Here is a 72,089-nt window from a genome sequence, read left to right as displayed (position 1 = left end):
AAAACCAGTAAGTATCAAGGAACAAGATGTAATTAAATTAATTGTACAGTTGAGATATTGATTTAATTAACGATGTGGTACAAATGATTATGCAGTAAAGAAATCAACGTGGCATGGGTCAAATTATTATTCAAAAATACTATCCAAGATAGCATACAATTATGGAGGTCAATTCCAATCTTTTAGTGGAGTGGATTTCGAAATGAATAATTGGGCTAGTTTAATTACAGGCCTAATTATTGTAGCCAATATTGTATGTACCCATATGATCTCCGGGTTAGCTCATTTAATTGACTGCACCGCTACTGGATTAATAAGCAAGATAACCAGCAATTTGGGTTAAAAGCCTAAATATATTATCTAGTGGGAGGCTTCATTTAATATGTTTGTGTGTAAGGGACTTTGTGTTATTTTACAACGTGGGCCCCTATAACACAAGAACAAGTAACGCCACTTTTAGTTTTATTATTTTTTAATTTAAATCAAATGTGATTTAATAGAATTAAAAAAATTAATAAATATAAAACCTAGGGTTTCCACCAAATAGAAATATAAAAGGGCTTGTTTTCTCTAAAAAAGAAGGCAGCAGCCACATTATACAGATAAAAAAAATATTTTTCTCTCTGATTTTGAGAGGAATATTTTCTCTTTCTAGTTGCTTTAGTGGTGATTAAGGCACCCACACGTCAAGTGCAGATCAAACTTGAGTCACAACCTGGAGGATCATTGGTGACGGATCGTGATCTAACAAGATTGGTGGTGACGGATCGTGATCTAACATAAGTGGTGGTGACGGATCATGACCTGGGAGCCTAGATTAATTCAGCGAAAAGTCAAAACGGATTGTCAAGGTATGGTTTTTCAGATTATGAATTCTTATGTATTGTATGAGATCGGTCCTAAAAGTTTTTTTTTAAAATTTAAAAACTGATTTTTCTCGACTAGTAAGTGTATATGTCCTATTTTTTTTTTCAAAAATTTGGGTGCGTTAAGTAGTTTTTATTGATGTTTTGATTAAAGAAAGATAAAAATATGGGCACAAGAGATCGAGATATGTATTACATATAAATGAGCCCTATGAGCATGAGGCTGTGGTTCGTATTATAAAATTGAGGCCTACGAGTATGAGGCTGAAATACGCATTACAAGATCGAGAACAAGGAGCTTGAGGCTCGCCGGCCACTACCGTGAGGAGAAAATTCCTGGTGGTACCGGGTTTGAAATCCAGCAGTTCGCGCCAATTGTGGTGACCTTTTGCGCTAGAAACTTCAGCTTCGTGTGGCTGTTTTTGGCTGCTTTCTAGCAGCGGTGAAGGTGGTATCACCGCTGCCCATTTGTTTATGCCATTGGGTCCAATTTTGTACAAATATGTGTACAACATAATATATATAATAAATATATAAATTCAAGTCGCCAACAGTGACAATGTCATAAATTAGAAATTTGATAACATCAAATATATTATGATATTTGACTTTGGATTGCGAGAATCACGTGAAGTGATATCGAAAGAGATTGTATTTCCGTATTAATTAATATAAAAAGGTATCAATTCTAACTGTAACCTTAATTTTGATGCTGACCTTGAACGATTTGTGTTAGCTGTCCATGATCTTAGCTAGCTCCCTCGTGTTTTCTACTAATCTACGCATCAGCCGTTGATCTGGCATCTGCTTGAATCTATATATTTACATATTATGAATTATGGCATAGACTATATATATTGCCAGCAAAGTAAAGGACTATGTTTGTCGAGTCCAGCACCGACTACAGATCTTCAATTATCTGCCATGAGATGCTTCTGAGCCATTAAAAAATGTTTCAGAAAACAACAGAGCATTTTCAAAGAAAAGACGGTATTATGTAATGTTGTTAGGTCGTCTTGTAAATAATTAAATACGCCCCAATCACCCACCTTGGCACTATCGTCGGCTACTTCAGTCTATCTATATATAGACCATATATGTGTATTTCCCAAATAGCAAAAACTCGCAGAAGCAACTTGACTACTTCTTGAGTTTTGACTACCGAAGCAGAGATCTTTTCGATTTGAAGAATATGGAAACTACTTGCGCAGGTTTTTAGGCCATTTTCAGTTGAATTACGATTCTTATAATTTTGAAATGTTACTCACGACTAAGTTTTCTATTATAAATTTTCAGGAGATAACAGTTGGTCGGAGGGGGTCGTTGCACTATTTCCTCTTCTCAGCATTTCAGATGGTGGCATTGCGAATGAGGATCTGGATTTTCTTGTTGTCCCTCAATATGGGAGAAATGCCGACCGCACTGGTTAATTAAAATGTTATTCTTTTCTGTTGTGTTTAATTGAATAAAAATATGGGTACTGCTTTACCTATCAATCAAGCAAGTGTTAGTTCGTTTATGTTCAATTGATATGATCTCTTGAGATATACAAAAGATTTTCTTTGTCTATTTACGTGTACCATGTTTCCCAGGAGAGGAAATAAATAAAAAAATTATTGTGTGTCAACTAAATTATGCTCTCTCTTGTTGGATAATTTTCTGAAATAAATTTCACATATTGATTAGCTGCTTCTTGGAGTTAGCAAGTGATCCCTGGGTCATAATTTATTGAATATACAATATAAATTTAGAGCTTCAGCCTTTTAAAATAGGCAATATCATTAAATGATGGTTATTCATCTGACATTGGACTGTTTGAAATCAAATTTTCAAACTTTTAATAAAAAGGTCTAACTATTTGATCCCAAAAATTCACTCTCCACACCCATTTTCTCAACAGACACGCAATGTAAATTTAAAAATAAAAAATTTACTCTATAAATCTTTCAAAAATCCAAAAATAATCCTGATATTAAATTACCCTATAAATTTTCTTCTTCTTCTTCTTCTTGTTTTCTTCTTCTTCATTCACTGTTTTTTTTTCTTTTCTCACACCCTTTTATATCATAGTAAATGGTTACAGCATAAGGGGTCTAACTCTGATCAACCTTGCTAATATTAAATTACAAACCGCTGAATATATTACGGATGGATTACAATGAAATTATCGATTTCTTTTTCATCCACTGGCCTTCATGAAAGTCGTTATAATTTTTTATCGTACTTGCAAGGCGCAAAACATTCTTCTTGCTTTTTTCATTCATCTCCATAAATGCCATAGAGTTCAAATCAGCTTAATTAATTTTTAGTTATACATATCGACGATTCTATTTTTCTTAAAGCCTTAGAGATTCTCATTTTTCATTTCTATTGTTTGCTTTTGGTATTTGATTGTGTATCTTCAAAACACGCAGAAATTCTTTTTGTTAGTTTATGCAGAATTTTCATTCATTTGCTAGCAACTACTGCGTTTTCTTTTTTCGGTCCTAAACGGTAATTGTCATAATGGATAATTTGATAATAAAATTTAGGAAAAATGACAAACACATCCCCAACGTTTAGACAAAGGGACAAAAACCCCCCTAAAATTTCAAAAAAGACATTTACACTCTCATTTACTAACGAAAACAGTAACTTTTAATTGAAATTACCGTTATACCCTTGTAGCATATAAAAAAAAATATACAAGTTTAACTTGTGGTAGAAATACCATAAAATTTTATTTAAATTTTAAACTTGTATATTTAACAATTCTCCACATGTTATCATTTAAACTTGTATATTTATAACTAATTTTTTATGTTATTTATTATGGTATTAATTGAAATACAAGTTAACATTAATAACCAATTTTATTTATTTTTATTCTGGAGTAATGAATTAAATTTATTTGGCTTGAAGAGGAAATTTGATAAAAATTTAAATAGAGGAATTGGTTAATGAGGGTATATTTATAATTTTATTAATAATATATGGACAAATTGGATAATCAATAATTTTTTTATATGCTAGAAGGGTATAACGGTAATTTCTGTTAAAGTTATTATTTTCGTTAGTGAATAGGGCTGTAAATGTCTTTTTCGAAATGTTAGGGGGGGTTTTTGTCCCTTTGTCTAAATGTTGGGGGTGTGTTTGTTCTTTTCCCTAAAAGTTATTGAGAAATTATGGCCGTAAAGACTTTTTTTGTCAGTTCAAATACCCTACCCTTAATAAAATAATTTATTATAAAAATATTCATTATGTGAATTACTATTAAAGACAATTTATTATGAGCTAATATAACATAATTACTATGAAGACCTATTGTAACACACTCAAATTATTAATATATAATTCTCGTGCCTTAAACCATAAAAAATGCAATTTCTAATATCTTAAACAATACTTAAGTTGCATTTATGATGTAGGACGTTATTATAGGATTCTAGAATTTTTATTATTTTTGGACTTTCTATTTTAATTAGTGTTAATTTGGTATGTGTCTTATTCTTCTATTTCTATTGTAATTGTGATTTTGTATTCCTTTTTAAATTAAATTAGGAAAGTAGGTTTACTCTATTTATAGGTTTACTCTATTATAAATAGAGTGGTCTTATTATTGTAACTTCAATTTCAATTATTCAATAAAACCCCTTTTATAATTCCCTATGGGATTATCTATAAAAAAACTCTCTTGTAAAGTTGTTTGAACTACAGCGTCATCTAATCTCGCTTAATGCGATATTAAAAAAATCTCGTTGAATCGTTTGGATTAGAATGAGATCTAATTATACTTTGATTAGAGCGTAACCTAATCTGTAAGCTTGGTCCATGACTAGAACGATAACTAGTGTTTCCTATCTTATCAATTTCGCTTCTGTTGTGCCAGCTCTATTAGTTGGTATCAGAGTGTTTTTGTGCCAATTGCATAGCTTTCCTGGTTACCCTTATCAATCTCCACCAAATCCATCGCTTAAAAAAAAATCATAAAGCCCTAGTTGCCACCATCTCCGGCCACTACCACCTCTGTTCAAGCCACCACCAGATTCATCGTCAGCCGTCAACCAAAACCCAAATGTTCTTTGCCCTTAATCAGTCGCGTAGCCGCCGCACAGGTAACCTAAACCTGCGAGCTCTCCACCAGCCACTACCATGAAACTTGCCACTTTTACCAATGACCGACACCATTAACACACTTCCTTCTTCCTGCATGTCAAATCCCATCCACCACTGGGTCTGATTAACCAGCATAATCTCCTTTACGAACCAAGCACGACAATCGCCACTTCAAGTTGATTTTTTTATCAAACTACTATGAGTTGACCTTCACCACTACTGCCATTACTCTCATCACTACCTTGTTTACCAGATCTGACCATCTCCACTCCAAATCATGGTTTTCAATCACTGGCCACAACGAACTCACTATGTGGAAACTTGACAATAAAGGAATGGAGTATCTCTATGAAAGTGTCTAAAGATATACTAATAAGTTCACGTATCGTTGGGGACTAAGATTTGTGCGAGATGCCAAAAGAAAAGAGAAGTGTTGAAGGTTATGAGATTATTGATCTATCTGATATTTTCAAAGAAGAGGTACAACGAACTCACTTCCCATCAATCAAGGTTTTGTGGCAGCCATCCATACTCAATACAAATATTTCGGGTGGTTTTGTTGCTGTTGATTGTTGTTGTGAGTTGTTGTTATTATTATTATTAATTAAATTGGAGATTGTTAATTAATTAATTAATTTGTGTTTTTTGTTTAATTTAGAATGGACTAATTTGCTTCATTTTCTATCAATTGTTGCTTGATATTTTGCTACGGTGGGGGTTAATTATTGCTAATTTGGAGGCGTTGTGTTGAGTATTGATGGTGTTAGAGATGGATTATTAGCCTTGTTTGTCATGTGGAGGTATTTAATCATGCCGTTTGCCATTTTAATTTTTATATTTGCAATTAGTAGTTTTATTGTACTTGACTACATGTTTTATGTTTTATGTTTTGTTAACTTTAAAAAGACTTGTTGAGATTTTTGTATTTTAAGTAGTTGCTGCCAGAATGTTTTGGATTAAATTGTTCCAACTCATTCTAAATAAATTTTTAAATTGAATTCTTTTAACCCAAACTAACCCGAATTAACCCAAACCAAAATTTTAACCCGAATTACCAACCCAATCCGATCCGAATTATGAACCCGAACCGAATTGAATTTAATTTGGTTCGGTTCGATTCGGGTTGGCGTTTTCAACCCGATTGAGTTCAATTCTCCAACCCGATCGGGTTTTAACCCAAACCAAAACCCGAGCAACCTAAATCGAAACCCGATTTGCCCACCCCTAATAACAACTTCGCAACTAATATATAATATAAGTTGACTGTTGAAAGCCCAATTAATTCATTAGAAATTTTAAAGACGCCTAAATAATTTGAGCAATGTTTACCAAAAGTTTAAGGTAATATATATAGTATTGATCTTGTCCAGGATTTTGGACTTTAAGTCCGAAAAAGCTATTAATCTAAATGATTTAATAGTATAATATCATTATCGTACTAAATGATACGTATGTATGTGTATACACACACACATACACACATACATATACATATACATGTATGTGTATGTGCGATTGTCTAGGGCAGATCAGCATCCTCTTAAAAATATCTTTAATTTTACACTCACTAATGTCTATTAGATTTGAGTTAAATCAATGGAGGAGATTTACTAAAATGAAAATTCAAGAATTTTCAATATTTTCTCTCTCTATGTGGACCCCACTCAAATATTTCTCCTTCTTATATTTCCTCTCCTTGTGCATGTGTTCTCTCTCTCACTCTCTCTTCTCTTCTTTTATTTCGTTTGTTTTTTTCCCTCTTAGCTAAAAGTTTCTTTACTCTGTCCTTGAACTGGTAAGAGTTAAGACCATGTCTTTACGAGTCTGGTGAAATGTAAGCTCAAATAATCGCTTCTCGGGCCTCATAGAATGGGAGTTATCTTTTCCATTAACTGCCTATGCAAGAACAAACCTCCATTTAAGCTGCACCCCTTGGAAAGAACCAATAATTGGTGAAATTTCTAAAATGTAATATGATGTTTTAATTTTTTGTGTATTATAGTAACCAGCCCCGCTGTATGCTTTGCAATCACATTATTCTTCTCATTCGATGACATACGAAGGATTTGGAAGTGATAAAGACAACAATTAATGTGAGTGATGTTTGACTTATATCTGTTCAGATTATTTTTTCTACCATTTCGTTAGATTTGGCATAAAACGATTAATTGTAGTGATGATTAATTGCACTATCGTTGTTTTTTTTTCAATAATTTTTGTTAGTTTGGTGGGTTTTTTGAAAATTTTTGAGGATATTTTTTGACAATTTTCCATGGCATAAATCATTACAATTTCAATGTGCTTATACTCACTATGTGCTATTTCGGCATCTAATAAAGAATTTATAACAACAATTTGAATTTAATTTTAGACTCAATAAAGTGAAACAATGCTGAGTTTTATATTTGGATGGAAAATACTATTATATATGTCTATAAGTTTTTTCCAATAGATAGTACAAATTGGAACAATTTAAAAATAAAACTCAAATATAAAGCATAGTACAACAATCACAAGTATTCTAATGAAATCATATCTTGGTGTATGTCTCCTTCGAAGTTCATCGTCAAACAATCGTCTCTGCACCTCACATTGTTGCGTATGCCCAAGTTCTTTTATGCAACAATTGAAATTCAACAAACAAACGCTCAGTCTCCAATGTCAACTTTCTAACTTCCTCCACTAACAAGTCAATTTTCTCTTAGTTAAATTTACGATCTTTTGCCCATTGAAAGTTTTTACATCCTCTACATTTCCAAAATTTGTGATTTGGATTCTTTGTAGTACATGATGTTAACAACTTTATTTGGTCACCACATTTGTTACATATTTGCAATGAATTTCGACTTTCATTTGTACTAGATGACATTGTCATTATTAGACTACTTTAATTGCCAAAAAAAAAAGAGTTCAAATAAAATCTAAAGTTCGCAAACAGTAAACAGTATAAAATAGAGTGTTGCTAGGTATCGAGAATTAATTATGCTTATAATACATCAAACTCTTCCCCTGGTCATAAAATGCATAGCAAAAAAATGCGGTTAAAATAAGTCTGCTTGTAATATGGTTTCAACATGTGTAATACATAAACTATTAGTGGCAACCCACCCGATTAAAGTGTCCAATTCAAGCTAGGGTCATTGCCAACTGCAATAAATATCTTCAATTGCATTCATCTAGCCCCAGAATTACTCTCCATACAAAAGTTAAAGACCAAAAATTCTACATATTGAATACCAAATTCAGAATTACATATTCACAGCAACGATCCTAGCTTGAAGCAGACATTTTCTTAATGGATCAATAAAATTTTCACCCAACTCATATTTCTTCATCACACTGAATCAAAATCTAGTAATTTTCGTAGCAATTTCAGACAATTAATATATCTAATGAAAAATCCGGGAATTTCCATGGTAATTTTCACACAATTAAGACTCCAAACGAAAAATCCAGCAATTTTCATAGCAATTCTCACAAATTAATATTCCAAACCACAAATTCATCTTTATCATCAAATAATTACCTCCAAAATTTACAAAATTAATCCATAAATCGGCAGATTTTTAGTTTGTACTATAATTAATACTCTAAACAAGAGTACAGTGATTTATAAAATTAATTTCCAAAAGAAATTAAAAATAATGCACACAAAAAAAATTCTCACTAACCATAAACAGGCAACAGGAGGCAGAAAGTGAGGCCAGAGAGAGTGAGAAAGTGAGGATAAGAGAAGTTGAAACGGAGAGAGCGAGGATGATATGGAGTGAGGATGATCTGTAATCATGAGACAATGAGGATAAAAGAAGTCGAGACAAAGAGAGAGTGAGGATGATATAAAGTGAGGACAATCTGTAGTTTTGAGAGAGTAAGGATAAGAGAAGCTCGAGACAGAGGGAGAGAGGAAGAGTAAGGACGATCTGGCTTTTTTATTTTTTTAACAATTAAACATGTTGATAATGTTGAGAGAGGGAGAGAGGCGAAACAGAAACACAAGTTGTCGTTTCTTTCAGCCTTCTCTCAGCGTTCTAGCTATTTAGCACTATTGTCTCTGAAAATCAAGTAGCGAATACCATGATCCTAAGCAAGGCGAAAACCTTGAAAAAGACCCTATAATTCTACAGTAGTCACAGAACAAAGACCAATGTTCATGCCAAAACCAAATTGCCACTTGCCGGAGCAATCCCTAACCAAGCCTCCAGCGCTAGCCAAACCTTTGTTTAAATGAGAGCCATATGTATTCAATTTGAAAAAAGATTTAGAGGGAGCCTGCTAGCTAATCTCTTTGATGTTTTTGCTAGTATGAACAAAATTGAGGGCTAATTTTGCATTGTGAATATCATCGATCCAAGATTGAATTTCTATGACAATCTAACTATAGCAAGGTGAATTCAATGAGAAGATAAATTGGTTGCGCCAAAACCAAATTTTCTGGATAGCAACTGCAAACAAGCAAGCCCACTCATCCACAACCTCATTGATACCGGCTTTCCCTAAATTAAAACAAAGCCAATCACGAAGATTAAGAGAGAAAAAAGTAATGCCTAAAATATTCTGGAACCAAACAATTCTAGATTCTTATTGCAACAAAACAATCCCGAAGGCATGAATCACATCTTCATTCTCATAGTCACATCTTTCGTAAGCCATGATGTTCTGGGTAAATCTCTTAAATAAGTATTCTCTAGTTTTAGTTATTCCATACATTACCACTCATAAGAAAATTCAAACTTGTTGGGGTCTATTCCAATGCCAAAGCTATTTCTATACATGGGTATCATTGTTGCAAGTAGGATTATTAAGAAAAAGATAGGTTGACTTAGATGTAAACTTGCTCGATTTTGAATGAGACCAAAAATGAAGGTCCTCATTGTTGTGCAAATTTTAATGTACTTGCAAGCGCACGAATCTATTGTAATATAGACTAATGGTGACGAGTGTCGATCCCACGAGGAGGTGGATTTTAATTATATATATAATTAATTTTGTAAATAGGTAGTTGGATTTATGGTGGAAATGATTTGGAATATGCTAATACTTAAATTAAAATGGCAAGAATAAATTCTAAAATTGAAATTGCAATGGAGAGAATAAATTGAAGAGAAAATCTATTAAATTGACGTACTTGGGTATCTGGATCCGTATCAACATGCATCATGGGCTAAATAATCCGTATTAATGCCAATTAAATCATGAGGGGGGAATCCACACCTCATGAACCACGCTCTAATCAATATGGTGCTAAGGGCTTATCGTGCCAAATAATAATAACCTTGTACTAGAGGGCCGGTGAAACCAAGGCGGTACTAGACAAGATTAGTATTATTTGTCGACGAGAAGTCAAAACATCCACAAAAACTAGAGGGGAAGAGAAAATAAATTTACCAAATAAAGCCCATGACACATGTTGAGACTTCACCTTCAACCCAAGCTTGAAAGAAAATTAGCCACTCATAATTGAAATAGGGGCAAAATGAAAATTTATTAAAATACATAGAAAATACAAGATGGAGAAGGAATTACAGAAAACGGATCCCAAAAATGGATTCAGAGATATCAAATTAGGGGGGGGAGGCCCCCTTTTTATAGATACATGGAGTAAATCATGGCCATCGAATTAAAAACAGTTTGGACGCTCAGGATTGCGCCACGTCATCAGTCAACAGTCCACGGTTTGACCACGCGGATGAACAGTAACGCGGTTTGACTCTGATGAACAGTAACGCGGTTTGGTTGAAAATAATCCTGTGTGATGCATGTACCGTATACGAGATTTTTCATCCACTGATATGCTGCCACGTCACCATCAACAGTACATAAGAATTTTAGCCCAACAGGATCGTGACACCTCATCAGTCAATGCCACATTATCGGTCAATGCCACGTCATCGATCCGTCTATGTGAACAGTGTTGTGAACAGTAACGTAGTTAGTACCGTACATGTGAATAGTACCGTACATATGAATAGTGTCATTTTTCCTTTTATGCTCCTCCTAAGGTTTTCGACCGTCCTGAGTTCAAAAGTGATGTCCGTTTTGCCGTCTGATCTCCCCTTTATTGTGAAATGACTATAATGCCCCTAAAATACATAAAATACTTAATTAAAATAAAACACATGTAATTAAATCACAAGAAGGTTAAATACATAAAAGTAAGGGTTGTTAGTAAGACTTGAAATGTAAAATGACGGTTTTCTCCTTTATAAATATGCATTTTCTAACACTCAACACACCCCCCAACCAGCTTATTGCTAGTCCCTAGCAAATAAAGCGAAAACAAAATTCAAATTCAAAAAAAATTTTCTTTGTTTTTAATAGAAACACTCGTATTTATTCCGTCAGATTAATGATAGCAATCAAATAAAAGTATAAGCATTATCTCCAGTCTAAAGCAACATCACACCCACATCAACCATCCACATGAATCAGCCCAGTAGACTTTGTCATAGCTACTTTCAAGAATGACATGTCAAACTCCAAAATCTCACTAGAAGTAGTGACACTCTCACAAAGAAATTAAAACCAATAAAAATAGTCACTCCAATGAATGGTAATTGAGAGAGAAAATAATAAAGAAGTGATATCACATGCTCTCATCAAGATGAAATAAATATGTCATCAGCTTATAAATAATACGAACTCAAGTCAAACAAAAATGCTAGTCAACCCACTTTATTTATCTTCTTTTTTTTATTATTTTTTTTATTATGCATCACTACATCCTTTTAGCCCATATAACTAGCTTCTACTTCAAACTATAGTTCCCTAAAATCAAGGACTTTTATTAGGACGAAACATAGGCTAGGGACATGGCTAACAAAGAAGGAAAATAAGAAAAACAAAGTGTATGTTTGAGAAAATGCAGAGAATTTTTTTTTTTTTTGGAAGTTGCAAGGTGGATTTCACCTATTATTTTTATTTTTTTTTCTTTTGAAACAACAACTTTTATTATTATTATTTTTTGGCATAACTTTACTGAACAATATAATTATTTACATGTTCTCAAACATAAATAGGTGATGGAACTTATAAGACATTGGGTAATACTCCAAATCAGAGTGGGTCAAGATGATAAGTTGACAAAGAAAAATGTTTTTTTTTTTTAAAGGCTCAAAAGGATTAACTATGGATATTTGATAAAAAGGATGGCTAGAAAGGCTCAAACGAATCAAAGATGGCCTTTCCATCCTCTTTTAGGGCTCTAAATAATCTTCCATATCTACTAGTTAGATGGGCCTCCAAATGTAGCAACACACTCTTTTTTCTTTTTTTTTTATTTTATAATTTTTTTTAAGGGTTAACTCAAAAGCAATTTAGAGATCGTGTGTAAAATAATAAACTGCTAAGCTGTATAAAGAGTGGGCAAAAAGGTTATTCTCCAAGAAAAATAATAGGCTCAAAAACTCACTTGGTACTTATTATGACATGTTCATTCCTTCAAGCAACTCACATTTGTCTCCGACATCAACATGTAAAGTAGCAAACATAGCGTAACATCACTTAAGACCAAAGATAATACAAATACTAAAATTTGAAATTAATCATGTCATCCAATGTTAAAACAAATCACACAATTTTTTTTTTAAACAACATTCTACCCCCCAACCTATTCTAAACATGAAAGGAAAATATGCATGCAGAAATGTGAAAATGATGCATAAAAATTAATTAGAAAAGTTACACGTAAAATGATAGAAAACGAAAATGATTTTTTTTTAAAAAAAGATGCGTTTCTAGAGGAACTACACTCCATATTCAGCCATCTTCGACTCAAAAGTTGAAAAATGTATATTTATAGAGGAGAAATTAAAAAGAAGAAAAATAAACATAAACACATAATAAAAAAAAAGAAAAAGAAAATGTCTGAATTTTTTTTTAAATTTTTTTTAAAACGATGAAGATGCGTTTCTAGAGTCACTACACTCCATATTCAGCCATCTTCAACACAAAAAGTTAGCAACAGTTAGTTTCTACAACAAAAAATTAGTAAAAACTTAACTAAAATTCCACAATTGTCGATTATTCCCTCCCCCCAACCAGAACGAAACATTGTCCTCAATGTTTGAAATGAAAGAAGTAGAGTTTAGAAGACATCACCTGGGTGGTGCAATACAGAAAACAATATTTACAAGCGGAGAGTTAAATCTAATTTGTACTTCTTACTACGGCTACTGTGACCATCATTATGTGGATGCTCCAACACAAAGGTCCAGGGGTCTGGCTCCGGTTTATAAGCTTGTAATAGATCAAGTGGCTCATTAGCAGTGTGAGCACAAATAAAAAGTTTTTTCACATTAGAAGGAATGAAATAGTTTTTTATTGCATGGTTAAGAAATGCGATAAAGCCATCATAAAAGTTATTGACATTTAACAAACCGATGGGTTTCTGGTGGATGTGCAGATGGGCCTAAGATGCTAGTGTGATAAGTGCCTCTAGTGTTGCAAGATCTCCTGGAAGGAAAATAAAAGCATCAGCATGATTAAGCATTTCAGTTATTCTTTCTTGCATACTTGAGACGACTAACTCTTCTCCAGTTGATGAGTCAGACGAACTGCCCAATGGTTTTAGGACTCTTGGGATGATGCCTAACACTTGACTTCCTCTGATAAAAGCTGCTTCTGAGACCATTTTTGACAACCCTCGGTTACCTCCTCCATACACCAAGTGTAATTTTCTCGCTGCTATGCTTCGACCAAGATCTATAGCTGCCTCAACAAACTCTTTATGTTTGCCATAGGTAAATCCAGAAAGCACACAAATGTTCTTGAATTGTCTATTAGGAGTAGCTGCCATTGTGATACTTCTCGAAAATAATTTGTGAGTGCTTGACAAAAAGGAAATCACATTTAAGAATCTTGGTGACAGTGGATCACAGTTGTGTATGAGGTAACATGTCAGTGTCAAATAACGCGTAAAGCACGTGGCTCGCTAGTAAAAAAGGAAACAGTAAAAGGGAAAAAGAAAACAGTAATAAGCAAACAGTAATAAAATTTTTAAAGACAATAATGCACACAAGAAAATAATAGTGAAATAAAATAACAGTAAAGTGAAAGGATATTTACAGGTAGTTGCGACTGTGGTTCACATCTTCCTCTGGTTTTACGTCCAGAAACGGCTTGAACGCCCTCTATGGGTCGAAGATAGGCTTCCTATCCAGTTTTCTTATAAACTGGCAAACATGGTCGTTTATAGTTAGATTCCCGAGACTATATTGTGCATGCTCTTTCTGGAATAATGGCCATAACTGGAGAATCGCTCCTTGCACATATCCACTGGGATGCGTTTCAAGAGACAAAAGGATATCATCCAATGACTCCTTATTCAAGCCATCCCTAATGAATTGAATCTTATCTTCCCTGTTATCAGACATCATTCCTAAAGAACATGGGTTTTTATTGCAACTCATTCTGGCACACTTATGACAAGCAACAGAAATTCTTCGAGCTCGTCGTTTTCGTGCATAATTTCCTTTACCACAACCAGGCATGTATGCAATAAATTTTGGAGGTAACTCACCTGCCGATCGTACTTTAGCTTCGATTAACCAACGAATGTCAGCAGGTATGTTATTCCTCATGAGTAATCGCATGCGTTCGGACCGAGCTTTATAGATCGTAAGGAGGGCATTCTGAGGAAGTGAAGGGAATCGCTTGTGAAGTTTCGCTAGAATCTCGTTTCTGTGCATACCTTCACCTCAGAATATCAGTTATTATGGGAAACTGAAGTAACCGACTTGATTGCCACGGAGTATCGTTATCCGCCACTTCACCAGGGTAACAAACTAAAGCACACAAATAGAAAAACAAATTAAAACACACAAAGAAAATTAAAATCGTCCTCTTATTGAATTTACCTCAAGCTCCAACTGGATGTCGTAAACACTTCTCTCAATGTCTCTGAGTTGGCTTTCTAAACCTTCAACATAGGCTACTAACTCTAGTGGTTATAGAGCCCAAATGCGATGTGTTTTATAAAATTGAATCTGCCTTTTGAGATGAGTTTTGACACGTTGAAGTGGTTTAAGAATGTTCAGGAGGAACGGTCTAAGTAAGGTACTCATGATTAAAAACGATAAAAGAAAACTTAATAGTTAAACAAACACACTTATGCAAAAATAATTTCAATTAGCAGAAGAATAATATAAAGAAAGAAAAAAAAATCAAATCAACGAAAAAAAAAATCAATTCAAATCTGGTGGGTCACTCAAATTTATTTCGGTGTCTTCTCCATGTGGTTGGTATTCTAGATATGGCTTTAATCTTTGACCATTAACTTTAAACGTGACACCGTTCTTTGGGTCCTTAATTTCAATTGCCCCATGTGGAAAAACAGTATGAACAATAAATGGGCCAGACCAACGAGAGCGTAATTTACTTGGGAATATGTGCAAGCGAGAATTGAATAAAAGCACTTTCTGACCTGAAGTGAATGATTTTCTCATAATTTGCTTATCATGGAAGACTTTCATTCGTTGCTTGTAAATCCTGGCATTTTCGTATGCATCATTGCGAATTTCTTTAAGTTCTGCCAGCTGTAATCTTCTTTCTGAGCTGGCTTGCTGCATGTCAAAATTGAATTTCTTGATGGCTCAATATGCACGATGCTCGAGTTCCACAGGTAGGTGGCAAGCTTTTCTATACACTAGCCTGTAGGGTGACATCCCAATCAGGGTCTTGAAAGCCGTTCTATATGCCCATAAGGCATCATCAAGTCTTAATGACCAATCTTTTCTGTCCGGCCTCACCGTCTTTTCTAATATGTGCTTTATTTCTCGATTGGAGATCTCAACTTGGCCACTGGTTTGCGGATGATACGGGGTCGCCACTTTGTGTGTGATTGAATACTTTGTCAAAAGAGCTTTGAATGCTTTGTTACAAAAGTGGGCACCACTATCACTAATTATTGCTCAAGGGAATCCAAAGCGTGAAACAATGTTGCTTTTCAAAAATGCTATCACCACCTTGTGATCATTGGTCCTACATGGAATTGCTTCTACCCATTTTGATACGTAGTCAACAACAACCAATATGTATTGATGGCCAAAAGATGGGGGAAAGGGTCCCATGAAGTCGATACCCCATACGTCAAAAATTTCAACCACTAAAATTGGATTTAATGGCATCATGTTCCTTCGTGTAATGCTCCCCATTCGTTGACACCTATCACATGAAGAACATAAAGTGTAAGCATCTCGAAATATAGTTGGCCAATAGAAACCACATTGTAAAACTTTAGTCGCTGTTTTCTTAGCGTTGAAAAGGCCTCCACAAGCTTGTTCATGGCAGAATGAAAGGATATTCGGAATTTCACTTTCTGGGACGCATCGTCTAACAATTTGGTCTGCATAATACTTGAACAAATACGGGTCATCCTAAAAGAAATTCTTTATTTCTGCAAAGAATTTAGCCTTGTCTTGCTTGGTCCAATGCTCTGGAAGTTTACCTGTAACAAGATAATTAACTATATCAGCATACCAAGGTAATACTTCCACATTCATTAATTGTTCATCTGGAAATGACTCATTCAATGGTAATGATTCTGTAATTGTGTCAAAATGGAGACGAGAGAGGTGGTCCGCCACAACATTCTCTGTGCCTTTCTTATCTTTGAATTCCAAGTCAAACTCCTGCAAAAGTAACACCCAACGAATTAGTCTGGCTTTTGCATCTTTCTTTATGAGAAGATATTTAAGAGCAGCATGATCCGTGAATATAATTATTTTACAACCAATGAGATATGATCGAAATTTTTTCAATGCAAACACTACTGCTAGCATTTCTTTTTCAGTAGTTGAATAGTTCAACTGTGCATCATTTAATGTCATACTAGCATAGTAAATAACGTGGGGAATTCGATACTGCTCCTACTGCATAATCAGATGCATCACACATTAGCTCAAATGGTAAGCTCCAGTTTAGGGCCTGAATGATGGGTGATGATGTCAACAACTGTTTTAATTTTTCAAACGCCATAAGACATGAATCACTAAAGATAAAAGGTACATCCTTAGCAAGTAAATTGCATAAGGGTCTAGAAACTTTGCTAAAATCTTTAATGAAACGTCTATAGAAACCAGCATGCCCAAGGAAAGATCTTACTTCTCTGACTGTTTTGGGTGGAGGAAGATTAGAAATGAGATCCACCTTGGCTTTGTCAACCTCAATACCTTTGCTCGAAATGATGTGACCGATAACAATACCTTGTTTTACCATAAAATGGCATTTCTCCCAATTTAAGACCAAGTTCTTCTCGATACATCTCTGCAGAACTAGTGTTAGATGATGTAAACATTGATCAAACGAGTCACCAAAGACAGAAAAATCATCCATAAAGACTTCAAGGAATCGTTCCACCATATCAGAAAAAATGCTCAACATGCATGTTGAAATGTAGCAGGTGCATTATGTTGAGTGTTAGAAAATGCATATTTATAAAGGAGAAAACCGTCATTTTACATTTCAAGTCTTACTAACAACCCTTACTTTTATGTATTTAACCTTCTTGTGATTTAATTACATGTGTTTTATTTTAATTAAGTATTTTATGTATTTTAGGGGCATTATAGTCATTTTACAATAAAGGAGAGATCAGACGGCAAAACGGACATCACTTTTGAACTCAGGACGGTCGAAAACCTTAGGAGGAGCATAAAAGGAAAAATGACACTATTCACATGTACGGTACTATTCACGGATACGGTACTGTCTACGTTACTGTTCATGACACTGTTCACATAGACGGATCGATGACGTGGCATTGACCGATGACGTGACATTGACTGATGAGGTGTCACGATCCTGTTGGACTAAAATTCTTATATACTGTTGATGATGACGTGGCAGCATATTAGTGGACGAAAAATCTCGCGTACGGTACATGCATCACACAGGATTATTTTCAACCAAACTGCGTTACTGTTCATCCGGGTCAAACCGTGTTACTGTTCATCCGCGTGGTCAAACCGTCGACTGTTGACTGATGACGTGGCGCAATCCTGAGCGTCCAAACTGTTTTTAATCCGATGGCCATGATTTACTCCATGTATCTATAAAAAGGGGGTCTCTCCCCCCTAATTTGATATCTCTGAATCCAATTTTGGACTCCATTTTCTGTAATTCCCTCTCCATCTTGTATTTTCTTCGTATTTTAATAAATTTTCATTTTGCCCCTATTTCAATTATGAGTGGCTAATTTTCTTTCAAGCTTGGGTTGAAGGTAAAGTCTCAACATGTGTCATGGGCTTAATTTGGTAAATTTATTTTCTCTTCCCCTCTAGATTTTGTGGATATTTTGACTTCTCGTCGACAAATAATACTAATCTTGTCTAGTACCGCCTTGGTTTCACCGGCCCTCTAGTACAAGGTTATTATTATTTGGCACGATAAGCCCTTAGCACCATATTGATTAGAGCGTGGTTCATGAGGTGTGGATTCCCCCCTCATGATTTAATTGGCATTAATACGGATTATTTAGCCCATGATGCATGTTGATACGGATCCAGATACCCAAGTACGTCAATTTAATAGATTTTCTCTTCAATTTATTCTCTCCATTGCAATTCCAATTTTAGAATTTATTCTCGCCATTTTAATTTAAGTATTAGCATATTCCAAATCATTTCCACTATAAATCCAACTACCCATTTACAAAATTAATTCTATATATAATTAAAACCCATCTCCTCGTGGGATCGACACTCGTCACCATTAGTCTATACTACAATAGATTCGTGCGCTTGCGAGTACATTAAAATTTGCACAACAAGTTTTTGGCGTCGTTGCCGGGGAGGTAAGTAATTTTAATTCATAGAATTAATTTTTGTGAATAATTTCTTTTATTTGTTTTCTTGTATTTTTTTTATTATTAAAAAAAAAGTGAATCTACATTTAAAGGTTAGTATTTCTTTTCTTTTTCTCTTCTTTAAAATTCTGTAATTTAATTTTCAATTTATTTTTCTTTGTAATTTTTTTTTATCTTATTAATTTATTTTTAGTTAATTTATTTCACGTATTTGTTTTTGTGTATTTTTATAGAAAGGTTTTAATAGCGCAATAAGGTTAGTATCGTAATTTCTCCCTCTTATTTATTTTTATTTGTTTTGTTCCCATCTTTATTTTCATTTTATTTGTTTTGCATGCATGGTCGTAGGTCATTATTACCTAATCTTGAACCTATAGACTTTGAATTAGAAAAAACACTTCACACACAAAAGCACATTAAAAATAAATTTGAAATGGATTTGCAACCACAAGAGAGGCCATTTAAGGACTACTTCAGTCCCTTAGCTAATTTGAGCATATCATGCATAAGATACCCAAATGTAGCTGCTAGGAGTTTCGAATTAAAACCTAGTGTGCTAAATTGTCTCCCCACATTTTATGGCCTAGAAAATGAGGATCCATATAATCATCTGAATGATTTTCATGCCATTTGTCAAACTTTTAAATATGAAAAATTTTCAGACGATGATGTTAAACTTAGACTATTCCCATTTTCTTTAAAAGATAGAGCTCGTTCATGGCTTAATACATTGCCTGCTAATAGCATTGCATCATGGGAACAAATGGTTACAAAATTTTTGAATAAATATTTCCCAGTGTATAAAACCAATGCTATTCGCAGGGAAATCTCGGAGTTTACCCAGAGAGAGGACGAGCAATTTTTCGAAACATGGGAGCGATTCAATGGGCTACTCTTGAAGTGTCCACATCATGGGTACGAGAAATGACACCAATGCCAATACTTTTTGGAGGGATTATTGCCGAATGTGCAAGAATGGCTAATGGCAACAAGTGGAGGAGAGCTAATGTCAAAAAGTGCATAAGAGATTTGGGAATTCTTCCAGCGACAAGCGGATAATTCCCAACAACGGAGTCGATCACTCAGGAATACTAGAAGAATTAAGGGAGTAAATGAGGTTCACATTGGCGAATCAAGTTCAGAAATTAAAGAAGTCAAAGTGATAATTGAAGGTCTCTCTCGACAAATAGCATCGTTATCGACTGCTAAATCAACAGAGGCACATGACCATGACTCATACTCAGATCAAGCTAATACCATAGGTGTAATGAGAAAGCCATCGAATTACAACCCATACTCCAGCACATATAACCCTGGATGGAGAGACCACCCCAATTTTTCATGGTCTCAAGGATTCCAACAGAATGGACCAGCAGCTCCAGCTCCACCAATTCCTCAAAATCCTCAAGCCTCTCAGCCACCATTTAGACCATACAATCAGAACCAGAACTACACTTAGCCCAGACCATGGGAGGATGCATTCCAGAATTTCAAGAATGTTACTCACTCCACGATTGAGCAACAGGCAGACAAGTTTTATTTTCCTGTTGATTTCATTGTAATTGACACTCAACCAATACAGGATTCAAGGAAGCACATCCCCATTATTCTAGGCCGACCTTTCTTGGCAACTGCGGATGCTCACATTCAATGCAGGACTGGAAATATGCAGTTGTCTTTCGGTAACATGACTATGGAGCTGAACATCTTCAACATTGCCAAACAACCTCACAGTGCAGATGATGGAATTGTTGATGTGGATTTAATTGAAGCATTAGTTGATGATACTTTTGTTTCAAACCTTAGTGATGATCCTTTACAAACATGTTTAACTCACTTTGGTTTGGATTTTGATATTGACAAATCGGTCGATGAGGTCAACGCCCTGCTTGACTCAGCACCATCCATGGACACTAATAAATGAAAGTCAAGAGTTGAACAACTAGCACCATCAAAGAAGAAACTCATCCCATCATCAGAATCACCACCGAAACGCGAGCTCAAACCATTACCCAACACTCTGGAATATGCATTTTTGGGAGAAGAAAGTACTCTACCGGTAATCATCTCATCATCCCAAAATGATAAACAAAAAGGTAAGTTGTTGGATGTTTTAAAAGAGCACAAAGGAGCATTAGGATGGACCATAGCAGACATAAAAGGTATAAACCCAGTAGACTGCATGCATTACATTCACCTTGATGAAAATGCTAAATCTACTAGGGAAATGGAACGTCGGTTAAATCCTAATATGAAAGAAGTTGTTAGAACAGAAGTCCTTAAGCTATTAGATGCAGGTATCATTTACCCAATTTCTGATAGTTCATGGGTCAGTCCTGTACAAGTTGTCCCCAAAAAGTCAGGAGTTACAGTAGTTACGAATGCCGATAATGAATTGGTACCCACTAGAGTAACTATAGGATGGCGTGTATGCATTGATTATAGAAAGTTGAATTCTGTCACACGTAAAGACCATTTTCCTTTACCATTTATCGATCAAATGCTTGATAGATTAGCAGGCCATGAATTTTATTGCTTTCTAAATGGCTACTCAGGATATAATCAGATTCTCATAGCACCAAAAGATCAAGAGAAAACTACTTTCACTTGCCCTTTTGGCACTTTTCCATATAGGAGGATGTCATTTGGATTATGTAATGCACTTGCTACATTTCAACGATGCATGCTAAGCATTTTTTTTGATATGGTTGAACGATTTCTTGAAGTCTTTATGGATGACTTTTCTGTCTTTGGTGACTCGTTTGATCAATGTTTACATCATCTAACACTAGTTCTGCAGAGATGTATCGAGAAGAACTTGGTCTTAAATTGGGAGAAATGGCATTTTATGGTAAAACAAGGTATTGTTCTTGGTCACATCATTTCGAGCAAAGGTATTGAGGTTGACAAAGCCAAGGTGGATCTCATTTCTAATCTTCCTCCACCTAAAACAATCAGAGAAGTAAGATCTTTCCTTGGGCATGCTGGTTTTTATAGACGTTTCATTAAAGATTTTAGCAAAGTTTCTAGACCCTTATGCAATCTACTTGCTAAGGATGTACCTTTTGTCTTTAATGATTCATGTCTTGTTGCGTTTGAAAAATTAAAGCATTTGTTGACATCATCACCCATCATTCAGCCCCCAAACTGGAGCTTACCATTTGAGCTCATGTGTGATGCATCTGACTATGCAGTAGGAGGAGTATTAGGACAAAGAGTTGATCGAATTCCGCATGTTATTTACTATGCTAGTATGACATTGAATGATGCACAGTTGAACTATTCAACTACTGAAAAAGAAATGCTAGCAGTAGTGTTTGCATTGGAGAAATTTCGATCTTATCTCATTGGTTGTAAAATAATCGTGTTCACAGATCATGCTGCTCTTAAATATCTTCTCACAAAGAAAGATGCAAAAGCTAGACTAATTTGTTGGGTGTTACTTTTGCAGGAATTTGACTTGGAATTCAAAGATAAGAAAGGGACAGAAAATGTTGTGGCGGACCATCTCTCTCGTCTCCATTTTGACACAATTATAGAACCATTACCATTAAATGAGTCATTTTCAGATGAACAATTAATGAGTGTGGAAGTATTACCTTGGTATGCTGATATAGTTAATTATCTTGTTACAGGTAAACTTCCAGAGCATTGGACCAAGCAAGACAAGGCTAAATTCTTTGCAGAAATAAAGAATTTCTTTTGGGATGACCCGTATTTGTTCAAGTATTGTGCAGATCAAATTGTTAGACGATGTGTCCCAGAAAGTGAAATTCAGAATATTCTTTCATTCTGCCATGAACAAGCTTGTGGAGGCCATTTCAGTGCTAAGAAAACAGCAACTAAAGTTTTACAATGTGGTTTATATTGGCCAACTATATTTCGAGATGCTTACACTTTCTATTCTTCATGTGATAGGTGTCAATGAATGGGGAGCATTACACGAAGGAACATGATGCCATTAAATCCAATTTTAATGGTTGAAATTTTTGACGTATGGTGTATCAACTTCATGGGACCCTTTCCCCCATCTTTTGGCCATCAATACATATTGGTTGCTGTTGACTACGTATCAAAATGGGTAGAAGCAATTCCATGTAGGACCAATGATCACAAGGTGGTGATAGCATTTTTGAAAAGCAACATTGTTTCACGCTTTGGATTGCCTCGAGCAATAATTAGTGATGGTGGTGCCCACTTTTGTAACAAAGCATTCAAAGCTCTTTTGACAAAGTATTCAATCACACACAAAGTGGCGACCCCGTATCATCCGCAAACCAGTGGCCAAGTTGAGATCTCCAATCGAGAAATAAAGCACATATTAGAAAAGACGGTGAGGCCGGACAGAAAAGATTGGTCATTAAGACTTGATGATGCCTTATGGGCATATAGAACGGCTTTCAAGACCCTGATTGGGATGTCACCCTACAGGCTAGTGTATAGAAAAGCTTGCCACCTACCTGTGGAACTCGAGCATCGTGCATATTGAGCCATCAAGAAATTCAATTTTGACATGCAGCAAGCCAGCTCAGAAAGAAGATTACAGCTGGCAGAACTTAAAGAAATTCGCAATGATGCATACGAAAATGCCAGGATTTACAAGCAACGAATGAAAGTCTTCCATGATAAGCAAATTATGAGAAAATCATTCACTTCAGGTCAGAAAGTGCTTTTATTCAATTCTCGCTTGCACCTATTCCCAGGTAAGTTACGCTCTCGTTGGTTTGGCCCATTTATTGTTCATACTGTTTTTCCACATGGGGTAGTTGAAATTAAGGACCCAAAGAACGGTGTCACGTTTAAAGTTAATGGTCAAAGATTAAAGCCATATCTAGAGTACCAACCACATGACGAAGACACCGAAATAAATTTGAATGACCCACCAAATTTGAATTGATTTTTTTTTTCTTTGCGTTGATTTGATTTTTCTTTCTTTCTTTTTATTATTATTCTTTTGCTAATTAAAATTGTTTGTGCATAAGTGTGTGTTTATTTTACCATTAAGTTTTCTCTTATCATTTTTAATCATGAGTCTCATACTTAGACCGTTCCTCCTGAACATTCTTAAACCACTTCAACGTGTCAAAATGCATCTCAAAAGGCAGATTCAATTTTGTAAAACACAACGCATTTGGGCTCTACAACCACCAGAGTTAGTAGCCTATGTTGAGGGTTTAGAACGCCAACTCAGAGACATTGAGAGAAGTGTTTACGACATCCAGTTGGAGCTTGAGGTAAATTCAATAAGAGGACGATTTTAATTTTCTTTGTGTGTTTTAATTTGTTTTTTTGTTTGTGTGCTTTAGTTTGTTACCCCGGTGAAGTGGCGGATAACGGTACTCCGTGACAATCAAGTCGGTTACTTCAGTTTCCCATAATAACTGATATTCTGAGGCGAAGGTATGGACAGAAACGAGATTCTAGCGAAACTTCACAAGCGATTCCCTTCACTTCCTCAGAATGCCCTCCTTACGATCTATAAAGCTCAGTCCGAATGCATGCGATTATTCATGAGGAATAACATACCTGCTGACATCCGTTGGTTAATCGAGGCTAAAGTACGATCGGCAGGTGAGTTACCTCCAAAATTTATTGCATACATGCCTGGTTGTGGTAAAGGAAATTATGCAAGAAAACGACGAGCTCGAAGAATTTCTGTTGCTTGTCATAAGTGTGCCAGAATGAGTTGCAATAAAAACCCATGTTCTTTAGGAATGATGTCTGATAACAGGGAAGATAAGATTCAATTCATTAGAGATGACTTGAATAAGGAGTCATTGGATGATATCCTTTTGTCTCTTGAAACGCATCCCAGTGGATATGTGCAAGGAGCGATTCTCCAGTTATGGCCATTATTCCAGAAAGAGCATGCACGATATAGTCTCGGGAATCTGACTATAAACGACCTTGTTTGCCAGTTTATAAGAAAACTGGATAGGAAGCCTATCCTCGACCCATAGAGGGCGTTCAAGCCGTTTCTGGACGTAAAACCAGAGGAAGATGTGAGCCACAGTCGCAACTACCTGTAAATATCCTTTTACTTTATTGTTATTTTATTTCACTATTGTCTTATTGTTTGCATTATTGTCTTTAATAATTTTATTACTGTTTGCTTTTTCCTTTTTACTGTTTTCTTTTTGACTTGCGAGCCACGTGCTTTACACGTTATTTGACACTAACATATTACCTCATACACAACTATGACCCACTATCACCGAGACTCTTAAATGTGATTTCTTTTTGGTCAAGCACTCACAAATTGTTTTTGAGAAGTATCACAATGTCAGCTACTCCCAATAGACAATTCAAGAACATTTGTGTGCTTTCTGGATTTACATATGGCAAACATAAAGAGTTCGTTAAGGCAGCCATAGATCTTGGTTGAAGCATAGCAGCGAGAAAATTACACTTGGTGTATGGAGGAGGTAATCGAGGGTTATCAAAAATGGTCTCAGAAGCAGCTTTTATCAGAGGAAGTCAAGTGTTAGGCATCATCCCAAGAGTCTTAAAACCATTGGGCAGTTCGTCTGACTCATCAACTGGAGAAAAGTTAGTCGTCTCAGGTATGCAAGAAAGAATAATTGAAATGCTTAATCATGCTGATGCTTTTATTTTCCTTCCAGGAGATTTTGCAATACTAGAGGCACTTATCACGCTAGCATCTTGGGCCCATCTGTACATCCACCAAAAACCCATCGGTTTGTTAAATGTCAATAACTTTTATGATGGCTTTATCGCATTTCTTAACCATGCAATAAAAAACTATTTCATTCCTTCTAATGTGAAAAAACTTTTTATTTGTGCTCACACTGCTAATGAGCTACTTGATATGTTACAAGCTTATAAACCGGAGCCAGACCCCTGGACCTTTGTGTTGGAGCGCCCAAATAATGATGGTAACAGTAGCGGCAGTAAGAAGTACAAATTAGATTTAACTCTCCGCTTGTAAATATTGTTTTCTGTGTTGCACCACCCAGGTGATGTCTTCTAAACTCTACTTCTTTCCTTTCAAACATTGAGGACAATGTTTCGTTCTGATTGGGAGGAGGGAATAGTCGACAATTATGGAATTTTGGTTAAATTTTTACTAATTTTTGTTGTAGAAACTAACTGTTGCTAACTTTTTGTGTCGAAGATGGCTGAATATGGAGTGTAGTGACTCTAGAAACACATCTTCATCGTAAAAAAAAAAAATTAAAAAACTAAAAAAAAAATTTCAGACATTTTCTTTTTCTTTATTATGTTTTTATGTTTATTTTTCTTCTTTTTAATTTCTCCTCTATAAATATACATTTTCCAACTTGTGAGTCGAAGATGGCTGAATATGGAGTGTAGTTCCTCTAGAAACGCATCTTCTTTAAAAAAAAAATATTTTCATTTTCTATCATTTTACGTGTAACTTTTCTAATTAGTTTTTATGCATCATTTTCACATTTCTGCATGCATATTTTCCTTTCATGTTTAGAATAGGTTGGGGGGTAGAATGTTGTTTAAAAAAAAAAATTTTGTGATTTGTTTTAACATTGGATGACATGATTAATTTCAAATTTTAGTATTTGTATTATCTTTGGTCTTAAGTGATGTTACATTATGTTTGCTACTCTACATGTTGATGTCGGAGACAAATATGAGTTGCTTGAAGGAATGAACATGTCATAATAAGTACCAAGTGAGTTTTTGAGCCTATTATTTTTCTTGGAGAATAACCCTTTTGCCCACTCTTTATACAGCTTAGCAGTTTATTATTTTACACACGATCTCTAAATTGCTTTTGAGTTAACCCTTAAAAAAATTGTAAAATAAAAAAAAAAGAGAAAATAATGTGTGTTGTTATATTGGGAGGCCCATCTAACTAGTAGATATGGATGATTATTTAGAACCCTAAAAGACGATGGAAAGGCCATCTTTGATCCGTTTGAGCCTTTCTAGCCATCCCTTTTATTAAATATCCATAGTTAACCCTTTTGAGCCTTTAAAAAAAAAAAAAAACCTTTTCTTTGTCAACTTATCATCTTGACCCACTCCGATTTAGAGTATTACCCGATATCTTATAAGTTCCATCACCTATTTATGTTTGAGAAAAATGTAAATAATTATTTTGTTCAGTGAAGTTATGCCAAAAAAAAAAGAGAAAAAAAACAAAACAAAAGTTGTTGTTTCAAAAGAATAAAAATAAAAATAATAGGTGAAATCCACCTTGCAACTTCCAAAAAAAAAAAAAATTCTCTGCATTTTTCTCAAACATACACTTTGTTTTCCTTCTTTCCCTTCTTTGTTAGCCATGTCCCTAGCCTACGTTACGTCCTAATAAAAGTCCTTCTTGATTTTAGGGAACTATAGTTTGAAGTAGAAGCTAGTTATATGGGCTAAAAAGATGTAGTGATGCATAATAAAAAAAAAAAAGATAAATAAAGTGGGTTGACTAGCATTTTTGTTTGACTTGAGTTCGTATTATTTATAAGCTGAGGGCATATTTCTTTCATCTTGGTGAGAGCATGTGATATCACTTTTTTATTATTTTCTCTCTCAATTACCATTCATTGGAGTGACTATTTTTATTGGTTTTAATTTCTTTGTGAGAGTGTCACTACTTTCAGTGAGATTTTGGGGTTTGACATGTCATTCTTGAAAGTAGCTATGACAAAGTCTACTAGGCTGATTCATGTGGATGGTTGATGTGGGTGTGATGTTGCTTTAGACTGGAGATAATGCTTATACTTTTATTTGATTGCTATCATTAATCTGACGGAATAAATACGAGTGTTTCTATTAAAAAAAAAGAAATTTTTTTTTGAATTTTAATTTTGTTTTCGCTTTATTTGCTAGGGACTGGCAATAAGCTGGTTGGGGGGTGTGTTGAGTGTTAGAAAATGCATATTTATAAAGGAGAAAACCGTCATTTTACATTTCAAGTCTTACTAACAACCCTTACTTTTCTGTATTTAACCTTCTTGTGATTTAATTGCATGTGTTTTATTTTAATTAAGTATTTTATGTATTTTAGGGGCATTATAGTCATTTCACAATAAAGGAGAGATCGGCCGGCAAAACGGACATCACTTTTGAACTCAGGACGGTCGAAAACCTTAGGAGGAGCATAAAAGGAAAAATGACACTATTCACATGTACGGTACTATTCACGGATACGGTACTGTCTACGTTACTGTTCATGACACTGTTCACATAGATGGATCGATGACGTGGCATTGACCGATGACGTGGCATTGACTGATGAGGTGTCACGATCCTGTTGGACTAAAATTCTTATATACTGTTGATGATGACGTGGCAGCATATTAGTGGACGAAAAATCTCGCGTACGGTACATGCATCACACAGGATTATTTTCAACCAAACCGCGTTACTGTTCATCCGAGTCAAACCGCGTTACTGTTCATCTACGTGGTCAAACCGTGGATTGTTGACTGATGACGTGGCGCAATCCTGAGCGTCCAAACTGTTTTTAATCCGATGGCCATGATTTACTCCATGTATCTATAAAAAGGGGGCCTCCCCCCCCTAATTTGATATCTCTGAATCCATTTTTGGGATCCGTTTTCTGTAATTCCTTCTCCATCTTGTATTTTCTACGTATTTTAATAAATTTCTATTTTGCCCCTAGTTCAATTATGAGTGGCTAATGTTCTTTCAAGCTTGGGTTAAAGGTGAAGTCTCAAAATGTGTCATGGGCTTTATTTGGTAAATTTATTTTCTCTTCCCCTCTAGTTTTTGTGGATGTTTTGACTTCTTGTCGACAAATAATATTAATCTTGTCTAGTACCGCCTTGGTTTCACCGGCCCTCTAGTACAAGGTTATTATTATTTGGCACGATAAGCCCTTAGCACCATATTGATTAGAGCGTGGTTCATGAGGTGTGGATTCCCCCCTCATGATTTAATTGGCATTAATATAGATTATTTAGCCCATAATGCATGTTGATACGGATCCAGATACCCAAGTACGTCAATTTAATAGATTTTCTCTTCAATTTATTCTCTCCATTGCAATTCCAATTTTAGAATTTATTCTCGCCATTTTAATTTAAGTATTAGCATATTCCAAATCATTTCCACCATAAATCCAACTACCCATTTACAAAATTAATTCTATATATAATTAAAATCCACCTCCTCGTAGGATCGACACTCGTCACTATTAGTCTATACTACAATAGATTCGTGCACTTGCGAGTACATTAAAATTTGCACAACACATTACATAATCCAAATGGCATTCTCCTATATGCAAATGTGTCAAAAGGGCAAGTGAAAGTAGTTTTCTCCTAATCTTTTGGTGCTATGGGAATCTGATTATATCCTGAGTAGCCATCTAGAAAGCAATAAAATTCATGGCCTGCTAATCTATCAAGCATTTGATCAATAAATGGTAAAGGAAAATGGTCTTTACATGTGACAGAATTCAACTTCCTATAATCAATACATACACGACATCCTGTAGTTACTCTAGTGGGTATCAATTCATTATCAGCATTCGTAACTACTGTGACTCCTGACCTTTTGGGGACAACTTGCACAGGACTGACCCATGAACTATCAGAAATGGGGTAAATGATACCTGCGTCTAATAGCTTAAGGACTTCAGTTCTAACAACTTCTTTCATGTTAGGATTTAACCGACGTTGCATTTCTCTAGTAGATTTAGCATTTTCATAAAGGTGAATGTAATGCATGCAGTCTACTAGGTTTATACCTTTTATGTCTGCTATGGTCCATCCTAATGCCCCTTTGTGCTCTTTCAAAACATCCAACAACTTACCTTTTTGTTCGTCATTTAGGGATGATGAGATGATTACCGGCAGAGTACTTTCTTCTCCCAAAAATGCATATTCCAGAGTGTTGGGTAATGGTTTGAGCTCGAGTTTCGGTGGTGATTCTGATGATGGGATGAGTTTCTTCTCTGATGGTGCTAGTTGCTTAACTCTTGACTTCCATTTATTAGTGTCCATAGATGGTGTTGAGTCAAGCAGGGCGTTGACCTCATCGACCGATCTGTCAATATCAAAATTCAAACTAAAGTGAGTTAAACATGTTTGTAAAGGATCATCACTAAGGTTTGAAACGAAAGTATCATCAACTAATGCTTCAATTAAATCCACATCAACAATTCCATCATCTGCACTGTGAGGTTGTTTGGCAATGTTGAAGATGTTCAGCTCCATAGTCATGTTGCCGAAAGACAACTGCATATTTCCAGTCCTGCATTGAATGTGAGCATCCGCAGTTGCCAAGAAAGGTCAGCCTAGAATAATGGGGATGTGCTTCCTTGAATCCTGTATTGGTTGAGTGTCAATTACAATGAAATCAACAGGAAAATAAAACTTGTCTACCTGGATAAGCACGTCCTCCACAATACCACGAGGTATTTTTGTGGACCGATCTGCAAGTTGTAACACCACTGGAGTTGGGTGTAATTCTCCAAGTCCAAGTTTCACGAATACAGAGTAAGGCAAAAGATTTACACTAGCTCCTAAATCCAACAAAGCATTCTCAATTGTGTGGTTCCCTATACTACATGAGATAGTGGGGGAGCCTGGGTCTTTGCATTTTAAAGGAATTTTATGTTGGAGTATAGAACTAACGTTTTCTGTTAAAAATGTCTTCTTTTGAACATGCATGTTTCTCTTTTTAGTACAAAGGTCTTTAAGAAACTTGGCATAAGATGGAACTTGTTTAATAGCATCAAGCAAAGGGATGTTAACACTTACCTGTTTGAAGATTTCAAGAATCTCACCTGTGGATTTTCCCTTTTTTCCTTTCGCTAACCTCTGAGGAAATGGAGCTTTCGGAACGTATTCTCGTGGATTGGTTTTTTCTTTCTCCTCCGGTGATGATTCCTCAACATTCACAGGTACAATTTGATTTTCTTTTGTCACCGGCATCTCCACTTTGTTGTCGACTTCTTTTCCTTTTCGCAAGGTCATTACTGCTTTGACTTCTCCATGCTGCTGTGGTGAACTGGTACTTGCTTCATGCACTCCTTTAGAGTTAGGCACTGGTTGACTTGGAAACTTACCTTTCTCAACGGTCATTGCCAAGGTCTGAACTGAAGAAGCAAGTTGTCCCACCATCTTCTCGAGGCTTGAAACTGATTGGGCTTGTGAGTTGAAGCCCGCTCTCAATTCATTTCATAGTCCATCAATGGTGCGGTTCTGTTGCTCAATCGTAGAGTGAGTAAGATTCTTGAGATTCTGGAATGAATCCTCCCATGGTCTAGGTTGAGAGTAGTTCTGGTTCTGATTGTATGGTCTAAATGGGGGCTGAGAGGCTTGAGGAATTTGTTGCATTGGTAGAGCTGGAGCTGTTGGTCCATTCTGTTGGAATCCTTGAGACCATGAAAAATTGGGGTGGTCTCTCCATCTAGGGTTATATGTGTTGGAGTATGGGTTGTAGTTTGATGGCTTTCTCATTATACCTATGGCATTGGCTTGGTCTGGATATGAGTCATGGTCATGTGGTTCTGTTGATTTTGCAGTCGATAACGATGCTATTTGTCGAGCAAGACCTTCAACCATCTCCTTGACTTCTTTGATTCCCGAAGTTGACTCACCAATTTGAACCTCATTCACTCCTTTAATTCTTCTAGTAGTCCTGAGTGATCGACTCCGTTGTTGGAAATTATCTGCTTGTCGCTGGAAGAATTCCCAAATCTCTGATGCACTTTTTGACATTAGCTCTCCTCCACTCGTTGCCATTAGCCATTCTTGCACATTCGGCAATAATCCCTCCAAAAAGTACTGGCATTGGTGCCATTTCTCATACCCATGATGTGGACACTTCAAGAGTAGCCCATTGAATCGCTCCCATGTTTCGAAAAATTATTCGTCCTCTCTCTATGTAAACTTTGAAATTTCCCTGCGAATAGCATTGGTTTTATGCACTGGGAAATATTTATTCAAAAATTTAGTTACCATTTGTTCCCATGATGCAATGCTATTGGCAGGCAATGTATTAAGCCATGAACGAGCTCTATCCTTTAAAGAAAATGGGAATAATCTAAGTTTAACATCATCGTTTGAAAAATTCTCGTATTTAAAAGTTTGACAAATAGCATGAAAATCATTCAGATGATTATATGGGTCCTCATTTTCTAGGCCATAAAATGTGGGGAGACAATTTAGCACACTAGGTTTTAGTTCAAAGCTTCTAGCAGCTACATTTGGGTATCTTATGCATGATGTGCTCAAATTAGCTAAAGGACTGAAGTAGTCCTTAAATGGCCTCTCCTGTGGTTGCAAATCCATTTTATTTTTAATTTGTTTGTGTGTGCAAAGTGTTTTCTCTAGTTCAATGTCTATAGGTTCAAGATTAGGTAATAATACCCTACGACCATGCATGCAAAACAAATAAAATGAAAATAAATATGGGAACAAAACAAATAAAAATAAATAAGAGGGAGAAATTACGATACTAACCTTATTGTGCTATTAAAATCTTTCTATGAAAATACACAAAAACAAATACGTGAAATAAATTAACTAAAAATAAATTAATAAGATAAACAAAAAAAATTACAAAGAAAAATAAATTGAAAATTAAATTACAGAATTTTAAAGAAGAGAAAAAGAAAAGAAATACTACCTTTAAATGTAGATTCACTTTTTTTTCTTTTTCTTTTTTTTTAATAATAAAAAAATACAAGAAAAAAAATAAAAGAAATTATTCACAAAAATTAATTCTATGAATTAAAATTACTTACCTCTCCGGCAACGGCGCCAAAAAACTTGTTGTGCAAATTTTAATGTACTCGCAAGCGCACGAATCTATTGTAGTATAGACTAATGGTGACGAGTGTCGATCCCACGAGGAGGTGGATTTTAATTATATATAGAATTAATTTTGTAAATGGGTAGTTGGATTTATGGTGGAAATGATTTGGAATATGCTAATACTTAAATTAAAATGGCGAGAATAAATTCTAAAATTGGAATTGCAATGGAGAGAATAAATTGAAGAGAAAATCTATTAAATTGACGTACTTGGGTATCTGGATCCGAATCAACATGCATCATGGGCTAAATAATCCGTATTAATGCCAATTAAATCATGAGGGGGGAATCCACACCTCATGAACCACGATCTAATCAATATGGTGCTAAGGGCTTATCGTGCCAAATAATAATAACCTTGTACTAGAGGGCCGGTGAAACCAAGGCGGTACTAGACAAGATTAATATTATTTGTCGACGAGAAGTCAAAACATCCACAAAAACTAGAGGGGAAGAGAAAATAAATTTACCAAATAAAGTCCATGACACATGTTGAGACTTCACCTTCAACCCAAGCTTGAAAGAAAATTAGCCACTCATAATTGAACTAGGGGCAAAATAGAAATTTATTAAAATACGTAGAAAATACAAGATGGAGAAGGAATTACAGAAAATGGATCCCAAAAATGGATTCAGAGATATCAAATTAGGGGGGGAGGCCCCCTTTTTATAGATACATGGAGTAAATCATGGCCATCGAATTAAAAACAGTTTGGAATCTCAGGATTGCGCCACGTCATCAGTCAACAGTCCACGGTTTGACCACGCGGATGAACAGTAACGCGGTTTGACTCGGATGAACAGTAACACGGTTTGGTTGAAAATAATCCTGTGTGATGCATGTACCGTATGCGAGATTTTTCATCCACTGATATGCTGCCACGTCACCATCAACAGTACATAAGAATTTTAGCCCAACAGGATCGTGACACCTCATCAATCAATGCCACATCATCAATATGTCTATGTGAACAGTGTTGTGAACAGTAACGTACTTAGTACCGTACACGTGAATAGTACCGTACATATGAATAGTGCCATTTTTCCTTTTATGCTCCTCCTAAGGTTTTCGACCGTCCTGAGTTCAAAAGTGATGTCCGTTTTGCCGTCTGATCTCTCCTTTATTGTGAAATGACTATAATGCCCCTAAAATACATAAAATACTTAATTAAAATAAAACACATGTAATTAAATCACAAGAAGGTTAAATACATAAAAGTAAGGGTTGTTAGTAAGACTTGAAATGTAAAATGACGATTTTCTCCTTTATAAATATGCATTTTCTAACACTCAACACTCACACTACTAGAAAAATAGCCTTTTGTGACACTTGTCTTGTGACACTTGTCTTGTAACACTTTATTAACAAGTATCAGTAATTACATGCATTTGGGTCATTTTCCGTGTTTAACAGATAAGTATCATAAATTGATGATACTATGGTATCTGTAAATTAAATATCAGAGATATGTGACACTAAGGTATTAGTAGTTAAAAAAATAGAGTTTTAATTTTGTATCTATTGGTAATCAAACCAAAGACTTCCAAGCCATAACTTTTTAATTTTAAGCGCTAAACCACTGGGCCATGACATTTTTTAATTAATAACCAAATAAATATTAAAATTTAAAATAAATTACCTGGAAACCATTGTACTATGTCGTTTATAATCGATGGTGTATATGAAACCTAAAATCTAAAAGCTTTTGCTAAGTAAAAAATCTATCTCACAGCCGCCGAAGCTCTTTTCCTTCACTAAAAGAACTGAAGTCCTCTTCCTCCCTCCCTCCCTCTCTCTTTCTTTCTCTTTCTCTCTCTAACAATGATCTACCTTGAAAGTTGCATCCGTCAACACCTTGAAAGCTGCCACCCTTAAGCTAAAATATCCCTCAGAAGAACCTAGAAATGTTGCGAAGAATTTGGGCAAAGCTAGGGTTTGAAAGTCCAAATCAATTGCGGTAACTCTTTATCTCGTTCTCTATTCTCATTGTTTAAGTGTTTATGGGTTAATTGGTTGATGTTTATTGAGTGCAAATAAGGCCTTGCACTTGTTTGGAAATCTAGGGTTTTTTTGTTTATAATCTAATTTAATATTTGATAAAATAAATAAAAGGTTGATGTATTATAGGTCGAATTCAATTTATTAATTGAAAGAATGATTACAGTCTGTAATTATGGATTTAGGTTGAATGCAATTTGTTAATTAAAAGAATAATGGCTATTGACAATCATGGGTTTAGTATATACTATATATTTTATTTAATGGTGTGTGTGGAAACCCAAAGCCTAAAATTTTCTTAAGCAAAAACCTCAATTCTCCCTCACGGCCTATAAGCCCATCACTCTCTTTCTAGCGAACAGCCCTAAACTTACTGCAAAACTGCCATCATTAATTGTTCAAGCTCATTAGTTAGCTGTTCAGAGAGACATTGTCTTTACGGTGTTGAAACTTAGAAGCCATCATGAGGAAAGAGTGAAATTATCTGGGCAAAGTCAAGGTTTTAAGAATCAAATCAGCTTCTTGGTAGTTCTTTATCTTGCTCTCTCTTCATATTTTTTTGAGTATTTATGGGTTAATTGATTAATGTGGTTACTGAGTGTGATTGGAACTTTGTATTTGTTTGGAAATCTGGGGTTTTGTTACCAATGAAAGTGAATGATTTTGTTAATTTAGTGCTTTAAGTGAATGATTTTGTTAATTTAGGCCAGAGGTGTTTAATAACAATCCCATCCTCACTTAGGCTAGTGAAATCTTTTTCTTTGTTGGGCGGTTTATGATTTATAAATCACTGAATTATGGTAATGAAATTGGTGAATTTGGGATTTTAGTTTGTAAATCACCTCATCATTTAGTTACGTATCTATGGCTTCAAGTGCTCAAGTTTATACTTTTGGTTATTTCAAAAGTGGAAAGCAAGGTTATTGTTTACTTTTATGCCTAATTTTACTTTAAACATGGGGATTGATGGTGTTCAAGTTGCTAGAAGATTTCGAGGTCAAAAGTTAATTGACAGTTTATGAAATTATACTGGAAATTTGAGGATTGATAGACTATTGTTGTAAACTTGGTTGTTTCAAAACTTGACTAAATAACTTTTAATGATTTGAAACTTTAGAAACTAAATTTAAATGTGAACATTTCAGTTCTGGAAATTTTGGAATGAATTGGGGGGTTTATATTTGATTTTTAATGGATTTCTTAGTGTGGTTGGTTGTTGTCCAATTTCATTAGAAATTACCTATGTACCATGCTTGATACTGCAAACCAATAGTCCAACAATGTCTGAATAAGCTGAAATTCGAATAAACTAAACTTCTATATGCATACTTTAAATCTGGAAAATTTCATTTTGATTAAGCTTGTAATTTATTTTTAATGATTTTTCAAACTCTACAGCCTCTGCAGTAACTTATTTTGACAGAACTGTTCATTAATCTTTGATCCTATCGAACACTAACCTAACGATATCGGAATGACCTCAAATTTTAATATGTTGTTGACTTATATGTCCACTTAAAATCTGGAAAGTATCATTATGATATATTTAGTTTTTAAATTTAATAAATATTCAAATACTTGTTGCTTTTGTTATAGTTTTATATGCAGCTTTGACTTATATAGTTTTAGCATGTGAGAAGCTAATGTAGAATTGTCCAAATGACTTGGAAATTTTATATGTGGTGCATTGACATGCCTAATTATGTTCTGTAAGTTTTTTAACATTCTGAATGGTATTGAATTAAAGAAAATCTTAAATTCAAGTTGTCAATGATCTATTAAATCTGATTAGCAATAAATCTATTAACTTGCAATACTTTTCAGGAAAAAAAAATGTGTTAACATTGTGAATTGGAGTGGTAGAATAAAGTACCAAAAGCATAAATCTTCTTTCATTATATTTGGGACTATTCTTGAAGGTAAGCATTTTCTTTTTTTTTCTTTTTTATTGAACTGATCTAACTTAAATATTAGCCTGATTATTGATTTCTGGGGTTTGCAATTGATTTGAGTTTTACATTCTTGTTTTGTGTTGGTTTGAGTTTTACATCCTAGTTTAAGGCTTTGAAGGCTTTCAAAAAATATCTTGGATGATGAGCATATGAGTAATAGCTTGAAAATTAATTTACTGTATCAAATATCCATTTTAGTGTATTATATTAATTTTAAAAACTATGGATCATTCCACGAATACTCTAGTAAAAGGTTATGTTATATATGCATGTCTTAATATATATTAATTATATTTTAAAGTTTGCTTTTTTTTTCTCCTTTCTAGGTTTAGGAAAAATGTTTAAAGTGATTTTGTGTGATGATATCAATCAAGTTAAATCAACATTACTTGTGAGTGAAAATATATAATGATTATATTTTATTCTATTTTTATTTTTTTAATCTTTTTAGAGTTTTATATTCAGGCAAAACTAATGAATGCTTAATTACAATTTAGGGATATATTCTTTAAATGGTTCACGTGATTAGATTTAAGTAGTATAATAAATCTCATACTCACTTTATAAAGGTTTAACTAAGTCTGCAAATAATAATAATAATAATAATAATAACAATATTGTTATTATTATTATTATTATTATTGTTTTGGTAGTAATGGTTTTGGAACAAACTCTTAAATTATTGAAATATTTGATATCCAAGCTTCATTATGCCTAACATAAATATGGAGATTCATAGTTATTTTATACTCAGTTTAAGGAAACTATAGTTCGAGAGCTTATTTTTTGCCTTGTTAAATAAGCTTTTGGAATGAATAAATTGAGGAATGAGTGGTGATTTGTTTATAATAGAGCATTTGTGATAGCTTTTAACTATGCATGAAAATCATTTGTTATATGTAGGTAGAGTAACATGCTTGTGCTAAAACTAGATATTACATCGAAACCTTCTTGTTTGTTACAATTTGCTATAATAATACCTTTACCAAAAGAGAATAAATTCACTAGATCCTTTTTTTCTTATTTATTTCTATAGTTGAATAGACTCTATATCTTCGGTATTTTCATTGAAATAAGTTACACTTTTCTTATTCACTAATTTTCTTTTTAAATAACTGAGTTTATTTGTAAATAGCTTATGAGTTTTTTTTTCGAGCAAAATAATTTTATTTTTGTTAATTGTTGTTTCTCTAATGGTTCAGAATTGGCAGCTAATTTTTTTTCTTTTCCATGTATTCATATGCAGGTTTGATCAATGTGCTTCAAGTGTTTTTTCCTGAACTTCACTTGTATCCTAACCCATATAGTCTATTGAATGAAGAAACTATTGGTTTGATAATGCAATTGCACTACTTATATTCAAAGAGTGAAAGGCAATCATCCATTCTCAATTTACCTTTTAGATTTATTAAATTTTTATGAGAGTAGGATATCTCATATATTGTTTATTGAAGTATTTGGAATTTGTAATATATACTAATAATATTTAAATATGAAATGAAAGATTTTGTAATATAAATCATTTTTTATTTTGTGGTGCCTTTTAATTTTACCAAAAAATCAATAGACAATGATCTAATAGAATTTTTTTTTTATTTTTTTAAATAAATTAAACAGTGATACTATAGTAACAGCAATTATAGACACTAACAAAATATCAACAACTACTAATACTATGGTGTCATAATATTAGTGATATTGTAGTAATAGTAATCATTGACACTATATTCGTGACACCACAAACAAGTGTTACTATTTTTCTGACTGCCAGATTACTGACACAATTAACAAGTGTCACTGAAAGTAATTACTGGCATTATTCTAATGTCAGTAAAGATCATTTTTCTAGTAGTGTCACTGTCACCATCAGGGGGGGCTTGACTGCTGCAATTTGAAAAAGAATTTGATTAGAAAGAAATTGACCAATCATGTTCCAGTTCCATATCCCTTTAGCATCCAAGAAATCAGGCACACATTTATTGTTCAATATATTTGGGATTTATTTAAGGGTAATTATCCACTGACCACCTGTTTTTTCCAGCTTTTTCAAAAATACACGAATCTTTTCTTTTTTTTACAGCTTTCTACCTGAAGTTAATATTTTTTTTCACTGATCCACTCTCGTTATAACACTGTTAGAACTTTGCTGACTCATAAATGTAAAATTATCATTTTACAACGACATTGTTTGAAGATAAAAGTGGATAGGTGCAAAACAATATAATTTCAAGTGGAGTTCAGCAAAAAAAAAAAATTGTGTATTTTTCAAAAAAATGCAAAAAAAAAGTGGTCGGTGGATAATTGCCCTTTTACATTTGGGGATAAAAAAGTCATTTATATAATATTCTGTTAGTTCTCTTAACAGTTTGATGATGGAAGTGGATAGATGCAAAATAATATAACTTTGAGTGGAGTTCAGCAAAAAAAAATTAAGAATTGTGTATTTTTGAAAAAGTGTGAAAAAATAGGTGGTTGGTGGATAATTGCCCTTTATTTAACAATATGATTACTAATGCCAAAAATTAAGTTTAGTCCCATTTCTTATCGAGCATCTAATGCCCTACATCACATAAGACCAAATTCTGCTTATAGTTTTCTAAAGATAGGAGCTGTATTTATTCTCAAGATTGAGAGGAGCAAAGTTGAAGCAAGCCCATATTTAAATCTCAGTACCCGAATCCATAAGCAGTGAGGGAAGACTGGCACATTCCACCCAATTTTCATAAGAAGAACATTATCCATGTCTGTAAGATTCTTTAACGCATGAACATCATTCATGTCTATAAGATTCTTTAACTCAAGACCACCTCCAGCTTTTGGTGTACAGATCATTTCCCAATTAATTAAGCTGAGTTTACGGCCTTTATTCTTTCTCCTCGAAATGAATCTCTGAGAAATCTGATCAATTTTATCTAGAAGTCCTTGAGGGATCCTTTTCGTTTGCATGGCAAAAATAGGGACTGCCTGAATAACTGATTAAGCTAGAATAATTCTGCTAAAGTCAGCACCGAATGTCAAGCTTACATTTTCAAAGTCAGCAATTTAGTGCTTGACATTTTGGAGCCGCAGCAAAGAAAAAAAATGACCAAGAAGGGAAAATGTCAAACTGTGTTTGGTGCGGTTTGACAAAAGGAAAAATAATAATAATAAAATAAATAGAGTGAACAATAGCCACTCGATGGCTATAAATAGAAGGATTCACTCCCTCATTTCTATCATCCTATTCTTCTCCTCTTCAATTGTATTGTGAAATATTAAGAGTTTTTAATACTCTTGGTAATTAGTGATTTGAGAGATTGGGTGTATTAGAGTTTTAGGTTGTGAGTAAAATATCACAATACTTGTAATCCTCTTTTCACTAGTAAAATATTTTCTTTATGTCTTCACCCGTGTACGTAGGCTAAAAGCCAAATCACGTAATTTCTAGTGTCCTTTATGCTTGTTCTTCATTTTCTTCCAATTTCATTTTATTTGTGGCTCTACTTCACCCATCAATTTCGTAACAAATTCTTCCAGCTAAGGAGAGGTACATTATGTTCTACACGGACAGCTTTTTATCAACATTATCCACAATCTCTGGATAAATGGCTTTGGTCACTCTGTTGTAAAGTAACAGCATTCCAAGATATTTTCCAAGACCCTAGCAGAGAACCCTAAAAAATCACTGATTTTTCTTGCCATGGCCAGATCAACATTTTTAGAGAAAAAACCCGAGTCTTCCGTTTGCTAACTAACTCCCCTGAACAGCTACAAAAAATATTAAGCACATTATTGATCGCACGGGCTTGATTGCAAGAAGCCTTAACAAGAAGAAGTAGGCCGTCTGTAAAAAAGAAATAAGTGAGTTAAGCAATACCATTAGCAAAAGGCATATAGGACACAATCTTTTATCCTTCAACACGAAATTTATCCCATGACTAAGGCTTTCAATACATAGAACGAAAATATAACGAGAAAGAAGGCCTCCCTGATGGATACCTCTAATGGGGAGAATTCATCAGTGAGCTTCCCCTTCCCATAATATTTGCACTCTAGCCGTAGTAATGCATTCTATTATAATTTGAATAAATTCCTTAGGCAATCCAACATCCTTTGGAGTATCATGAATGAAATCCCTCCTGAGCTTATCATAAGCTTTCTCAAGGTCCACTTTGATGGCCATTTGCCCGATTTTTCCTTTTTTATTTCTCATTGTGTGAAAGATTTATTGCGCCATCACAGTATTCTCCGTAATATGCCTTTCGGGGACAAAGCTTGTCAAAGTTGGTCCAATCAAGTCAGGTAGATCTCCTTTAGCTGATTTGCCAATATTTTTATAACGGTTTTGTACATCACTAGACAAAGGCTAGTGGGACAGAACAACTTCATGTCGGTGGGGTTGCTGGTTTTTGGAATGAGGACAATAAGTGCATGTTTGGGAGTTAGGATTAAGTATGAGATTAGATTAACTTTGGGATTAAATATTTTATCCTATGTTTGGCTAGTTTGCTTGGATTGGATTAGAGGGGACTAATTCATGTTTAGTCCTCAAATCATGGGATTAACAATACCAATTTATAAGTGGGTTTAGATGGGATTAGAATAAGAGAAAAAAATTTATTCATATTTCTTTCATAAATAACACTATTTTTTATTTGTAACCTAAAATTTAATTACTTAATTAATTATTTTACTTGAATTTATTTTTTATTTTGTTTTTATAGTCTAATTAAATTGGTACTTTTACTCCAATAAAATTAGTTATTTAATAATTTGTTACAATAATTGATTGTATTAAATTGAATAATCACCAATGTAATATTAAAAATAATCATGGAAATTAATAATACAAGTAAATAATTGATTTTATATATACATTATTTGCTAAATTTTTGATAAAATAAAATATATCTAAAATATCTGATAAAAATTAATTAAAAAATTAAATAGTTTTATTAATTTATATTTGTTTACTATAATTATGACTACCCAATAACTAATTTACTACATATTTAATGCTCTTGTTAATTACCTTTAAATTAACTTTAATTATTATTCTTAAATATTCATAAATTTTTTTTGTATTTAAATATGATTTAATATTGTCCAATCCGATATTGGACCAAACATAGTACAATATATAACATAATCCAACTTAATCCAGTCCAATCCAATCTTGTGTGCCAAACGCAACCTAAGGGTCTTGTTAAGCTCAGGAGAGAGGGGATTCCCTTTAAAAATATTACTCACAAGATCACAAACTAATGAGCCTACCACATTCCATTGCGTTTGTTAGAAAAGAGCATGAAGACCATTAATTCCTAGAGCTTTTAAAGGGTTCATTCCGAAAATAGTAGCTTTAATTTCCTTACTATGGAAAATTCTGCTAAGCTCAGATAATATGCAATCTTCATTTCTTGGGAAAGCATTATAAATAGGGTAGTTAAGGACCACTTCATCTTCAGAGGTAAAAAGTTCAAAGAAAAAAAATCAATGGCATGACACATGATTTTTTCATTGTCTTTTCCCCGCAGGAGATCCATTCTCGCCTTGACTTTTGGTACCACAATAACTCCTCTTCGGATAAAAATTTTTCAAGATCCATCGTTAATCTGGACTACAATTTGAGAAGTCTGTGGGAATCAAATGTCCCCAGAGCACACTGAATGCCATTTAATCTTGTAAATGTTCACCTATTTCTTTTTAAAATATTCCCAAAATTCTCTTTATTCCACACGCCAACTTTATCCACAAACTCGCGAGTAAGTTGTGTTGGGGAAAAATCAATTTTTTTAAAATTTTTATAAAAACTTTTAAGATCGCTCTCATACAATATATAAGAATTTGTAATCTATAAATCGTACCTTGAAAATCCAATTTGGCTTTTTCCGCTGAAGTTATTTAGGCTCCCAGATCAAAATCTGTCACCACCGCGCCTGTTAGATCACGATCCGTCACCACCACGCTTGTTAGATCACAAACTGTCACCAATGATCTTCCAGGTTATGACTCAGGTTTGATCTGCACTTGACGTGTGGGCGCTTTTATCACTACCAAAGCAACTAGCACGAGAAAATTTTTCTCTCAACAACAGAGAGAAAAATGTTTTTCTCTGATCTGTATAAAGTGACTGCCCCCATTTTCTTTAGAAAAAATAAGCCTTTTATATCTCTCTTTAGTGGAAACCCTAGGCTCCATTTTTATATTATTTAATTCTATTAAATCAAGTTTGATTTAAATTAAAAATAATAAACCATAAGTAACGTTACTTTTTTCTTTTCATAGGGGCCCACCTTGTAAAATAACACAAGGCCCCTTAGACACAAGTACATTACATGAAGCCTTCCACTAAATAATATATTTAGGCTTTTAACCCAAATAGCTAGTTATCTTGCTTATTAATCCAGTAGTGGCGTAGTCAATTAAATGAGCTAACCCGGGGATTATTTAGGAACATACAATAGTGGCTATAATAATTAGACTTGTAATTAAACTAGCCCAATTATTTAATTCCAAATCTACTCCACTAAAAGATTGGAAATGACCTCCATAATTGTATGCTCGATAATAATTCATCCCAAGCCACATTGATTTCTTTACTGCACAATCCTTTGTACCACATCATTAATTAAACTGATATCTCAACTGTCCAATCAATTTAATTATATCTTATTCTTTGATACTTACTGGTTTTCTCTAATGATCATTTTCAACATACTAAATATGTTGACACACTCTGGCCAGAGAATTATATGATCAAGTGCCGAAAACTCATCAAGAGATGTGTTGTACAAATTCTATATTGTTAATCTATAACTCCAATACTCATAATTGCTCCCATCAAGATACCGGGTAATCTTGACCACAAGTGTGTGTCGTGCCCATTGGTAACTCAAATGGAATAACAATTACAATCATGAAATCATAACTAACTAAAGATTAAGATTACAGTAAAATCAATGCCTATGAGATTTAATAAGTCTGACAGTCATTTCAAGGTTAATGAAATCACATATTTGATCCAGCTCAATGTAGTCAAACTACATCAATAAATTCATATATGATTAAGACAAATCATTCAATGAATTTACTACAGTCCAAACTTAAATAAAGTGCCCAAACTTTATTTATCAACTGTGAACTAAATTTATTTAATCATAAGATTACTTGTATTTACGTTTTCTGTGAATCCACTTGGTGATCACATAAATACATATAATATGATTAAATGGACTTTAATCAAAATATATTTATGCAATTAAAAATATCTCAAATATTTTATTAATCAGAAAATAAATTAATATGCTTTGAAATAACATATCATCCCAACAATCTCCCACTAGCTCTTAAAGCATATCTAGCATATTGCTCATGCTCTAGGGCTCTAAGTGCAGGTTATAAAGGTTTCCCACTAATAGCCATTGTAATAAGATCTGCCATATAGCATCTATTGTCATTTGGGGTACTGTCATATAACATTTCTACACTATTCCCTTATAAGATGATACTTCCTCTCAATATGTTTTGTTTCTTGTGGTTCCTTGGTTCCTAAGATTGAGCTACCGCACTACCATAATCACAAAATAGTTTAAGAAGTGCAGTTACAACAAGTACCACCTCAAGATTTTGTAGGAACTTGTGGAGCCATACAGCTTCTTTTGCAGATTCGGATGCAGCCACATATTCAGCTTCAGTTGTGGAGTCTGTGATACAAAATTGTTTCACACTCCTCCAACTAATAGCTCTACTTCCTAATGAAAACCCATAGCCAGAAGTTGATTTTCTAGAATTCTTATCTGACATAAAGTCAGAATTAGTATAACCCACTTGAATGAGTTCATCACCAGAACACACAAGCATATAATTTTTAGTTCTTTTCAGATACTTCATTATATGCTTGACTGCAGTCCAGTGTTTAGGTCCAGGATTTGATATTTGCTAACCATTCATACCGCAAAATAGATGTCTGGCCTAGTGCAAAGCATGGCATACATGAAACTTCCCACTGCTTCTGCATAGGAAACTCGTCTCATTCTCTCTATCTCTTCAGATGTTTTTAGGTGATTGATCCTTAGATAATGCAATTCCATGTCTGAATGGTAATAAACCAGTCTTGGAATTTTTCATGCTAAATCTAGCAAATATCTTGAGACAAGGCTAAAGTTTTATTCTTCCGGTCTCGTAGTAAATTTGATACCAAGAATATAACTTGCCTCTCTCAGGTCTTTAATATCAAATTGTTTTGCTAACCAAATCTTTATTGTAGTCAATACTCCTATATCGTTTCCAATCATGAGAATATCGTCTACACAAAGAACTAGAAAGGCTACAAATTTTCCCTGAATCTTCTTGTACACACATGGTTTATTAATGTTCTAAATGAATCCAAGCGATTTAATCGCTTGATCAAATCTGATGTTCCATGACCGGGATGCTTGCTTCAATCCATAAATGAATCTCTGCAACTTACATACCATGTGTTCTTGGCCTTTTTGTATGAATCCATCTGGTTGATGTCGGTAAATGTCTTCTTCAAGATGCCAGTTAGAAAGGCAGTCTTGACATCCATTTGCCAAATTTCATAATCTAGCACTGTAGCAATGGAGAGCAGAATCCTGATGGATTTAAGCATAGCAACTGGAGAAAAGGTTTCCTCATAATCGATTTCTCTTTCTGAGTAAAACACTTTGGCTACTAATCTTGCTTTAAATGTTTCCACCCTTCCGTTTACTCCTCTTTTTCTCTTGTACATTCACTTGCACCTTATAGGTTTTACCCCATTTGGTGCCTCTACAAGTTCTCAGATTTATTGGAATACATAGATTCCATTTCTTAATTCATGATATTTTTCCAAAATTCAACATCTCTGTCTATTAGAGCTTCGTTGTAGCTAGTGGGATCTTATACATGTTCAACTGAGATCGTCGTATAGGTTTCTCTCAATAACATGTATCTCGTAGGTAACCTAGTTACCCTCCCACTACGACGAGGTTCTAAAAGTGATGGTTGTTCAGGGATAATCTTGTGCTGATCAGCTGGTTGTTGTTGTTCGTCCTGTTCTATAACAGGTGTTGAAAACTGAGCATCAACCTGATCTCTTTTATTTCTCTAGTTTTACCTTACTCTTAGGTTATAAGTCATTATATAGTCTTCCTCAAAGAAAATAAAGAATATGTCTATAAATACATTTTTATCTTGAGGACTATAATTCAGAATTTCCCTTATTCCTTTAAGATACCTAAAACATGCAAGCTTCTGAACATGAATCCATCTTCTCTACCTCTGATTCTAGTACAAATACTAGTAAACTTCAAATTCGAATGTGTCTCAAACTATGTTTGTGACCTTTTCATAATTTCTTGGAGTAATAGACACCGAGATAGACGAAATTAAGTTCAACAAACTTTGCAGTTTTAAATACTAGTATCTGGAATAAAAAAGGTAAATGATAAACCACTTAACATATATCTTGTCTTATCCAAAAGAATCTTGTTTCTCCATTTAATTACACTGTTGTATCATAGTGTTCTTTGACAACCAAATAGAGCTTGAATTCTCCATAGAGATATTCTTTGTTTCGATCATATCGAAGTTCTTTTATGTTCCTGTCTAAATGCTTCTGTCTTATCCACGTACTCTTTTGAATTTCAAAAGCAATGGAATCATGACGCATTTAGACAAACATAAATAAAATGAATATTCATCAACAAGATTGATAGAATACTCATAACCTCTTATAACATGTAAACTGATTAGTCCGTATACATTTGTATGAGCTAAATCATCCAATACAATGTTATGCTTTTAGCTCAAAAAGAGCATCCTCGTCATATTACTTTTCTAAATAAGATTTATAGAGTTACAATGATCAATCTTAATAGGCCAGCAAGTCTATCATTAATAATTTTCTTAAAATTTTATTATAGTTTATATGACTTAAGCATAAATATCAGAGGTGATTTTGGTTAGAAGAAACATTTCTTTTCTTAGATAAATGCATATACACTTTATCATTATATCTTGCTTTGAATAGATCAATGGACTTATATGATATAAATTGTCTTTATAAATAACCAAAATAAGTAATAAACAGAGGATCAAAAAATAACAGTGTATTCATGTTTATTAAAACAAGCCACCGAAATTAAATTCCTCTAATATTTGGAAAAATAAAGACAAATATCAAAACTAAAGTCTTGTAAAATTGATCTAGCCTTTCAATTGATATAAACTAGCATGTCCTCAACTGCTGTTTGAAACTTTCTTCACTTGATCTCTTGGTTTCCTGAAAACCAAATAAATGAATTACAAATAAGATTAGTTATCTCAGAATTCACTATTGCATGAATCAATAGATATCTGAACTAATTAGGAAGCTTAAAGATTTCCTATACCTGATTTTAATAATCTTAGGACAATCTTTCTTCTAGTGACCCTTCTATCCACATTTGTAACACTAGCCTTTTGGCTTGCCACTTCTTTTAGTGGACAGTTTGCCGATCCCAACTCTTTCTTGCTCATTCTTATCTTTCGACTTAAGCCTTGAAGAGAATCATTTTTCAGGAAGTTTTATGTTGTGATAAAATTCTTCTATAGCATGTAGTTCGTGCATTAATTCAATTAAGGTCATATCTTTATTGTTTAAGATATAGCTGACCTTAAACTCTCTGAATGTATCAGGCAAAGATTCAATCACCATGTTAATCTTTGTTTTATCATCGATTTGAACACCATGAATCTCTACATCATTCAAATAGTCCATCATTTTAAGGACATGATCATGAACTCTTGTGCCCTTTTCCATCTTAATATCCGTAATACGTTTTAATGTTGCTTCTCTGGCAAAATGAGTATTTTGCCCAAACATCTGATGAAGACTAGCCATTATTTCAGTGGTTGTTTCCATGCTCCGATGTTTCTTATGCAGTTCCACAGAAATCGAAGTCAATATATAGCGCTTAGCCATTTTGTTAGCTTCGCACCATTTCTCATAAGGCTCCATTTGATTTCTATAATCGTATAACGTTGGTTCTGGAGGGCATGGCTGGGTCAACACATATTTGCAGCCTTTAGTAGTGAGAATATTAAATAGATTGTGTTTCCAATCTAAATAATTTTTGCCAGTGAGTTCATTTTTAACAAGGATAATTAATAATGGGTTGATGGTAGACATTTTCTGAATTAACAAAATAGACATGCATAAATACTTTGAAACAATATTTATAATAAACGACAAAAATGCAAAAAACCATAAATGCATTTTAATTTATTGTAACGATAATCTAGTACCGCTTTGACAAGCTATCCGTTGGGGAAGTCATGTCTACACTTACTAGACCCAATTATCCATTGGATTATTTACTTTCATGTAGAGACATGATAAATAATTATCGTTATCCCTTTGGGTTTAAATTTGCTAACAGAGCTTCGTTGGGAAGGTTAATAACAAATTTTAGTTGAGTGTATAACCATTGTTTCAATCTACGTATTTTTCATATCAATAGTCACCGTTGGGGTGAACAATCGATTGAAAAATATTTCAATTTTATCTTTGAAGAAGTTCATCAAATAAAATATCTAATATATAGCCTCTGTAGGGAACATCACCGTATCATGAAGTCGAGGTATATATATAATTTTATTATTGAACTAACAATGGAGCTCGTGGGATAAATTATCTTGAATTTTTCCTCTCCCATTCAATATTTTAAAATTGGTTTTTTCTTTTTAAAACATACATATTGTTAATTGCATGCTTCCTATAATATTATCTAGATGATATCCAATATTATTAAGCATAGGCAAATTACAAACAATATAACGAGATTCATGATTAATGCATGACATGTACCATTATGCATAGAGTGGCACTACCTATTCTATATGACATGTTATCATCCAAAACATAACATATAGAAAAATAATTAAATAATCTTAATTCATGGCTTTCCTAAAATGAAAAAATACATTAACCCTAAGCTTAATCTTCATTGTGCTTCTTGTCAATGTCCATTTTCTATAGGCTTCCCTTTGTTAATAGACTAAGGGAAATTGAGTTTTTAAATTTATTATTGGTCCAATTTTAATTTTGAAAGGAAATAAATAAATAAATAAATTTTTTATTAAAATAAAACTTTTGGACCAAAAATAAATTTAATGTGTTCAATTTTATCGATGCATTTTAATCCATTAAGCCCAATTAAAATTGGGCCTAAAATTAGGATTCATTAAGTCCAAGACTGTTTTTAGACTTCAATGCAAAAAATAACAAAATTGTCTGCCCAAAAGAAAAATTACGGAACTATAGGGACCCTCATGATACAAACAATGAAACCCTAAAATCCATATTTTTCTTTTCCTTCTTCCCCAGCCGCCATCTCAACAAAAGCTCAGCCGCTGTTCACTCTTTCCACCGGTCTCCGACGCATCTCCGACGCCGAGCAATCCACCGCCGCGTCGCCAAAAACGCACCAAACTCATGCGCGCAACTTGCTACTCGTGCAGCGCGCGCTGCTTGCTGCACGAGCAGCGTGTGCCAGCGTTCGCTGCGCGTACATGCCACGCTTCCCCCGCGCGCTGCTGCTGCGTGCGTGCTTGCGTTGCTGGTTAGTGGCCACCGCTGAAAAATCCAGCCTTCGTTTCTTTCATGTCCCTTTGATCTGTCATCGCGTGATTAATCTCCAGCGATTTACAAATTTCCTAGGCCAATTTTGACTTACAAAATTTCTATAACAGTAAAATAAATCAAGAGGGAAACATAGTGATAATAAACCACCCCTCTTGTTACAAATCCAAAGGAAATATACAGTAGAGAATTTAACCATGAATTAAGACAAACCAAAACATCTTTATTCATATATTAAACAAATAATATATATATGAATAAATTGTGCCACTCTAATACATAAATTTCAAGATTGATTTCATACAATATTCTTATATATTAATATGAGATGGCTCTGATACTAATTATTGGGGAAAAATAATTTTTTTTAAATTTTTATAAAAACTTTTAAGATCGCTCTCATACAATATATAAGAATTTGTAATCTATAAATCGTACCTTGAAAATCCAATTTGGCTTTTTCCGCTGAAGTTATTTAGGCTCCCAGATCAAGATCCGTCACCACCACACATGTTAGATCACGATCCGTCACCACCATGCTTGTTAGATCACAAACTGTCACCAATGATCTTCTAGGTTATGACTCAGGTTTGATCTGCACTTGACGTGTGGGCGCCTTTATCACTACCAAAGCAACTAGCACAAGAAAATTTTTCTCTCAACAATAGAGAGAAAAATCTTTTTCTCTGATCTATATAAAGTGGCTACCCCCATTTTCTTTAGAGAAAATAAGCCTTTTATATCTCTCTTTAGTGGAAACCCTAGGCTCCATTTTTATATTATTTAATTCTATTAAATCAAGTTTGATTTAAATTAAAAATAATAAACCAAAAGTAACGTTACTTCTTTCTTTTCATAGGGGCCCACCTTGTAAAATAACACAAGGCCCCTTAGACACAAGTACATTACATGAAGCCTCCCACTAAATAATATATTTAGGCTTTTAACCCAAATAGCTAGTTATCTTGCTTATTAATCCAGTAGTGACGCAGTCAATTAAATGAGCTAACCCGAGGATCATTTGGGAACATACAATAGTGGCTATAATAATTAGACTTGTAATTAAACTAGCCCAATTATTTAATTCCAAATCTACTCCACTAAAAGATTGGAACTGACCTCCATAATTGTATGCTCGATAATAATTCGTCGCAAGCCACATTGATTTCTTTAGTGCACAATCCTTTGTACCACATCATTAATTAAATCGATATTTCAACTGTCCAATCAATTTAATTACATCTTATTCCTTGATACTTACTGGTTTTCTCTAATGATCATTTTCAACATACTAAATATGTTGACACACTCTGGACAGAGAATTCTATGATCAAGTGCCGAAAACTCATCAAGAAATGTGTTGTACAAATTCTATATTATTAATCTATAACTTCAATACTCATAATTGCTCTCATCAAGATACTAGGTAATCTTGACCACAAGTGTGTGTCGTGCCCATTGGTAACTCAAATGGAATAACAATTACAATCATGAAATCATAACTAACTCAAGATTAAGATTACAATAAAATCAATGCCTATAAAATTTAATAAGTCTGACAGTCATTTCGAGGTTAATTAAATATCATATGTGACCAGCTCAATGTAGTCAAACTACATCAGTAAATTCATAAATGATTAAGACAAATCCTTCAATAAATTTACTACAGTCTAAACTTAAATAAAGTGTCCAACTTTATTTATCAACTGCGAACTAAATTTATTTAATCATAAGATAACTTGTATTTATGTCTTCTGTGAATCCACTTGGTGATCACATAAATACATATAATATGATTAAATAGACTTTAATCAAAATATATTTATGCAATTGAAAATATCTCAAATATTTTATTAATCAGAAAATAAATTAATATGCTTTGAAAGAGCATATAATCCCAACAAGTTGAATATTAACCCCTCAGAATCACGCCATTCATCCAGAAGAGAATAGAAAGATTGGTCTGTCAGGCACGCGGCCTAGAAACGAAAGGTTTAACACGATCCATCCTCTTTAAATTAAGGCCAATTTTGACAAAAATCGGTCGGTAATTAGAGTGAACTTTTGGAGGATGTAAAATCGAAGCTTCAGTCAAAGAACTATTCCAATGATCATTAAAAAGAGTTCCCTTTGACCATGTAAAAAACAAGGCCCTTTGAAATGCAAATCCATGAGCCGATTATTATGAAACCATTTGTTTAACAATCTACAAATGCCACTGCTTTTTTATTGAGCCTCCATTTTTATCTGAAGCGTGAAGAATTGAGTTGAAGTCCCCACCAAACAGCCATGGTCAATTAACTAATTAGCAACCAACTCTAGATCAATCCAGAGCTTCTTTCTCATATTCAGATTGGGGCTAGCTTAGACTGCAGTGACCCACAACCAGTTGCTAGAAAGATCTATAACTTTAAAATAAATGTACTGTTTATGGTTAAAAACAAAACCCATCATGAAACCTTCATTCCACAAAATCGAAATACCTCCACCAAATCCCTCAGCCTCTACTTGATCCGAGAACTCAAAACTACTACATTTAATAAAATTATTAGCATTAACTCCGCTGATTTTGGACCCCAAAATAGCAACAACATAAGGATTGTAAATTTTGCTCGTGATGTTAAAGGTTCTTCTAAACCCGATGAAGACACCACTTGGAAATTCCAAAACATGATAGATAAATTCATTAGGAAAAGAAAAAAAAATAAAAGGAAGAACTTGGCCATATGGAACATCAATAAAATTCCATGTTGTCTTCATCCTCCAAGCAAGCTCTGCAGGCGTCAGAATCTGAATCACTTTCACCATCGCCACCCGTGAAGTTCCCGTTATCCGTGTCATCTTTGCCATTGGCATCCATTTCCAAATCCTCATTAGGGGGTTTGCCTCGATCTTCAATTAGGATTTTAGGATCAGCAAGCCCCAAATTAGATTGAGAGGATCAAGAATAGCATCATTACATTTCGGATGATAAGTTGGTGGAGAAAGAAATTTAATAACTATATTTTACGGGGTCCAAGCTAGTAGGAACTGCGGTGGGAATAGGTAAATTAGTTGAGATTGAAGGGTTTGTTGATTGTGTACATGACAACGATTTTGCATGTATGGGAACTGGTGGGGTCTTTTCATTTTTAGAGTTTTCGATTCAAATATGGAAGTTTGGTTGTCACGTGCTTTTTTCATGGCAGGATAGTTGCATGGTTATTTGTAGTTCGGGGGATCTTAGGATTCTCCTTGGTTTTTTTATTGGGTAACGAGGGTAATAATTTACTTTTTTCTCATTTTCCTCATTTTCGAGTAGCTCAAACCGAGAGCCCCCTTCAAATATGGGCTTTTGATGACGGTTGGAGTTTTTTATGTAACCACCACCCTTGTTGACGCTTCCCTTTCCTTTACGGTTGACAATCGTCCAGGGACCAAAACAAGGATTCACCGTAATTTCTTATTGGGTTGATCTCATTTGGGTGGCCAAAACCTAAAATTTTATAAGTTTGGGTAGTTAAGTAATTTAAAAAAATTTAAAAAAAATTAAATTGGCTAGATGAAATTTTCATTCAAATGAACTTTTGAAAACATTATATAAAGAAGAATAAGCAAGCGACTGTTAGGGTTGAAAAAGGAGAAAAAGAGGCGAGAGAGAGAAGAATGAGATGGGAAATTTTGGTTTTGGGAATAAGAATTTCAATACTTGATTGGATGATCGGAAGATAATTTTAATTTCGTTTTCTCTCAAATTTTGAGGATAAGTTCCTGACATTATCCTCTACAATCCTACTAGTCTTGATTTTTGTTTTATCCTCTCATCGGCTATTATTTGAGATACCAATTTATTAGAGAGACTGATATTAAGTTGTTACTATAAGTTAAAATTATTGAGATTCTTGATGTTATTAGCCTTAAGTGTTATCTAAAGAAGAATTCTATGTTATAATCTCATTAATATAGTGGAAGATTATATCGAACTATGGTCCCGTGGCTTTTCCCGTTTTGGGTTTTCCAAGAAAAAATTTGTCTCTTGTGGTTTATTGCTTTGGATTGTGTTAGATTATGTTGCTGTTTATTTATTTGTATGGTACACATCCTGTGTTAATTACATAAACAGGGAAATAGTTTTGTTTCTGTTTAATTTACAGCTATTTGAGTGGGTCCCTTTCCCAACAGAGTAGTATCAAAGCATCAGGTTGAATTTTTTTTTTTTTAGCTTGTGTGGTTGAGATGAAAAGTCATCAGCATGCATGATTAAGTTAAAGTCATAGAATTATAGTATTTGGAACTGTAGAATGGAAGATCTATTGTACACAAAATACTTGCATGAATCCATTGAAGGTAAAAAAGCTAGACCCACCAATTTAGATGATAAGAAATGGACACAATTAAATCAGAAGGTCGAGAATACTATTAGGTCATAGATTGATTAAAGTGCGTACCACTATGTAGCAAAGGAATCTAAGGCTAATGTTCTTTAGAGGAAATTGGAAACAATTTATGAGCAGCTAATAGCACATAACAAAGCCAACTTGACGAAAAGACTTGTTAACTTGAAATACAAGGAAGGGCGCAGTATAACTAAACACACTATTAAGTTTCAGGGCTTGGTTGATCAGTTAACTACTATAAAAATTATTTTAGATGATGAGTTACACGCATTGATGTTGCTTAGTTCTTTATCTGGCACTTAGGAGACATCAGTGGTGTCAGTAGATAATTTAACACCGAACGAAAAATTAACCTTGGATATGGTTACAGATAGGATGCAGAATGAATAATTTAGAAGAAAGAGTGTTAAAACAATTCCCTCTGATTCAAATGCAGATTTCGAAAAAGAAAAAAAAGGCGGGAGAGAAGCCAAACTAGAATTTCCCGCCGACAAAACAATGATAACCTAAAGGAAGATCTAAGTCCTAGAGGAGAAACATAAAGTACTTTCATTGTCAGAAAATGGGTCATGATAAAAGAGAGTGTATGTTTTGAAAAAGAGAACAGACGAAAGAAAAGGGTGATGCTAAAAAAATGACAAAGAAAACACTACAACCATAATTGATAGTGATATCGGTATTATCTATTATGAGAGCTCTGTAAATCTCACTTGCCATACCAGTGATTTGCTGATTGATTATGGCGCTTCATTTCATGCTACTGTACATCGCGATTACTTTATATCCTCTGTTAATAGTGATTACGGCCGTGTTTGGATGGAAAATAAGGGGGCATACAAGATTATGGGCATAGGAGATATTTGCTTGGACACTAGTGAAATACTAGTTATGCAACCCAAAAGAAGGGTGAATAGGGTTTTTAAAACTTAAGCTAAGCAAACCACATAACAATTTAATCTAATGCCTCAATGAAATCAAAAATAATAAATTTAACAATGCTAAAAAATAAAAGAGTAAGGGAAGAGAGAGCAAACACAAAGATCTTTTACGTGGTTCGGCAATCCCTGCTTACGTCCACGCCTCCAAGTAAACTAAGCTTGAGGATTTCACTATCCAAGCCTCCCAAGGCTTCAAGTTCTTACAATTGACTTCCAAGGTGTCAATGGATCTTTACAACAAGAGATTATCCCTCAATCTCTTAACCCAAGTGTTTCTTACACTCAAATTCTCACAAATTTGATAAAGAAATGAAGATTACAACAAATAACTCTCTTTTAGAGTGGATATACAAATGATAGCACAATGAAAATTTAACATATGATGATTTGCGAAATGGAAGCTCAAAATATGATGTATGCTCTTGTTCTTTCTTGCAAAAGTCCTCAAAATTGAATTGAATTTGAGTTTATATAGTTTCGACACAAAAACTAGCCATTATGGACAAAAACAACAAATAGCCGACCAGCCTCTTAATTAGCTGGATCTCCGCTTAGTACAGTGCAAGTTACCATTGCAAATTTTGGCTTTGAAAATTTAAAAATTTGCCATTGGCGGCTGGCCTCCAACCCTCAATCTTCCCACTATTTTTTTATATTTACTTTTGGCCTCAGTACTTTTAAAAATTAAAATATGGTCCAAAACTTTTAAAATTACATTATAGCCCAAATGTTTTATATTTTTACAAATAGGTCCAAATCTAGAATTTCTAAATAATGTTCGTTATTCCCAAAACTTTCTGAAATTATGATATGGCCTAAAACTGTATAGTACTTTTCAAAGAGGTTCTTTTCATAATGCTTATTGATTTCAAAACTTTTTCAATTTAATCCAAAATTTGAAAACTACTCAAATCCACAAAATACTTTGTCTTATAAATATAAAACCTTTTGGTTTATGAAAAGTAATGATTTATTAAACAAAATCTTGAGCTTCTCAAATGTTGAATCATGCATATATTAAATCATATCGGCTTTACAAGAATTTGTCACAATAATGACTCCGTTGAGCTAAACTTTGTTGTTGATCAAACCGTTGTCCGTTGAGTGTCTTGAACTTGATTTTACTTGATTCACTTGCATAAATATTATCCTTCAAGAACTAGAGAAAATGTGAAATACAATATTTATCATATCACTTAAGACACGTGTTTGTTATCATCAAAATTACAATATGTGTAGCCATTTAGGCTAACAACCAACATTGGCTGTAAGTTGTTGCTTAAAGATGTCAGACATGTACCAGATATTCGCCTAAATTTGATCCCTACAGGCAAGCTTGATGATGATAGTTACACTAACTAATTTGATGAAGGAAAATGGAAGCTCACCAAAGGCTCCCTAGTGTTAGCTAAGGAGAAGAAAGTAAAAACTCTCTATATGATAGAAGTCAAGATCAAGAAAGAAGATGTGAATATGGTTATAAAAGATTCTGACATTGAGACATGACACAAAAGACTTGATCACATTGGTGAGAAAGGGTTAGAAACTCTTACCAAAAAGAGATTTATACCCAGCTTCGCAGGTATGTTCCTCAAGACTTGTATTTATTGTTTGGCTAGAAAGGTACACTCAGTAGCTTTTAAAAGCTTTTCTCCATATAGAAAGTCACAAATACTTGATTTCATTCACACTAATGTTTGTATGATGCAAAGTAGATCAATAAGAGGTGCACTTTATTTTGTGACTTTTATTGATGACTGTTTTAGAAAAGTATGGGCTTTTGCTTTGAAATCTAAAGATCAGGTGCTTGATATATTTGAGTTCTTCCATGCTTATATTGAGAGAGTGACATGAAGAAAATTAAAATGTGTTAGGAAAAATAATGGTGGTGAGTACAGAGGACCATTTGAATAGTTTTGCAGATCCCATGGAATAAGACTTGAGAATATTGTACTAAAACTCCTCAGCAGAATGGTGTTGCAGGAATGATTAATAGAACAATTTAAGAGAAGGTCAGGTTAGGTGTATGCTTTCTGATGCCAAGCTTCCTAAATCTTTATAGGCAAAGGTTATGCGTACTGCAGTTGACTTAATTAACATTTCTCATTCAACTCCATTAGATGGCAATGTACCTGAGAGTGTTTGGACCAGGAAAGATGTTTCTTGTGAACACTTGAGAGTGTTTGGTTGTAAAACATATGTTCACATTCCTAAGGATAAAAGATCGAAGCTTGATGATAAAGCCAAGGAATGCATTTTATTCGGCTGTGGGCATGAAGAATTTGGGTACAGATTATGGGATCCAGAGACAATAAAATTGATCAGAAGTAGAGATGTTGTGTTTCTTGAAGATTAGATAGTTGGTGATGCAGAGAAGAGTGATGAATCTTAATCATCTTCAGAGAATCAGTTGAGGATAATAATGATGATCATGGAGGAGCTGGAGAGGATAATAATGATGGTCCAGTAGAATCAGTTGAACAATCACCTCCAAAACCACTTATACCACCAGTTGAGCCAGGATTAAGAAGATCCATTAAAGAACGACGACATTCTACTAGATATCCTCCACATGAATATATGATGCTTGCAGATGGAGGGGAGCTAAAAAATTTTTAAGAAGCCATATCTCATGAGCATAAAAGTGAGTGGGTTAAAGCCATGCAAGAGGAGATGAAATCCTTAGATAAGAGTCACACTCATGACTTAGTAAAACTCCCTAAGGGAAAGAGGGCACTAAAGAACAAATGGGTATGCATGTTGAAGACTGAAAATAACTCATAACAGCAGTACAAGGCTAGATTGGTTGTGAAGGGTTTCAGTCAGAAGAAAGGCCTATGGTGAAGATCACTTCTATCTTAGTTGTTCTAGGATTAACAGCTAGCTTGAATTTGAAGATTGCTTTTTTACATAGTAACTTAAAGGAGGAAATATACATGGAGCAACCTGAAGAATTCAGTGCCAAAGGTAAAAACTTGTGTGCAAGTTGAAGAAAATTTGTATGAGATGAAACAAGCACTAAGACAGTAGTACAAGAAGTTTGTTTCTCTTATGGGAAATCATGGTTTTAACAGACAATGTGTGATCATTATGTTTTTGTGAAGAAGTTTAGTGATAATAATTTTATTATTCTTTTGCTTTATGTGGATGACATGTTGCTTGTTAACCATAATGCTAGTAAAATTGATCAACTAAAAAAAGAGCTTAGCAAGTCTTTTGCAATGAAGGACTTGGGACTGGCAAAACAAATTCTTGGCATGAAAATTTCTTGAGACAGAAAAACTGAGATGTTATGGTTATCTCTAGAAGTATATATTGAAAAGTTTCTTGAAAGATTTAACATGGGCAAGGCAAAATCTATTTGTCTCTACTTGCAAGCCATTTCAAGCTTAGTTCTAAGTATTATCCTACAAGTAAGAAAGAGAAGCAAGAGATGAAAGGAGTTCCTTATGCTTCAGCAGTTGGTAGTTTGATGTACGCCATGGTTTGTATAAGACTAGATATTGCTCTTGCAGTTGGTGCAGTCAGTCAATTTCTCTCCAATCAAGACAAAGAACACTGGATAGCAGTGAAATAAATTTTTAGATATCTTAAAAGCACTTCCAAGGTATGTTTATGTTTTGGCGGTGACAAACTTGTGTTACAAGTGTACACAGATACAGATATGGCAGAGAATGTTGATTCTAGAAAATTCTTATCAAGATATTTGCTCACCTTTGCAGGGGGAGTAGTCTCATGACAGTCTAGACATCAGCACTGTGTTGTTCTGTCTACCACAAAAGCAGAGTATATTATAATTACTAAAGGTAGCAAAGACAACTTTGTTGTGTACTATGATAGTAAGAGTGTCATTCACTTGGCAAATAATTAAACATATCATTCAAAATCCAAGCATATTGATGTGAGGTATTATTGGATATGAGACGTGCTTGAGAAGAAACAGTTGCAGATTGAAAAGATTCACACATCGGAGAATGGATTAGATATGATAATAAAGTCGTTGCCCAAGGAGAAAATGAAAAGTTGTATGCAGAAAGTGGCCTTGGTGGAGACCCCATATGATCTGGAGATGGGAGATTTATTGGGTTCATCTCATTTGGATGGTCCAAGCCCAAAGGTTTATAAGTTTAGGTAATTAAATAATTAAAGAAAACTTGAAGGGGCCAGTTGAAATTTTTGTTAAAATAAGCCTTTGTAAACATTATATAAAGAAGAATAAGAAAGGGACTGTCAGGATTGAAAAAAGAGAAAAAGAGGAGAGAATAATGAGACAAAGGAAATTTTGGTTTTGGAAATAGAAATTTCAATATTTGATTAGATAATCGGAAGGCAATTTTAACTCCGTTTTCTCTCAAATTTTAAGGGTAAATTCATGACATCACCTTCTACAATCCTACTGATCTTGATTTTTAGTTTATCTTCTCATTAGCTATTATTTGAGATACTCACTTATTATAGAGACAGATATTAGGCTGTTATTATAAGTTAAGATTATTGAGATTCTTGATGTTATTAGCCTTTAGTGTTATCTAGAGAAGAATTTTGTGTTGTAATCTCATTAATATAGTGGAAGATTATATTGGACTACAGTCCCATGGTTTTTCTCGTTTTGAGTTTTCTATGTAAAAATCTGTGTTTTTTGTGGTTGGTTTATTGCTTTGGATTGTATTAGATTATTTTCTGCCTATTTATTTTTAGTACACATCCTATCTTAATCACACAAAGAGGGAAAGAGTTTTATTTCCCCCTAATTTGCAGCTGCTTTTGTGGATCCCTCTCCCAACATTTCTATAGATGACAGTGATTTCTTACCAAAACCGTTGGCGCTGTCCCCTGCACCATAATTCTTTGAACATTCAACCGGTTTTCTCATTGTGTTAAGCTTAGGACAATTCTCATTCTTACGACCATAAGTCCCGCAATTGAAACATATAATAGGCAAATTTTCATACTCGATTTTTTTGCATTTTACCATCCAAAATATATTGTGAACAAAGAGGTTTTTTAAGTGATTTCTCAACTGCAATGAGAGAAAACTTTCCCCCTGTTGCTGACTTACTGTTGTAATCAATTCGAATCACTTTTCCCACGACATTTCCAAGTATATAAAGAATCCTTTTATGGTAACAAAGTATAGGCATCCCCCGTAGGCGAATCCAAGCAACAATGTTTTCGAAATTATTGTTGGAGGCATCAAAGTGAGGGTTCAATTGTTGCACAATGAGATAATGGCCAAGAATGGTCCAAGGACCTTCTGTTAGAGCATGATGGGCGTCTCCTTCTCTTTTGAATCTAACCAGGAAGAAGTCATTTTCAAGATCAAAAACTGTGAATCTTTATGACATTCTCCGAAGATCATTCAACCTATCGCAAAGGGCCCTGATTAGTGTTAAAAATTGTATGTTTATTAAAGGATAAAAATGTTATTTTGTTTTATTAATGTAATTTATATTTGTAATTGTGTAACATATTGTGAATTTCTAATTATTTTTCTAAATATTTGATTTTGTGTATTTTTGTGTGTTTATTAGGTAAAAATAATAATTTCATGCAATTTGAGGCTCCGAACAAATGCATGGATGTCAAATTTGGATTCCGGAAGTCCGAGAAATTATGTCATTGTCGAGGAGGATCCAAGACTTTTGTTGTATTTTTTTACATTTTTTACCACGGTAAATGTGGTAATTGTAAAATTATAAGTTTTTATCATAGTAGGTATGATAATTGTTAGTGGAATGTGTTGGATGTGCTTGAGTGGATAAGTTAAGTTTATGTTTTATTAGTGGGACAAATGTAAGGTTAAGATGTAGTTAGATTTTTTTATTTGTGTGGTGTAGATTTACCATATATTAGTATAAATAGAGGGGGGGTGAACACACCTCTCCACACCTTCTCTTCTCTTCTTTTCCCCCAAATTCTTCTCCTCAACTCTCTTTGTAATTTATTTTCAATCAATAAAATTAGTTTTATTTCAATTTTCAAATTCCATTTTTAATTATGTGTTTTTCAATTTTAGTAATTTCCTTTATAAAAAACATGTTTAGCTAAATATTAATAGTTAGGGGAAGGTGAAACTCTTAGGAAATAAATAAGATTTAATGAAATTCTATTTTTAATTTTATAAATTAAATTATTTTCTATTTAATTTTATACATATTTTATATTATGAGAATTTGATTTATTGCAGACAAACAAGGGAGTTTGGCACAATAAATTCTTTTTATCTAAATATAAGGTATGGTAAAATGGTATTTTGACTTGTTGTAGACAAATTAAATTTTGGCACAATGAATACTTAAACCATCATAAAATTAAAGGGAAATAATAATAATTTATATAATTAATCTTTTGGGCAATAAATCTAAAAAATGGCAAAAAGAATTTATTAAGTTTTATTTACTACTAAGAGTGAATCCACAACCATAATTAATTCAATTTCATAGTTTTATTTCAATTAAGTTGTTTATATTTAAGTTTTATTTTCAAATTTTAGATAAAATAAAATAAAATAAACAAATTAAATCTTTTCTCTGTGGATCGACCTCGGACTCACCGAGATATATTATAACTAGACACTCTTATACTTGAGAGTAAAACAAACACTTTTAAGTCGTGTCAAGTTTTTGGCGCCGTTGCCGGGGAGAGGTATTTTTTTTTCCTTTTATTTTTTTACTTTTTGTGTAAAGTTTTGTTTGCCCCCTTTTCCTTTTCTTAAATTCTCTTCTACCCCCACATCTTTCATAATTCTAGTTTCACCCCAATAATTCTCGTTTCTTACTCATTCTTCTCATAATTACGTTCTGGCCCTAAAATATTTCTGAATCTTCATTTTCATCCCACATGGCTCAATTCTAAACTTCTAAATATTACGGTGTGGCCATAAAATTATAAATAATTTCAGTAAGATCCCTAGATAAAATTTCTCACAATAATTAGACTTGGACTTATTTGGACTTAATTTGGACCAAGAAAACTAACTACTAACACTTAACTAACTAACTACTAATTTTTTTATTTCAGTATTTAATTTTCAGTTTTTTTTTTACATTATTTTTATTTTTATTTTTTTTATTGGTAGGTTCAACCACTAGTTTTTTTAATTTAATTTTAAGTTATTAATTTATTATTTCGCATTTTTTTTGTTTTATATGGTGGGTTCAACCACCAATTTTTTTTTCGCATTTATTTTATGCTTTATTTTTTTTTGTTAATTTAATTGGTGGGTTCAACCACCAAAATTGTTATTTAATTTTAAGTTATTAATTTTCTTTTGTACACTTATATTATTTACATATTTAATTTTTCATTTTTTTCTTTTCGCAATTTTCATTTAGTTTTTGTGTTACTAATTTGTTTGTTATCTTTGTGATATAATTATTGTATGAGACGTTGGTCTCGAACTTCAAGTGGCAGGTTAGTTCGTAGATCTCAATCACCACCACCAATCATGGACGAGATCCAAGACGAAAACAATTTAGGGCAACTTAATCCTCCAATTGATCAAGGAGACAACCAATCTCAACATGATCAACCGAGAACTTTGAGAGACTACATGAATCCAACCAGAACTGGAGCACCGTCGTGTATAGTATTTCCTCTAGAAGCATCTCGATTTAACTTCAAACCAGGTATTATTCAACTTTTACCAACATTTCATGGTTTAGAATATGAAAATCCATATTTGCATCTAAGAGATTTCGAGGAAGTTTGTAATACATACACAGACCAAAATTGTAGCATGAACATAATTAGATTAAAGCTTTTTCCTTTTTCATTAAAAGATAAAGCTAAAACTTGGCTACAAAACCTTAGATCTGGATCAATAAGAACTTGGAATAAAATGCAAGAACAGTTTTTGAAAAAATTCTTTCCACCTCATAGAACAAATTCTTTTAAAAGGCAAATCACTTCTTTAACTCAAAAAAATGGAGAAACATTATACTAATGTTGGGATAGGTTTAAAGAATTGCTTAACATATGTCCACACCATGGTTTTGAAACTTGGCGATTGGTCACTTATTTCTACGAGGGCTTAATACCACAAACTAGACGAGTTGTAGAAATGATGTGTAATGGTGAATTTAAAGATAAAAATCCTGAAGATGCACTAGATTACCTTGACCAATTAGCTGAAAATGCACAACATTGGGATACTGTTGGAACTTTTGAATTGACTAATAAACCACAACCATCTCCATCTAGTGGAGGAATCTACAACCTTAGGGAAGATCATGATTTACAAGCAAAATTTGCATCCCTAGTTAGGAAGGTTGAAGCTTTGGAAAATAAAAAAAGTGATCAAGTAAAATCTGTTCAAGAAATTGCATGTGATGTTTGTAGTTCTAATGATCATTTCACTCAAGATTGTCCCACTCTGCCTGCACTCAAAGAATGTTTGCATGATCAAGCTAATGTCATCAACACTTTTAATAAACCAAACCCATACTCACAGACTTATAATCCTGGTTGGAAAAATCATCCAAATTTCAGTTGGAGGAATAATAATAATGCACAATCTTCACAAGCACCACCTCCACAAAATTTTCAAAATACTCATCCTTATGTACCATATGTTCCACCACCATGGAAAAATTTAGAAGATACAATGCATTCATTCATTAGGAAGCAAGATACTATTAATAATCAAAATGCACAAACTTTTTCTGATTTGAAAGATACACTTGCTAAAATTGCTTCTGCACTCACAATTCAAGAAAAATGAAAATTTCCAGCTCAACCACAACTAAATCCTAAGATTCAAAATGCACCCATAGACCATATTAAGTCAGTTATAACTCTTCGTAGTGGTAAGGTTATTGATCGGCCTATTCCTGAACCTTGTGAAAATGAAAAATCAAAGGGTAAGGAAGAACTAGATAAACTTACACCTAGTGAAGAAATAACTACTGTTCCATCTGAACCTCCATTTCCGCATGCATTGAATAAACCAAGGAAATCAAACCACTCTTTTGAAATTTATGAAATCTTTAAGCAAGTGAAAGTTAACATTCCTCTGTTAGATGCAATCAAGCAGGTACCTTCATATGCCAAATTTTTAAAGGACTTATGCACTGTTAAGAGGAAATTGAAGGTAAAAAAGAGTGCATTCATGGCTGAACAGGTAAGTACCATTCTGTCTATTAATAATAAGTTAAAATATAAAGATCCTGGTTGTCCTACTATTTCTTGTATTATTGGAGATCACAACATTGAGCATGCTTTGTTAGACCTTGGTGCTAGTGTTAATTTGCTTCCACATTCAGTTTTTCTTCAACTTAATCTTGGTGAGTTAAAATCAACTTCAACTACACTTTTGCTTGCCGATAGATCAATTAAAATACCAAAAGGAATAGTGGAAGATGTTTTAGTACAAGTTGATAAATTCATATATCCTGTGGATTTTATTGTTTTAGAAACTGAACCTGTTGTGAATAATTATAAACCAATTCCTGTAATTTTAGGTCGACCATTTTTAGCAACTGCTAATGCTTTGATTAATTGTAGGAATGGTTTAATGAATTTGTCATTTGAAAATATGACTCTGGAATTGAATGTTTTCAATATGTGTAGGCAACCTAATGAGGAAAATGAGAATGAAGATGAGATTGATGAACAAAAGGAATTGCTTGAATCTTGTATAGAGGAGAATATTCAAAAAGAGAGTTTTTCTGAACTTAGTGATATTTGTTTGGTTAATTCAATTGAATCAAATAAACAACTTGAACATGATACTTCTAATATAAATTTGTTGTTTGATTCTTGTCAGACTTTGCAAACTGATGATGGGCAACTGAAATTTGAGGAGCTTGGAATTAATGAAAAGACTGAACAACAAGAAGCACCTAAATTGGAATTGAAACCTTTGCCAGAGGGATTGAAGTATGCTTATCTTGGAGAAGAACAAACTTATCCTGTTGTGATTTCTTCGACCTTATCAAGCGACCAAGAAGGTAAGTTACTATCTGTTCTTAAAAAGTATAAAAATGCAATTGGATGGACTTTAAATGACATTAAAGGTATTAATCCTTTAATTTGCACACATAGAATCAATTTGGAAGAAAATGCTAAAACATGTCAACAACCTCAAAGAAGATTAAACACACACATGAAAGAAGTAGTAAAAACAGAAGTTCTTAAGTTACTTGATGCGGGAATTATCTACCGCATCTCTGATAGTAAGTGGGTAAGTCCTACACAAGTAGTGCCTAAAAAATCTGGAATCACTGTTGTTAAAAATGAAAAAGGTGAATTAATTCCAACACGAATTACATCTAGTTGGCGCATGTGCATTGATTATAGGAAATTAAATGAAGCCACTAGAAAAGATCATTTTCCTTTACCATTTCTTGACCAAATTTTAGAAATAGTAGCTGGACATCCCTACTACTGCTTTTTAGATGGGTATTCAGGTTATTATCAAATTCCTATAGCACTTGAAGACCAAGAAAAGACCACATTTACATGTCCCTTTGGAACATTTGCATTTAAAAGAATGTCATTTGGGCTTTGTAATGCTCCTGCAACATTTCAAAGATGCATGTTAAGTATTTTCACTGATATGATTGAACATTGTTTAGAGGTCTTTATGGATGATTTGACAGTGTTTGGGAATTCTTTTGATGATTTCCTTGATAATTTGGAAAACGTTTTAAAAAGATGTGTTGAAAAAGAACTCATTTTAAATTGGAAAAAATGACATTACATGGTTACTTCTGGAATTATTTTGGGTCATGTTATATCTGTTAAAGAAATTGAAGTTGACAAAGCAAAAATTGAAGTCATATCTAAATTGCCACAACCAAAAACAGTTAGAGATGTATGATCCTTTTTAGGGCATGCAGGATTTTATAGGAGGTTTATAAAAAACTTTAGTGTCATATCTAAACCACTTTGTAACCTCTTATTAAAAGATGCACCATTTGAATGGACTGATGATTGCCAAAAATCTTTTGAAAAAATAATTTGCCTTTTGACATCTGCACCTATTATGCAATCTCCTGATTGGTCTTTGCCTTTTGAATTAATGTGTGATGCAAGTGACTTTGCTATTGGTGTTGTTTTAGGACAAAAAAGGGATCGTAAGTCATTTGTGATTCACTATGCGAGTAAGACTTTGGATAATACTCAAATAAATTATTCGACAACTGAAAAAGAATTACTTGCTATGGTGTATGCATTAAACAAATTTCGCTCATATTTGCTTGGTTCTAAAACTGTTGTTTTTACTGATCACATTGCTGTGAGATATTTGATGATTAAACAGAATGCCAAACCAAGACTAATTCGCTGGATTTTGTTACTTCAAGAATTTGACCTCACTATCAAAGATAAAAAAGGTGTCGAAAATGTCGTTGCTGATCATTTATCAAGACTCACATCTGAAATCTGCACTGATATAACACCCATCAATGACTCCTTTCCTGATGAATTTTTATTATCTATTACTTCAATACCATGGTATGCTAACATTGTTAATTTCCTTGTTACAGGTAAAATGCCTTCGCAATGGAATACTCAGGAGAAGAAGAAATTTTTGGTTGAAGTAAAGAAATTTTATTGGGATGATCCTTACTTATTCAAATATTGCTCTGATCAGATTTTTCGACGATGCATTCCTGTTAATGAGAATTCGTGTCCTATGTTGAGGATCTAGAGGGACAACTTAGAACAGTAGAGAGTGGCATATATGAATTTCAATTGGAGCTTGAGGTTAACTCAATGAGGGGACGAATGTAAGTTCATTTTCCTTTGTACATATTGTGTTTCTTTTTTGTTTGCTTTCACGTTTGATTTGATTTTGCAGATTTGATTTTGGTGTGTTTTGATTTATTTTCCCATATAAATGGCGGATAATGGTACTCCGTGACTTCTTAAGTTGGTATTCTCAGTTTCCCACAATAACTGAAATCTCAAAATCATGCATGGAAGAAATACAACATAACTTGCATAAGTGTTTTCCTTCTCTCCCTCAAAATGCCCTCAGGAAAATTTACAAAGCTCGTTGTGAACGACTGCGTTTGTTAATGATCAATGGCATTCTTTCTGACATTCGTTGGTTAATTGAAGCAAAGGTCGGATTAGCTGGTGAGTTTTCTGATCCATTTGTTTCTTACATGCCTGGTTTTGGTAAAAGTACGTTTGCTAAGAAAATGAGAGCTAAACGACTTGGCTCAAAATGTCATAATTGTGTACGACTTAGTTGCAGACTAGAAGTTTGTAAATCTTTAGGAATGGCTTCTGATAGTCGAGAGGATAAAATTAAATTCATCAAAGATGGCATGAGTAAAGAATCGTTGGATGATATCTTACGATCTCTTGAGACGCATCGAAGCGGACATGTGCAATATGAGATACACAGATTATGGAGACTATTCCAAAACGAAAGTGCACAATTTAGTGTTGAGAATTTGACTCAAAAAGACCCTGTTTGCCAGTTTATAAGAAAACTGGATGGGAAGCCTATCCTCGACCCATAGAGGGCGTTCAAGCCGTTACTGGACGTAAAACTAGAGGAAGATGTGAGCCACAATCACAACTACCAGTAAATATCCTTTTACTTCATTGCTCTTTTATCATTTGCATTATTGCATTTAATGGTGTGATTTTGTATTTAATCATGATTTGTTTTCTTTTACTTTTTCTTTTCACTGTTTGCTTTTCTTTTCACTGTTTGCTTTTGAATAATTGAGACATGAGCTTTACGCGTCATCTGACAAATACACCAACCCATTTACAGTTGTTTCTCATTTTGTCTGTCACTCAGATCTTTAAATAAGAGCTCTTTTTCCAAACCACTCACATCTTGTTTTTGAAGATTATTCTAATGGCAGCATCTTCGAGTAGACAATTCAAAAACATTTGTGTGCTCTCTGGATTTCATTATGGAAAATACAAAGAGTTCGTTAAAGCAACTGTAGATCTTGGTCGTGCCATAGCTGAGAGGAAACTGCACCTTGTATATGGAGGAGGTGACCGCGGGTTATCAAAACTTGTCTCAGAAGCTGTTTTTATTAGAGGAAACCAGGTACTATGTATCATTCCACAAGCCTTAAAACCTTTAGGATGCAGGTCTAATGTACCAATTGGAGAAGAGTTAGTTGTCTCAAGTATGCAAGAACAAATAACTGAGATGTTAAATCATGCTGACGCTTTCATTTTCTTACCAGGAGATCTTGCAACTTTAGAGGCATTGATTACATTTGCATCTTGGGCCCATTTAAACATCCATAAAAAACCCATCGGTTTACTAAATGTTAATAATTTTTTTGATGGGTTGCTCACATTCATTAACCATGCAATTAAGAATCATTTTATTTCAATCTCTGTGAAAAATCTTTTTGTTTATGCTTCTACTGCTAATGAGTTACTTGATCTTTTACAAGCTTACAAACCAGAGCCAGATCCTAAGACCTTGGCCTTGGAATGGTTGACTAATGATGGTAACCCTAGCCCTAGTAAGAAGTACAAATTGGATTTAACTCTTCGGTTGTAACAATCTTCTTGGAGCTATGAGGTTGTGTCTTCTAAACTCTACTTCTTTCCTTTAAGCCATTGAGGACAATGTCTTATTCACAGTGGCGAAGCTAGCACTAGTTTTTGAGGTGGGCTAGATTTTTTTTTAATTCAATTACTTGTCAAAAAAATTATTCTATACAAATGAAATTATTAAAATACACTAGACAAGTAAAAAATTAATAATAAAATAAAAAAAATACAATGTAAATAAAAAAAACACTATCGACAAAATTTTGTCCTGCGATTCTTTAAAAAAGAAAACTCATATATTATCGTATCTGAATTATATTGTCTATGATAATAATACATTAGATAATTATTAATTATTTTATCAAAAAAATTTGACAAAAGTATAAGCTAATAACTAATTCAAAAACAATATGAGCATGTGGGTGCGCCAGAGGTTGACTGTCACTCATGAAGTGGCAACTTGATGACTTGAACAACTAAGTTTTAAGGAATTTAAAATTTAGATAACTGGATCAATTAGTTAGGGATTTGAGTTAATTTTTCGATTTAGAGAAAATAGATATTGACTATAATTATTAGTTATATTTTTATATTTTACTATAAGTTTTTTTTTTAAAAAAAATGTATAATTAATTAATATTTTTTTTCAAGAAACTAACCCGGGCTACAGCCCGGGTTAGCCTCCTCAAAGCTTCGCCTCTGCTTGTTCAGGTTGGGGGGAGGGAATAGTTGACAGATGTGGAATATAGCAAATCCTAGTAATGCTTTTGTCGAAGTTGGCAGAATATGGGGTGTAGGGACTCTAGAAACGCATCTTCAGCGGGTTGTTCAGGTGTGATCTTTCCTATTTCTTTTTATTATTATTTATGTTTCCTTTATCTTTTTAATCTTTCTGCATGTATATAATGTTTAAATTAGGTTGGGGGGAAGGGATAATTGACGTAAATTGTAAATAGGTGTGTTTAATTTTTTTTAAAAAAAAAACCCAAAAAAAAACCAAAAACAATCAATAATTTTTTTGTCTAGGATGGTTGTGTAAAGAGTCACATCTTTTGAGACGCATCCTAATAGTCTTGTTGTATTATATTTTGATTTTAAAATTCATAATAAGTTGTTTTTGTTCCCTTTTCTTTGAATTACTCAAATTTGTGAACACTCCTCCATTTGGTTATAAAGTTATTTCGTTGTTTACTCATTTAACAGGTATTATTAAATCATTCTTCACACACACACTATGACACATACTGTGGGTTGAAAGTTAAAATTTTTGCAGCATTTAGTTCTTTTGATTTATTAGGAATAATATCTAAGGTGGTAGAAACTGTATATTGCAAAAAAAAATATAAAAAAAAACAAAAAAAAGAAAAAAATTTAATGAATTTAATTTTGTTATATCTAGAACCCGAGTAATTAAGTCCGTAGGGGTGTTTCAACACCTAGTGCCCTAAGGTCAACTGGTCTGGGAGTAACTGGCCTAAAGCTCGCTACATGGGTTATAGATATATTGTTTGCTTATTTATTAAAAACCCGAGTAATTAAGTCCGTAGGGGTGTTTCAACACCTAGTGCCCTAAGGTCAACTGGTCTGGGAGTCACTGACCTAAAGTTCGCTACATGGGTTAAAAATGCAAAAACAAAAAAGGCTTGAATAATCTACTGGCTGAAGATAGAATTTCTAATGAGTTTTAGAATGAAAATGTTGTTTTCTTTTAATAAAACCCCATAAGTATTGTGTTAATTACTTGAGCACAAAAGAAGGTTTATGATATTCTGGATAATGAGTGGATGACCAAAAGTTTAAAAAAAAATTAGAGAGTTTAATTATTTGGTAGTTTAGAGGATAGATGAACAACTATTAACTTGCATGTGAATTTTGTAAATCTTAAGTTAATATAACGCTTTAATTGCTAGGGGCTAGCAATAAGCTAGTTGGTGGGTGTGATTAGTGTTAAAAATTGTATGTTTATTAAGGGATAAAAATGTGATTTTGTTTTATTAATGTAATTTATATTTGTAATTGTGTAACATATTGTGAATTTCTAATTATTTTTCTAAATATTTGATTTTGTGTATTTTTGTGTGTTTATTAGGTAAAAATAATAATTTCATGCAATTTGAGGCTCCGAACAAATGCATGGATGTCAAATTTGGATTCCGAAAGTCTGAGAAATTATGTCATTGTCGAGGAGGATCCAAGACTTTTGTTGTATTTTTTTACGTTTTTTACCACGGTAAATGTGGTAATTGTAAAATTATAAGTTTTTATCATAGTAGGTATGATAATTGTTAGTGGAATGTGTTGGATGTGCTTGAGTGGATAAGTTAAGTTTATGTTTTATTAGTGGGACAAATGTAAGGTTAAGATGTAGTTAGATTTTTTTATTTGTGTGGTGTAGATTTACCATATATTAGTATAAATAGAGGGGGGGTGAACACACCTCTCCACACCTTCTCTTCTCTTCTTTTCCCCCAAATTCTTCTCCTCAACTCTCTTTGTAATTTATTTTCAATCAATAAAATTAGTTTTATTTCAATTTTCAAATTCCATTTTTAATTATGTGTTTTTCAATTTTAGTAATTTCCTTTATAAAAAACATGTTTAGCTAAATATTAATAGTTAGGGGAAGGTGAAATTCTTAGAAAATAAATAAGATTTAATGAAATTCTATTTTTAATTTTATAAATTAAATTATTTTCTATTTAATTTTATACATATTTTATATTATGAGAATTTGATTTATTGTAGACAAACAAGGGAGTTTGGCACAATAAATTCTTTTTATCTAAATATAAGGTATGGTAAAATGGTATTTTGACTTGTTGTAGACAAATTAAATTTTGGCACAATGAATACTTAAACCATCATAAAATTAAAGGGAAAATAATAATAATTTATATAATTAATCTTTTGAGCAATAAATCTAAAAAATGGCAAAAAGAATTTATTAAGTTTTATTTACTACTAAGAGTGAATCCACAACCCTAACTAATTCAATTTCATAGTTTTATTTCAATTAAGTTGTTTATATTTAAGTTTTATTTTCAAATTTTAGATAAAATAAAATAAACAAATTAAATCTTTTCTCTGTGGATCGACCTCGGACTCACCGAGATATATTATAACTAGACACTCTTATACTTGAGAGTAAAACAAACACTTTTAAGTCGTGTCAGGCCCTATAACCAATAAATCTCCTGGAAAGCTTGACAACAACCATGTTCATCCATGGCCTCACCAGTTGTGCGTGGATCTTTTTTGAGAAGGAAATGAAGGGAATGCTTTCCTTATCTTCTATAATCACATCTTCAGGATCAATTCCAAGTCTTCTTTTCTACCCAAAACTCCTCTTCAGGCTCATTTTGATCTTCCATCAGTTTATCTCTAAAGGATAAAGGCGGTGGATTCTCATCTTCATCTCTTTGATCACTAAACGTTGCTTTTTTTCGTTGAATTGTCATCCGCCCGTGGCCGTGGATGTTCTTTGCTTAGGTTATCGCTACTTATCTAGAGAGAAAACTGACTAAATTTCCTTTTTTTTTCCCCATTAGGGATTTCAATATAGCGTGAGTTAGGAAAGAGTCAAAATTCCTAAATGCCTAAAAACCTCAAATCCGACATTGGGACCCTTTGACCTCTCATGAAGCGTTCAAAGATATATCCTTTAAGCTGAGCCTAGACCACAGCATCATTTTATTACCTCTCAAGTTGGACACGTCAGCTAGATCAATTTCCCGCCACAACGATTATCATTAAAATGTAAAAAAATTAAAAAGAAAGTTAAAACCGCCTTCAAATGCATTGCTTAATTACTATCTCCAATGATGAAGATATACACAAGTGGGTGAATAGATTCAGAGGGAAAAAAATGATGGAAGATATGTGATTGAGAAAGTCAAATAGAATAAGATAATTACAAGAATCAACAGGTCATTTAGGGATGGAAGGAAAATCCTATTCTATTTGAGTCCAGGTACTTTTTGTTGGGCTTGATTCGATCCGATTATACTTTCGAACACTAGGGTAAAGTTCAAGTTTCATCAAGAAAGTTTGATTATGGTCAGAAAATTCAAGAAATACTTAAAATATTAAAAACAAATGTACTATTTTAATTAAAATACACTTTTGTAACATATATTAAACCCACCCATAACATATATTTAAGGTTTTAGATCTTTTAGTCCAACTT

At 33.6% G+C, this 72,089-nt stretch overlaps 1 protein-coding gene and 3 non-coding genes across 4 annotated transcripts; 1 reads left to right on the top strand and 3 right to left on the bottom strand.

Moving 5' to 3' along the window:
- Positions 1-19,576: 19,576 nt before the first annotated feature.
- LOC112098687 lies at positions 19,577-19,680 on the bottom strand. Its single transcript, XR_002905796.1, has one exon. It is a non-coding gene; the product is annotated as a small nucleolar RNA R71 (small nucleolar RNA).
- Positions 19,681-31,539: 11,859 nt separating this feature from the next.
- Positions 31,540-31,643, top strand: LOC112098609. Its single transcript, XR_002905720.1, has one exon. It is a non-coding gene; the product is annotated as a small nucleolar RNA R71 (small nucleolar RNA).
- A 15,067-nt stretch (positions 31,644-46,710) lies between these two features.
- LOC112098022 lies at positions 46,711-47,445 on the bottom strand. The gene is made up of 2 exons (XM_024183624.1): positions 47,137-47,445; positions 46,711-46,764 (listed from the first exon to the last, which is right to left on the bottom strand). The coding sequence occupies exons 1-2, from the start codon at positions 47,443-47,445 to the stop codon at positions 46,711-46,713; spliced, it is 363 nt and encodes a 120-aa protein (XP_024039392.1).
- A 14,859-nt stretch (positions 47,446-62,304) lies between these two features.
- Positions 62,305-62,413, bottom strand: LOC112098647. The gene has a single exon (XR_002905757.1). It is a non-coding gene; the product is annotated as a small nucleolar RNA R71 (small nucleolar RNA).
- Between the last annotated feature and the right edge of the window lie 9,676 nt (positions 62,414-72,089).

The sequence above is a fragment of the Citrus clementina genome, unplaced genomic scaffold, assembly GCF_000493195.1.
Source record: "Citrus clementina cultivar Clemenules unplaced genomic scaffold, Citrus_clementina_v1.0 scaffold_5, whole genome shotgun sequence".
Lineage (NCBI taxonomy): Eukaryota > Viridiplantae > Streptophyta > Magnoliopsida > Sapindales > Rutaceae > Citrus > Citrus x clementina.
This window is presented reverse-complemented; position numbering and strand designations above follow the sequence as displayed.

Bases quoted from the DNA above. Each gene is read 5' to 3' on its own strand.
- LOC112098022 (XM_024183624.1), bottom strand. From the start codon at position 47,445: ATGGCTAAGCGCTATATATTGACTTCGATTTCTGTGGAACTGCATAAG. The intron at 46,765-47,136 runs GTCAGCTATATC...TTTGGTTTTCAG, and splicing joins ATACATTCAGAGAGTTTAAG to GAAACCAAGAGATCAAGTGA.